General features: G+C 43.7%; 2 long non-coding RNA genes across 2 annotated transcripts; one reads left to right on the plus strand and one right to left on the minus strand.

The window, feature by feature from the left end:
- Nucleotides 1-9,159: 9,159 nt before the first annotated feature.
- On the plus strand, nucleotides 9,160-57,030 carry LOC143810052 (uncharacterized). Its single transcript, XR_013222623.1, has 3 exons — nucleotides 9,160-9,213; nucleotides 53,377-53,453; nucleotides 56,996-57,030. It is a non-coding gene; the product is annotated as an uncharacterized LOC143810052 (long non-coding RNA).
- A 4,658-nt stretch (nucleotides 57,031-61,688) lies between these two features.
- LOC143810053 (uncharacterized) lies at nucleotides 61,689-62,494 on the minus strand. Its single transcript, XR_013222624.1, has 3 exons — nucleotides 62,446-62,494; nucleotides 61,853-61,924; nucleotides 61,689-61,754 (listed from the first exon to the last, which is right to left on the minus strand). It is a non-coding gene; the product is annotated as an uncharacterized LOC143810053 (long non-coding RNA).
- Nucleotides 62,495-72,089: the final 9,595 nt, after the last annotated feature.

The raw sequence follows: 72,089 nt of genomic DNA on the forward strand, positions 1-72,089 counted from the left end.
AAGCGGGAATCCAAGTGGATCTTTGATCTGAACTGTGTAATCCCCATTGGAATCAATGAGGACCTGTTGTTCACTGGCTTCTATAAACAATAAACTGTATAACGGGGACATCTGGACTCTCTCACCAGTGAATGGCTTTTGGTGTTCTTTTCCAATTGTTCAAACATCAGTCTGAGTGTAATTTTTGAATTATTTGTACCTTGTACCTTTGTATATTATTTGTGCTTCCCAAGCTTTGTCATACTGCTTTGGATTCAGTACACGGTTTTTTTTATATTTTATTAGTTTTTTGTATTATTTATCTGACATAGTCATATATCTGTGCATAGGAATTGGAGAGTGTATTAATATTTAACCCTCCCTGCTTGCCTTTTACGGTTTTCAGGTATGTGTATTTATTATGCCATTCCTGTACAGGTTAGTTCTAGGTGTTTTGGGGTCCACCAGAAACCAATTTTTTTTTTTTTTTTTGCAGCCGGGCAGTCAACATTTTCCCAGTTGTTCATTTTCATCATGCCTCATTTATATTTCACTTCTTACCATGTATACTCTGCTACAACCGTTACCTTCTTTTTCTTATAATTCTCTTGTGCACACTTCAATACGCTGAATGCGCTTGTTGCCAGGACGACCATGAGCGGAGCTCACACTTCCGCTCTTGGACGCCGGCGCATGCGCATTGTATACACGCCGGGCCCGGCATGTGCGATCGCCATTACATCCACTCCATGCGGCGCTCTTGGCCGCTTCACAGCTGCTCACGGTATGTCACCATTTATTTCCCATATAAGCTGGGGGCTGGACACACAGGCACTACCCCTGATGAAGCCATTTTAGTGTGGCGACACGCGTCGGGTGCCTGCTGCCCGCATATTTTCCGCAGGGTACACATGCCACTCAGGGCCAGCTTCATCCTGGGGCTCATGGGCTATTCATACCTTTGAGGTTGGCTGTTACACGTCTTTGGCTACAGACAGATCATGTGGTGGGTATAGCACCTTTCATCATAGTCCTGTTGCACAGCTTGTATCTTTGAACTCATGTCCATGTCTGTGTGGATCATCATCATTATTATTTTTTGCATTTACAGGTACTATGGTGCATCACCACATTAGGATCATTATAGCTTGATAGTCGGGACATTGTTTGGCTTATTATATGCCTGTGTATTTCAGCCAGTTCTTGGGATCATCAGGGCTGGCCATTAGTAGCCACCTCATTGTGGTATTAGCTATTGCGCATATTTAGGCTTGTGTATTTAACCCTGTTTGGTTCTATGCGGGTTCTTTTGCCTTATTCAGGGCTTTTGTGATTGTGGGAGTTTTTGTTATCTCCCTGTTTTAAATGTTTTTAAATGTGGTTTGCCTTTTTGCTTATATATTTATCAAATAAAGCTGTGATTGTGTATTCATTTGGTGGTGACTCCCGTTTTGTCAGGCCTACTTTTTCTCTTTTGTTATTATCTATGATGCCCGCAGACCATTCCATCAAAGTCTGCATTCCAAAACGTCACTACTTCCCTTCCGAGCCCCGACATGTGCCCAAACAGTGGTTTACCCCCACATATGGGGTATCAGCGTACTCAGGAGAAACTGGACAACAACTTTTGGGGTCCAATTTCTCCTGTTTCTCTTGCAAAAATAAAAAAATTCTGGGCTAAAAAAATATTTTTGAGGAAAGGAAACACATTTTTTATTTTCACGGCTCTGCGTTATAAACTTCTGTGAAGCACTTGGGGGTTCAAAGTGCTCACTACACATCTAGATAAGTTCCCTTGGGGGTCTAGTTTCCAAAATGGAGTCAATTGTGGGGAGTTCCTACTGTTTAGGCACATCAGGGGCTCTGCAAACGCAACCTGACGCCCGCAGAGCATTCCATCAAAGTCTGCATTTCAAAATGTCACTACTTCCCTTCCGAACCCCGACATGTGCCAAAACAGTGGTTTACCCCCACATATGGGGTATCAGCGTACTCAGGAGAAACTGGACAACAACTTTTGGGGTCCAATTTCTCCTGTTACCCTTGGGAAAATAAAAAATTGTGGGCTAAAAAATCATTTTTGAGAAAAGAAAAATTATTTTTTATTTTCATGGCTCTGCGTTATAAACTTCTGTGAAGCACTTGGGGGTTCAAAGTGCTCACCACACATCTAGATTAGTTCCTTGGGAGGTCTAGTTTCCAAAATGGGGTCACTTGTGCGGGAGCTCCAATGTTTAGGCACACAGGGGCTCTCCAAACGCGACATGGTGTCCGCTAATGATTGGAGCTAATTTTCCATTCAAAAAGCCAAATGGCGTGCCTTCCCTTCCGAGCCCTGCTGTGCGCCCAAACAGTGGTTTACCCCCACATATGAGGTATCATCGTACTCAGGACAAACTGGACAACAACATTTGGGGTCCAATTTCTCCTATTACCCTTGGGAAAATAAAAAATTCTGGGCTAAAACTCATTTTTGAGGAAAGAAAAATTATTTTTTTATTTTCACGGCTCTGCGTTATAAACTTCTGTGAAGCACCTGGGGGTTATAAGTGCTCACTATGCATCTAGATAAGTTCCTTGGGGGGTCTAGTTTCCAAAATGGGGTCACTTGTAGGGGAGCTCCAATGTTTAGGCACACAGGGGCTCTCCAAACGCGACATGGTGTCCGCTAACGATTGGAGCTAATTTTCCATTCAAAAAGTCAAATGGCACGCCTCCCCTTCCGAGCCTTGCCGTGCACCCAAACAGTGGTTTACCCCCACATATGAGGTATCGGCATACTCAGAAGAAATTGCCCAACAAATTTTAGGATCCATTTTATCCTGTTGCCCATGTGAAAATGAAAGAATTGAGGCTAAAAGAAATTTTGTGTGAAAAAAAAGTACTTTTTCATTTTTGCAGATCAATTTGTGAAGCACCTGGGGATTTAAAGTGCTCACTATGCCTCTAGATGAGTTCCTTGGGGGGTCTAGTTTCCAAAATGGGGTCACTTGTGGAGGAGCTCCAATGTTTAGGCACACAGGGGCTTTCCAAACGCAACATGGTGTCCGCTAACGATGGAGATAATTTTTCATTCAAAAAGTCAAATGGCGCTCCTTCCCTTCCGAGCCTTACCATGTGCCCAAACAGTGGTTTACCCCCACATGTGAGGTATTGGTGTACTCAGGAGAAATTGCCCAACAAAATTTAGGATCCATTTTATCCTGTTGCCCATGTGAAAATGAAAAAATTGAGGCTAAAATAATTTTTTTGTGAAAAAAAAGTACTTTTTCATTTTTACGGATCAATTTGTGAAGCACCTGGGGGTTTAAAGTGCTCACTATGCTTCTAGATAAGTTCCTTGGGGGGTCTAGTTTCCAAAATGTGGTCAATTGTGGGGGAGCTCCAATGTTTGGGCACACGGGGGCTCTCCAAACGCGACATGGTGTCCGCTAAAGATTGGAGCCAATTTTTAATTCAAAAAGTCAAATGGCGCTCCTTCCCTTCCGAGCCCTGTCGTGCGCCCAAACAGTGGTTTACCCCCACATATGAGGTATCAGCGTACTCAGGACAAATTGGACAACAACGTTCGTGGTCCAGTTTCTCCTTTTACCCTTGGGAAAATAAAAAATTGTTGCTAAAAGATCATTTTTGTGACTAAAAAGTTAAATGTTCATTTTTTACTTCCATGTTGCTTCTGCTGCTGTGAAACACCTGAAGGGTTAATAAACTTCTTGAATGTGGTTTTGAGCACCTTGAGAGGTGCAGTTTTTAGAATGGTGTCACTTTGGGGTATTTTCAGCCATATAGAACCCTCAAACTGACTTCAAATGTGAGGTGGTCCCTAAAAAAAATGGTTTTGTAAATTTTGTTGTAAAAATGAGAAATCACTGGTCAAATTTTAACCCTTATAACTTCCTAGCAAAAAAAAAATTTGTTTCCAAAATTGTGCTGATGTAAAGTAGACATGTGGGAAATGTTATTTATTAACTATTTTGTGTCACATAACTCTCTGGTTTAACAGAATAAAAATTCAAAATGTGAAAATTGCGAAATTTTCAAAATTTTTGCCAAATTTCCGTTTTTTTCACAAATAAACTCAGAAATTATCGACCTAAATTTACCACTATCATGAAGCCCAATATGTCACGAAAAAACAATCTCAGAATCGCTAGGATCCGTTGAAGCGTTCCTGAGTTATTACCTCATAAAGGGACACTGGTCAGAATTGCAAAAAACGGCAAGGTCATGAAGGGGTTAAAATGATGAGTCCAAATTTGAGATCTTTGGTTCCAACCACCGTGTCTTTGTGCGATGCAGAAAAGGTGAACGGATGGACTCTACATGCCTGGTTCCCACCATGAAGCATGGAGGAGGAGGTGTGATGGTGTGGGGGTGCTTTGCTGGTGACACTGTTGGGAATTTATTCAAAATTGAAGGCATACTGAACCAGCATGGCTACCATAGCATCTTGCAGCGGCATGCTATTCCATCCAGTTTGCATTTAGTTGGACCATCATTTATTTTTCAACAGGACAATGACCTCAAGCACACCTCCAGGCTGTGTAAGGGCTATTTGACCAAGAAGGAGAGTGATGGGGTGCTACGCCAGATGACCTGGCCTCCACAGTCACCAGACCTGAACCCAATCGAGATGGTTTGGGGTGAGCTGGACCGCAGAGTGAAGGCAAAAAGGCCAACAAGTGCTAAGCATCTCTGGGAACTCCTTCAAGATTGTTGGAAGACCATTCCCGGTGACTACCTCTTGAAGCTCATCAAGAGAAAGCCAAGAGTGTGCAAAGCAGTCATCAAAGCAAAAGGTGGCTACTTTGAAGAACCTAGAATATAAGACATAATTTCAGTTGTTTCACACTTTTTTGTTAAGTATATAATTCCACATGTGTTAATTCATAGTTTTGATGCCTGCAGTGTGAATGTACAATTTGCATAGTCATGAAAATACAGAAAAATCTTTAAATGAGAAGGTGTGTCCAAACTTTTGGTCTGTACTGTATATAATATGTCAATTTCACTTAGTGAAAACAAGGAATGTCTTTCATCCGGAGTAGTTGTGTAATTGTAGCTATATATTCGCATGCATTGCTCCCTGCAAGCTGATGGGAAAGAGTTTATAGGAAACTAATCAGGGGTCTAATCTTTATAATGATGTGGTCTATTGTTTGGTCAATGAGTTTTTTTTATGGACAACCTCTTATAAATTGTCTAAAATACTTTTTGAAATAATTTATAAAGTTCAAACTCTAACTTCTAAATGCATTTACTTTGGTAAACCGTAAGCTAAAGAGTTAATAGCGACTAATGACTGTCTGTTGCTGCAGATGGAAGTACAACACAGGAAGTATGAAATCCTACAGCTCTGCACCGAACCAAGCCCAATAAAACGAAGGAATGTTAGGAATTGTTTTAGTAGTAAGCTTAGAAGCGCCAGAAAATGACCATTTCTTTCATTCACATTTTTGTACTAAATTATTTTTTTAAGTGTTGGCCAATATTTGCTTTTTATTCATATCACGATCTGTATTAAAAATCACAATTAGAAAGCTTGCCATTTTTCACAGTGCCATATGGCTATTTTAGGTTCAAATTTAGTGTTCTTTCAGGAAGAAATTTCAGAAGTCTCATTATCACCAGAGGCAGGACTACAATTACAAATTATGTCTCTATTTCATCTTTTAGATAGATTTTTGCTCCCCTCCATAAAACCCACAAAAGCAAAAGAAAAAACATTTAACACAAAAATTCTGATTTAACCAATTTTTTATTTCTGCACTATATATTTTTTTATTTTTCTATCAATATAGCTATGTGAGCTCTTGTTTTTTGAAGGACAAGTTGTACTTTTGAATGGCACCAATATGATTCTCCAGGTCAGCATGATTCTGCAGACACGAAACATGCACAGTTGTTTTTTTTTCTTCTAAAATTTGTAAAAACAATATATTTCACAAATGTGTCACCGTTTTCCGAGACCCATGACATTTTAAATGTTTGTTCAATGGGGCTGTGGGATGCTTGTTTTTTGCTTCCTGAGCGGACGTTTTTACTGATACCATTTCGGGTAGATACGATGTTTCGATCACCGTTATTGCTTTTTATTGCTGTGTTGCAGTGGTTGAAAAATTGTAATTGTGGTCTTTCACATTTGTTTCCTCATTATGCTGTTTACTGATCGGTTTAATTTATTTTATATATTTGAGAGACCAGACTTTTAGGCACATAGCAAAATCAAATATGTGTATTTTTATTTCCTTATTTTTAATCTGAAAAAGGGGAGGCAATTTGAACTTTTATATTTTAATGTATTTTTAAATACGTTTTTTTACTTTCACTTCTGAGTCCCCCTAGGGGACTTGAACCTGTGATTGGCTAATAGCTTCTAATATAAACAGCAATACCACAGTCTCCTATGAACGCCAGCTACTTGGTTTTCACAAGAGCACCGTCATCACAAGCATGGGGGTCTTTAGAAAATCTCTGGCTGTCATGGCAACCTATTGGTGCGTCACGATCACGTCATGGGCGCATATAATGACTTGCACCCTTGCACACAGATTGACACTGGCATTTAACAAATTAAGAGTCGCGGGCAGAGCTGTGCTCCATCCTTGGCTTTTAGAGGCAGATGATAGCTGAATAATTCAGCCATTATCTGCCAGCTAAATTGCAGTCTCATGTTTGCGAGCCCTCATCATAGCCAGGGAGTATGTCATATGTTGGTAAGTGGTTTATCAATAGGTCATTTTCTACTGACACATTGCCTTTAAAATTGCAGTTACATTTAAACTAAAATCCTTTTCTAATCCATTTAGGTAGATGCAAAAAGTGTTCGGAAGATTTTTATTAGTAACTATAATAATAATCTTTGTTTTTATATAGTGCTAACATATTCCACAGAGCTTTACAATTTACACACATTATCGCTGTCCCTGATGGGGCTCACTATCTAGATTCCCTATCGGTATCTTTGGAATGTGGGAGGAAACCGGAGAACCCAGAGGAAACCCACGCAAACACAGAGAGAACATACAAACTCCTTGCAGATGTTGTCCTTGGTGGGATTTTAACCCAGGACTCCAGCGCTGCAGTGCTAACCACTGAGCCACCGTGCGGTTAACCATATTTCCTAGACATGTTTCCTAAATTGTGTTCTTCCTTGAATGACAGCAATTACACCACTTGATTGCTTTGTGTATATGAAGCGAACAATACCATACTGACAAAATGCCCTAAACTGCAGAGAAGAAAGGTTTGTCTCCATGGACGTAATACAGTTCCCACTTAGTTCTTGCTGTTATGATGGAACTACTCACTGTGCTAGAGGGAGAGGGAGCTGCGTCATTCACTGCCTGGGCCCAGACATATCTACATATTTAAATATACTTGGGATTCGATATTGATGGTATACAGTTTTTATGCTTAATAATGGTTTATGCCATTTGTTTTTCATTTCATTGCCTCATGTTGGTGTGTATCTGTACTAAGAAAATTACCGTATTAACATCAGTTTCCCACAAAATACATTCATCTGTGATTGTAGATAGGTGTGAAAACTGTTTACCATTTTTTATACTACATATGCACGCAATTTTCTTGCTGTCTTCTTGAATTTAACCTGTTCTTTATGTTTCATTTATCGTCCATAATATTTATGATGGTGTAATTAAAATCAAGTAGCTCAGAAACATATCATTCCAAAGAGGGTTTTAAAGGAGCAGACAGGTTTAGCTATTGGTGGATGTGTGTCCTCACACACAGCCAATCAGACAAGACAGTCGTTGATTTTATTATGTCAGCAGCAATACTTTCTGCTTCATAGTCTATGGATTAGTGCATAGATCATAGCACTTAAAGAGTGTTCTGCATAGTCATAGTCTATATCATAGAGCCATTATCTTAAACAATTTGCTGATAAGCTGCATACTCAGACCTAAAGGTACCTTCACACGAAGCGACGCTGCAGCGATAGCGACAACGATGTCGATCGCTGCAGCGTCGCTGTTTGGTCGCTGGAGAGCTGTCACACATACCGCTCTCCAGCGATCAACTATGCCGAGGTCCCCTGGTAACCAGGGTAAACATCGGGTAACTAAGCGCAGGGCCGCGCTTAGTAACCCGATGTTTACCCTGGTTACCAGCGTAAAATCTAAAAAAAACAAACAGCACATACTTACATTCACGTCCCCCTGCGTCCACTTCCTGACTGACTGAGCGCCGTACAGTGAGAGCAGAGCGGTGACGTCACCGCTGTGCTGCTTTCACTTTCACTTTGCGGCGCTGAGTCAGAGGAGGAAGCAGACTGCAGGGGACGCAATGTGAGTATGTGCTGTTTGTTTTTTTTACATTTTACGCTAGTAACCAGGGTAAACATCGGGTAACTAAGCGCGGCCCTGCGCTTAGTAACCCGATGTTTACCCTGGTTACCAGTGTAAAATATCGCTGGTATCGTTGCTTTTGCTTTCAAACACAACGATACACAGCGATCGGACGACCAAATAAAGTTCTGGACTTTATTCAGCGACCAGCGACATCACAGCAGGATCCTGATCGCTGCTGCGTGTCAAACGAAACGATATCGCTAGCGAGGACGCTGCAACGTCACGGATTGCTAGCGATATCGTTATAATGTCGTTTCGTGTGAAGGTACCTTAAGTGTAAGGGGGTGCCACGCCTCTACCCCCTTGAAGGTTGTATAGTAAGTCATGCTGCTATGTATATAGTATTTTGATATGTGTTGGGTGGACAGCTCTGCAACGTTAAGCAAGGAACCTAGCCATTCAGAGTCTGGATGGGGAGAAGTGCAGCTAAAGCAGCAGTGTTACAGCAGCTTTGGGCAGGAGCTTGAGAAGTGGTCCTTGACCAGTACAGGGACACAGGTCGCTCGCCATGTGGCAGGTCATCGCATGGGCTGATGCCCTCCATTCTGGTGCAAAACGAATGAGGGAGCACTCAGGTATAGCGAGCTCGCACAGGGAGAACACTGTGTTATTGCAAGAGGTGATACGACCCAGTATGTACTGAAGGATGCTGGAGAAAGCATAGGGAGAGCGGAGAACGTGGACTGTATGAAACCTAATGCTGATGTTGTAACTGACAAGAATGTGCTGCGACAAGCAAAGAGTAAAGTTCTTTGTTTTAAGTTTGAAATGGACTCTCTCTCTTATTGTGCAACCACAGAAGCAGTGGAACTTCAGCCTGCCTGACGGGACCCTGATGGTGTGGAAGGTGAAGCAGAAGGTAGGCTGCATAAGGGACATTGTGTTCATGTGATGGGAGGCCAGGGTGCGCAAGAGCCACTAATCTCAGCCATGACTACGGCCCTGGCTCTCCCTCACATATCGGGTTCATGTGATGGGAGGCCAGGTTGCGCAAGAGCCACTAATCTCAGCCACGACTATAGTCCTGACTCTCCCTCACAAATGCACCAGAGATAACATTTAATAATAGCCACATCCTGCTTTGATCTTTTGTTTCTTGGAAATAAGTAAAATGATCTGATAAAATTTTAACACAGAACTGTGAGATAATAATGAGATAGGAAAACTATGAGGGAGGTGAGGCAATAAGACATGAGAATGAAATTTACAGTTGTGCTCAAAAGTTTACATACCCCATTAGAATTTTTGCTTTCTTGGCCTTTTTTTCAGAAAATATGAATGATAACACCAAAACTTTTTCTCCACTCATGGTTAGTGGTTGGGTGAGGCCATTTATTGTCAAACTACTGTGTTTTCTCTTTTTAAATCATAATGACAACCCAAAACATCCAAATGACCCTGATCAAAAGTTCATATATCCCATTTCTTAATACCGTGTATTGCCCCCTCTTACATCAATTATAGCTTGAAGTCTTTTGTGGTAGTTTTGGATGAGGTTCTTTACTTTCTCAGATGGTAAAGCTGCCCACTCTTCTTGGCAAAAAGCCTCCAGTTCCTGTAAATTCCAGGGTTGTCTAGCATGAACTGCATGTTTGAGATCTCCCCAAAGTGGCTCAATGATATTGAAGTCAGGAGACTGATATGGCCACTCCAGAATCTTCACTTTGTTCTGCTGTAGCCTATGACAGGTCGACTTGGCCTTGTGCTTTTGATCATTGTCATGTTGGAACGGTCCAAGTACGTCCCATGCTCAGCTTCCGGGCTGATGAGTGCAAATTTGCCACCAATATTTGCTGATACCGTGCTGCATTCATCTTTCCTTCAACTTTGACCAAGTTTCCTGTGCCTTTGTAGCTCACACATCCCCAAAACATCATCAATCCACCTCTGTGTAGGAATGGTGTCCCTTTCATCATAGACCTTGTTGACCTTTCTCCAAATGTAATGTTTATGGTTGTGTCCAAAAAGTTCCATTTTGGTCTCATCACTCCAAATTACCTTGTTCCAGAAGTTTTAAGGCTTGTCTCTATGCTGTTTTGTGTATTGTAGGTAAGATACTTTGTGGAATTTGTGCAGTAATGGCTTTCTTCTGGCGACTCGACCATGCAGCTCATTTTTCTACAAGTGCCTCCTTATTGTGCATCTTGAAACAGCCACACACTAGTTTTCATAGAGTCCTGTACTTCAGATGATATTATTTGTGGGTTATTCTTTGCATCCCGAACAATTTTCCTGGCAGTTGTGGATGACATTTTTGTTTTTCCTACCTGACCATGGTTTTGTTTTTACAGAGCCCCTGATTTTCAATTTGTTAATCACAGTTTGAATGCTGCTGACTGGCATTATAAATTCCCTGGATATCTTTTTGTATCCCTTTCTTGTTTTATACAGTTCAACTAACTTTTCCTGTAGATCTATGGACAATTCTTTTGCTTTCCCCATGACTCACAATCTAGAAGCGTCAGTGGCTGGATGAAAGATGCAAGAGTCTGAATCCCAGAAACTCACTCAGCTTTTATGCACACACACTGATTACAAGCAAACAGGTCACAGGTGAGGATGTTACCTTTAGTAGCCATTCAAACCCATTTGTGTCAACTTCTGTGGATGTTATCAGGCCAAAATCACCAGGGTATGTGAACTTTTGATAAGGGTCATTTGGATGTTTTGGGTTGTCATCATGATTTAAAAAGAGAAAACACAATAGTTTGACAATAAATGGCTTCACCCAACCACTAACCATGAGTGGAGAAAAAGTTTTGGTGTTATTCAGATTCTATGAAAAAGGCCAAGAAAGCAAAAATTCTGCCGGGGTATGTAAACTTTTGAACACAACTGTATACTAACGAAATGTACCCAACAGTACCCAAATGTACCCAATAGCACATAATACTGTATGGCTGAGAAATGCAACCCAGCAAAAATTTTAAACATTTTTTTTAGTGTTATACATCAGAAAAATTTACCCCAAAACATGGAATAGTGTATGGGTAAGAAATGTAAACATAAAAACATTTTCAAACTTTTTTTGTACTGTTATAAACCAATAAAATGTGACAGAAAGCACATAATACTCTATGGATGAGTAATCTAATCCTGAAATATTTTTTTTTTAAGTTTTTTGTACGTTTTACATACCAATGTAATGCAACAATAACCATGTTAATCTGAATGGAGGAGTCATTCAAATCATAAAAAATATTTGAACTAAAATATGTTGAAAGTGCAGTTGATGTACTTACAAAATTAAAAAAGGCTTTGCAGAACGTGAAAAAATTAAGAGGAGGGTCATCCATAGACCCCTGAAAGGCAACAACTGTAGGGCCTCATTAAAGGGAATCTGTCACCTCATTTTGGCCCTATAAACTGCAGCTACCGCCATCAGGGGCATATCTGCAGCATTCTGTAATGCTGTAGATAAGCCCCCTGATGTAACCTGAAAGATAAGAAAAACAAGTTAGATTATACTCACCCAGGGGCGGTCCTGGTTTGGTCTCAGTCCGATGGGCGTCGCAGCTCCGGGTCCGGTGCCTTCCATCTTCATACAATGTTGTCATCCTCCTTGCTTCTGTTGCGGCTCCTGCGCAGGTGTACCGAATTGCCCTGTTGAGGGCAGCGTAACGTACTCAGATTTAGAGATCACAGAAATGTACTCCACACTACGAAATAGTGTATGGCTGAGAAATGTAGCACAGAAAAAACTTTGACTCATTTTTGGGTGTGTTATATAAAAGGAGCTCAAGCAAATAATACTTGATGGACCAAAATATATTAAATTTCTTCAGCCCCCCCAAAAAAGCTGCAGCTATATATTTGCCAACGGACTGCATAGGCCTAATCCCTGTCTAATGACTGGATTCTGTCACTCTCCCTACTCCTGCAACTCTCTCTCCATCCCTAGGCTAAATGCAAATTGTATGTGATACAAACAGCAAAGCAAACGATTAGCCCTTAGAGGGGCTGTTAGTATAAAGGTGCAGCTACATCACTAGTATCAACACTACAGGCCTCTGATTCGTTATATTGTGCACACAGGCCTAGACAAGCACTCTATCCCTCCAATACGAAGTGTCATGGAGCTGTGTAATGGCATCAGTGTGCTGAGCTAGGCAGCTCCTGTCCTTTTATAATCCCTGATGATGTCAGACAGCCAGCAAATCTCAATAATACCACAACCAAGATGTCTGCAGAATTACAGTGGCTCACAGGCAATCCCCGCATGCTTACTGGCTGTGTATATATATCTATATATATAAAAATGAGTGTATGTGTGCATATGTGTGTGTGTATCAGCCATGCCCACTCCACTTAGCCCCAACCAATCACTAAGCATCTTTCATTTCACCAGGGCTGTTGCTATGAGCAACAGTTTTCCTTCTAGACAGTTGTAACTGAGGCCGATTACTCTTATCATTTCTACGGTGTTATCGTCCTTCTGTAAAGCTGGAAATAACACAATGTATTACCGTGCCGACACAGACCACCCTCTGCCACAGACTGCAGGGGGAGCCCAGTATCACACAGGATAGGATTAGATACACAGCCCAGTATCACACAGGATAGGATTACATACACAGCTCAGCAATCAGTAACACAGGATAGGATTAGATACACAGCTCAGCAGACATTATCACACAGGATAGGATTAGATAAACAGCTCAGTAGTCAGTAACACAGGATAGGATTAGATACACAGCTCAGGAGACAGTATCACACAGGATTGGATTAGATACACAGCCCAGTATCACAAAGGATAGGATTAGATACATGACTCAGCACACAGTATCACACAGGATAGCATTAGATACATGGCTCAGCTGACAGTAATACACAGGATAGGATTAGATACACGGTTCAGCAGTCAGTATCACACAGGATAGGATTAGATACACAGCTCAGCCATCAGTATCACACAGGATAGGATTAGATACATGGATCAGCAGACAGTATCACACAGGAGAGGATTAGATAGATGGCTCAACCATCAGTATCACACAGGATAGGATTAGATACACAGCTCAGCAGACAGTATCACACAGGATAGGATTCGATACACAGTTCAGCAGTCAGTATCGCACAGCATAGAATTACATACATAGCTCAACAGTCAGTATTACACAGGATAGGATTAGATTCACAGCTCAGTAGACAGAATCACACAGGATATTATTAGATACACAGCTCAACAGACGATATCACACAGGATAGGATTAGATACACAGCTCAGCAGACAGTACCACACAACAAAGGATAGGATACACAGCCCAGCAACAGGATGTGCCAAAGGAGAGGACATTTTCATTCAAAGAATTCCACTCATTCCATCTGATTTGCCTTTTGATTTTAAAGCCTCCAGTTTCCACTTTGACTGGCATTTGCAATGACCATTAACAAAGCTCAGGGACAGTCCTTGAAAGTAGTAGGGATCGATTTGCAAGCTCCATGCTTTTCTCATGGTCAACTTTACGTGGCCTGTTCAAGAGTTTGAACTGCCAAAAATCTGTTCATCTTTGCACCGAAAGGAAAAAACAAAAATGTTGTTTATCAAAAGGCTCTTGAATGAGTTGAAAATAAAATACTATCAATACTTGGGTAATCACTTAGTTAATTTGTGTTGTAAATCTGTAGTGCTGAGTATATGATGCAAAATGTTTTTATGTGCAATATAATCATTATAATTTGTTATAACTAACCACAGGTAGTTACTATGCCCGGGCAACACCGGGCTCTTTAGCTAGTATATATATACAGTATATATAGAGAGAGAGAGAGAGAAAAAAAAAACCAACCAGCACTCCCAATGTGAACACATGCACGCTGCAAACTGTACAATATAGATAAAAAGAACACAGCAGCACATGTACATGAATCTAGGCCATGTGAAAACACAGACAAATATCCAATATGAATCATACTTCTCAAAAATATTTTTTCACACATTTTTTCAAAAATTTTTTTTTTCATAAAACTTACAGTAATAGATGAATTGAAGATTCTTAGCACATAAATTGGCCAATTCATGTGCGCCCATCAACCACGGCAAGGTGATCTCCATCTGATGGGTCCTACTCGACCATACATGCCACTCTTGGGCCACCAGCCTACAACTATGGACAAACAAGTCACTCTAGGGCTAAACCTACAATTTATGGGCAGGTAGAGTTGATTACCGCCACCTGCAGGGTCAATGGGAGGAGTGCAAGATCAGCCTGGAAGCAGCCAGCATCCAATTACTAAATAGAGGGAAAAAAAACAACCAGCACTCCCAATGTGAACACATGTACGCTGCAAACTGTACAATATAGATAAAAAGAACACAGCAGCACATGTACATGAATCTAGGCCATGTGAAAACACAGACAAATATCCAATATGAATCATACTTCTCAAAAATATTTTTTCACAAATTTGTTGTGTGACCACCACATCAAAACCCTGTCATGGGCAGCCCAATCTCCAGACCTGAACCCCATGGAAAACCTCTGGAATGTAATCAAGAGGATGATGGATAGTCACAAGCCATCAAACAAAGAAGAGCTGCTTAAATTTTTGCGCCAAAAGCAGTGTGACAGACTGGTGGAAAGCATGTCAAGACGCATGAAAGCAGTGATTAAAAATCATGGTTATGCCCAAAATATTGATTTCTGAACTCTTCCTGAGTTAAAACATTAGTATTGTTGTTTCTAAATGATTATGAACGTATTTTCTTTGCATTATTTGAGGTCTGAAAGCACTGGAGTTTTTTTTATTTCGACCATTTTTCTTTCTCAGAAAAAAATGCAAAATATATTGCTTGTAAATTCAGAGACATGTTGTCAGAAGTTTATAGAATAAAAGAACAATTTACATTTTACTCAAAAAAATCCAAACCTACTGGGCCTCGCATGAAAAAGTGATTGTCCCCAAAACCTAATAACTGGTTGGGCCACCCTTAGCAGCAACAACTGCAGTCAAGCGTTTGCAATAACTGGCAATGAGTCTGGAAGAATTTTGTCTCACTCGTCTTTGCAGAATTGTTTTTATTCAGCCACAATGGAGAGTTTCCGAACATGAACCACCTTTATTAGGTAAAGCGACAGCATCTCAATCAAAGGTCAGGAATTTGTCTTAATTTTATTTTTCTGAAGCCATTCAGAGGTGGACTTGCTGGTGTGCTTGGGATCATTATCCTGCTGCATAACCCAAGTACGCTTCAGCTTGAGGTCACGAACAATTGGCTGGACATTCTCCTTCAGGATTTTTTGGTAGAAAGCAGAATTCATTATTCCATTTACTACAGCAAGTATTCCAAGTCCTGAAGCAGCAAAAAAGCCTCAGACCATCATACTACCACCACCATATTTTACTGTTGCTATAATGTTCCTTTTCTGAAATGATGTGTTACTTCTACGCCTGATGTAATGGGACATACTGCTTCCAAAAAATTCAACTTTTGCCTCATCAGTCCACACAGTATTCTCCCAAAATTCTTGAGGATTACCAAGAGGTTTTCTGGCAAAACTGAGACAAGCCTTTATGTTTTTATTGGTTAGCAGTGGTTTTCATCTTGGAGTTTCTTTCTTATGGTGGGGTCATGAACACTGACCTTAACTGAGTCAAGTGAGGCCTTCAGTTCTTTGGATGTTGTTGGATTCTCTTGAATGAGTCATTAATGTGCTCTTGGGGTAATTTTGGTCAGCTGACCACTACCTGGAAGGTTCACTACTGTTCTTTGTTTTTGTCAACTGGGGATAATGGCTCTCACAGTGGTTCGCTGAAGTCTTAACGCTTTAAAAATTGCTTTATAACCTTTTACAGACTAATAAATCTCAATTACTTTGTTTTTCATTTGCTCCAAAATTTCTTTGGATCGCGGTATGATGTCTAGCTTTTGAGGATCTATTGGTATACTTAACTTTCTCAGGCAGGTCCTATTTAAGTTATTTCTTGACTGGGAACAGGTGTGCCAGTAATCAGGCCTGGGTGTGGCAAAGGAATTTGAACTCTGCTTCCCAAGGATGTGATAAACCACAGTTAATTTATGCTTGAAGGGGGGAGGGGAAATCACGTTTTCACCCATGGCCCTGTAGCTTTGAATTTCTTCTTCCTTTAATAAAGACCTTAATTTAAAATCTGCATTTTATATTTACTTGTGTTTATCTTTGTCTAATATTTAACACTTTTCCACACAACTGTTTGTGTGTGTGTATATATATATATATACTGTATACTGTATATGTGTATACATATATACAGTGCCTACAAGTAGTATTCAACCCCCTGCAGATTTAGCAGGTTTACACATTTGGAATTAACTTGGCATTGTGACATTTGGACTGTAGATCAGCCTGGAAGTGTGAAATGCACTGCAGCAAAAAATAATGTTATTTCTTTGTTTAATTTTTTTTTAAATTGTGAAAAGTCTTTTCAGAGGGTCATTTATTATTCAACCCCTCAACCCACCAGAATTCTGTTTGGTTCCCCTAAAGTATTAAGAAGTAGTTCAGGCACAAAGAACAATGAGCTCACATGTTTGGATTAATTATCTCTTTTTCCAGCCTTTTCTGACTATTTAAGACCCTCCCCAAACTTGTGAACAGCACTCAAACATGGTCAACATGGGAAAGACAAAGGAGCATTCCAAGGCCATCAGAGACAAGATCGTGGAGAGTCACAAGGCTGGCAAGGGGTACAAAACCCTTTCCAAGGAGTTGGTCCTACCTGTCTCCACTGTTGGGAGCATCATCCAGGAGTGGAAGGCTTATGGAACTACTGTTAGCCTTCCACGGCCTGGACAGCCTTTGAAAGTTTCCTCCCGTGCCGAGGCCAGGCTTGTCCGAAGAGTCAAGGATAACCCAAGGACAACAAGGAAGGAGCTCCGGGAAGATCTCATGGCAGTGGGGACATTGGTTTCAGTCAATACCATAAGTAACGTACTCCACCGCAATGGTCTCCGTTCCAGACGAGCCCGTAAGGTACCTTTACTTTCAAAGCGTCATGTCAAGGCTCGTCTACAGTTTGCTCATGATCACTTGGAGGACTCTGAGACTGACTGGTTCAAGGTTCTCTGGTCTGATGAGACCAAGATCGAGATCTTTGGTGCCAACCACACACGTGACGTTTGGAGACTGGATGGCACTGCATATGACCCCAAGAATACCATCTCTACAGTCAAGCATGGTGGTGGCAGCATCATGCTGTGGGGCTGTTTCTCAGCCAAGGGGCCTGGCCATCTGGTCCGCATCCATGGGAAGATGGATAGCACGGCCTACCTGGAGATTTTGGCCAAGAACCTCCGCTCCTCCATCAAGGATCTTAAGATGGGTCGTCATTTCATCTTCCAACAAGACAACGACCCAAAGCACACAGCCAAGAAAACCAAGGCCTGGTTCAAGAGGCAAAAAATCAAGGTGTTGCAGTGGCCTAGTCAGTCTCCTGACCTTAACCCAATTGAAAACTTGTGGAAGGAGCTCAAGATTAAAGTCCACATGAGACACCCAAAGAACCTAGATAACTTGGAGAAGATCTGCATGGAGGAGTGGGCCAAGATAACTCCAGAGACCTGTGCCGGCCTGATCAGGTCTTATAAAAGACGATTATTAGCTGTAAATGCAAACAAAGGTTATTCCACAAAATATTAAACCTAGGGGTTGAAGAATAATTGACCCACACTTTTATGTTTAAAATTTATAAAAATTTAACTGAGCAGCAAAACTTTTTGGTTTGTAAGATTTATGCATCTGTTAATAAATCCTGCTCTTGTTTGAAGTTTGAAGGCTCTAACTTATTTGCATCTTATTAAACCTGCTAAATCTGCAGGGGGTTGAATACTACTTTTAGGCACTGTACATACATATGTACATATACATTATATTTGTTTTCAAAATATTATTTCATATTGTGGATAGGAAAAACTATTTTATGCAAGTACTGAAGAAATGCAGACAAGACAAAATTGAAACTACAAAACAAAGATGGTCCAAGCATTTTTAGTAAACCTAACATGCAGGAATGTAGAAAAGTGGTTGCTGAAGGAATGTTATCATTGGCCTGGGGTCCGGCTAACTATATCTGCCTGTGGTCGCATTAACCAGTGTCCTTAGCCTAACCGAGTACTGGAGAATTTCTAGAAATATGGAACTGCATGTTCATACATAGCAGAAAACTAACTGAAGATATAGAAACGTAAATAAAACAAAATCACATAAATAAATTAGAAACAACTTTATCTAGTTAGCACAGGTGACGTAGTGGACACTATCACATTAAGGCTACTTTCACACATCAGTTTTTTTGTCGTCAGGCACAATCCGGCGAGTTTTGAAAAAAACGGATCTGTTTTTTTACGCCGGATCCGTTTTTTTCTCTTAGAGTTTTATTAGCACCGGATTGTGCCTGATGGCCACACGTTTCATCCGTTTTTTGCCAGATCCGTCCAAAATTTATTTTCCGGCGGACGGAGAAAACGTCCATATGAACGTTTTTTTCTGTCCAGCGAAAAAACGCCCAGCAACGGTTCCAGCTATAAACTGATGAAACATGTGGTGTATTGACTGGATCTGGGTACCGATTCCATTTTTTTCGCACTGAGCATGCCCCGTTCATGCATTTTCAATTCTGGAGAGTCTCTCTCTCTCTCTCTTTCTCCCTCTCTCTCTTTCTTTTACCCGGAACAGGAAGTCAGAATTTTATGCCCGATAAATCAAACTGGATCCAGCAAAAAAATGGATCCGGCGCATCAGTTTTTCACAATTTGCACCGGATCTGTTTTTTAAAAAATAGACGGATTATGCCTGAAGGCAAAAAACTGATGTGTGAAAGTAGCCTAACTCTCTTTCAAACATGTTCAACCCAGCCCAGCATAAAATTGTAGAATTACTGTTTGTTCTATTTCACAAAAAATATTAATCGTTAAATAGCTCCTTACTCCCTCTCATGAATGGTTATCTAAGCACAAATTTGGTTTGAATTTTATTTTGTTTGCTTATCCTGACCTGAAAAGCAGCCAATGCCGGGATTAAGACTGAACAGGATTGAGCAGCTTGTAATGTATTCCAATACATGCACGTTGCAGAGAGGCTAAAAGGTTTCTACTAAAAAAAATTGCAGAAATATTTGATATCACGTAATAGATGCAATGGACTAAAAACATATGGAATGGTGTCCAAACACAGCCCATTATACCTGACTGCACTCCTGATGAAAAGCATATTTGTGCCCATTTATTAATGCTGTCTTAATTTTATATAGTTTAGGACTAAATTGACTGGAAAAAATTTATTGCAGCGGTTTTCGCTGCCTGATATATCCGACGCATTTTTTGCTACTTTTGTCTGACTTTATGCTAACTGGTAATTGGCTTACTTTAAGTGATAACAGTGTGCAGTAATGTGGCACATATCATGCCATGTCCCTTTTTGATAAGCCATACTTCATTTTTCTCTCTGTCATTTGTCTAGAAAGAAGCAAATAGTGTCTAAAACACATAATAAATAAGATGCAATATGTGTAGGTCAGTTTTTTTTACTCAAATTGAGTCAGAATTCTGGCACATTTAGCTTAGGTGATCTGCCCCATTGTTCAACAGTGTAATAATTACATTAAAACAAACTAAGTTAGTTAAGTTTTTTCAGACAAAATAATGATAACCTCACTGTAACATGAAAAGCAAACTATGTAGAAGATCAAATAAAATATATCCTTATCCCCTAACCCCGGACTTTGACAGATCTGCAAATCAGGCTTTGAGCCTTCAGCAAAAAATGCAAGTTAGAATATGTAAGTTAGACCTCCAAGGGCTTATTCAAAAGCAGTGTTTTCTTGATTTCCCAGAGAACAGCACACACAATCATTTATCTCCAGAGTGAAATATATGAAGCATATGCTTTCTATGCGTGCCATTACAACTCGAGGACTAGGTATCACCTCAAAGGGCAGGGTGTGACATATCATAACATGACAAGCCCTTACGTAGGTTACAGAATGATATATTCGGATGCCGGTAAATAGTTCACATATAGTTCACAGCGTCCTGATTAATATTTTGAACACAATCATAGAATATTAGAAAAACAAAGAGTTTTGTAAATTACTAATAGACCATTAATGTTTCTACCTCCATAGTAGAATACTAATTTCAGTCAAGAACAAGTGTAACAGTAGCTACAATTGTAGACAGCAGGCATCATTGGGCAACTCTTCCCATATAGTACATATACGTGCAATGCCCTGGTGCACTGCAGTGGTAGCATTGTAGTTAAGGCCTCTTTCACACTTGCGTCGTTTGGCCTTCGTCGCAATGCATCGTTCTGTGCAAAAAAACGCATCCTGCAAAGTTGCCCGCAGGATGCATTTTTTGCCCATAGACTTGTATTGCCGACGGATCGCGACGTATGGCCTTATGTCGTGTCCGTCGCGCACTGGATGCATCGTGTTTTGGCGGACTGTCGTATCGAAAAAACGTTCAAGGGAACGTTTTTTGACACGTCTGATCCTGCATTTCCTACCGCGCATGCGTGGCCGGAACTCCGCCCCATCCTCCCCGGGACTTTACAATGGGCAGCGGATGCGTTGAAAAACTGCATCCGCTGCCCACGTTGTGCCAAATTTTCACAACGTCCGTCGGTACGTCGCGCCGACGCTTTGCGATGGCCCCATACCGACGGAAGTGTGAAAGAAGCCTAAGCTGCTCATTTACCTTGTATTGGAGAAGCTGTGCTGCATTCTTTGGTAAGAACGTTTGGCACTTCAGATGAACAACTGTGGTGAGCGATTTGTTCGATTAGATATTACTATATCTATACTTGCTAAACTCATTAAAGGACATAAGGGCACAAACAGAGAAATTAGATGTAGAATGAAAACATGAAGGTGCTTACACTCTTGTAAAATGAATAGCCTTGTTAATGGTTTAGCTATGCTTAATGTACACTCACCGGCCACTTTATTAGGTACACCTGTCCAACTTCTTGTTAACACTTAATTTCTAATCAGCCAATCACATGGCGGCAACTCAGTGCATTTAGGCATGTAGACATGGTCAAGACAATCTCCTGCAGTTCAAACCGAGCATCAGTATGGGGAAGAAAGGTGATTTGAGTGCCTTTGAACGTGGCATGGTTGTTGGTGCCAGAAGGGCTGGTCTGAGTATTTCAGAAACTGCTGATCTACTGGGATTTTCACGCACAACCATCTCTAGGGTTTACAGAGAATGGTCCGAAAAAGAAAAAAAATCCAGTGAGCGGCAGTTCTGTGGGCGGAAATGCCTTGTTGATGCCAGAGGTCAGAGGAGAATGGGCAGACTGGTTCGAGCTGATAGAAAGGCAACAGTGACTCAAATCGCCACCCGTTACAACCAAGGTAGGCCTAAGAGCATCTCTGAACGCACAGTGCGTCGAACTTTGAGGCAGATGGGCTACAGCAGCAGAAGACCACACCGGGTACCACTCCTTTCAGCTAAGAACAGGAAACTGAGGCTACAATTTGTACAAGCTCATCGAAATTGGACAGTAGAAGATTGGAAAAACGTTGCTTGGTCTGATGAGTCTCGATTTCTGCTGCGACATTCGGATGGTAGGGTCAGAATTTGGCATAAACAACATGAAAGCATGGATCCATCCTGCCTTGTATGGAGCACCTTTGGGATGTGCAGCCGACAAATCTGCGGCAACTGTGTGATGCCATCATGTCAATATGGACCAAAATCTCTGAGGAATGCTTCCAGCACCTTGTTGAATCTATGCCACAAAGAATTGAGGCAGTTCTGAAGGCAAAAGGGGGTCCAACCCATTACTAGCATGGTGTACCTAATAAAGTGGCCGGTGAGTGTATGTACTGGCATGAATTGCTTGATCATATCTTTTATATTACTGAAAAGCGTATATGTGAATGTATTGTTACAGCTAGTAGTAAAAATAATGATGGTTGGCTTCAGTGGAAAAGTGTCAGACAGCCAAAAAATTGTAATGGCTGCTTTCCAAGCTAGCCCTCTAGTCTTTCCAATATACTTTAAAACACAGTGTGTTCTTCTATTTTAAGGTACGGACCCATCAACATGCTAAATTAAACAATTGCAATTACTTAATTTACCAATAATACAAATAATCTTATAACTGCATAGGAATAATAACCTATAAGATAATAAAGCTCAAATGCACGCCACGCCAGTATAATAAAAATATATATATTTATATATACCATATTTTCTGGTGTATAAGACGACTGGGCGTATAAGACGACTCCCAACTTTTCCATATAAAATATGGAGTTTGGGATATACTCGCCGTATCAGATGGGGGTCATCTAATACGCCAAGTCATCTTATACGGCGTGTGCGGTCCGGATGGTTCCCAGGGTCTGGAGGAGCGGAGACTCTCCTTCAGGCCCTTGGATCCATATCCATGTAAAAAAAAAGAATAAAAAATATGGGATATACTTACCCTCCAACGGCCCCCGGCGCTCAGCGGTGCAAGCGGCGGCCTCCGTTCCTAAGGATGCATTGAGCGAAGGACCTTAGATGACGTCGCGGTCGCTTGACCGTGACGTCATCTAAGGTCCTTCGCTACTCACCACATCTCCACCCCTGGGTGTGGTTCACCTTGTAAATTGAGAGCTGTTTCTGAGGTTGCAGATCTCCTGGATTGAATGCTGTTACTAAAAAGACTAAGAAACTGGACTCTAAGCCAGATCGTTCCGGGGGGGAGGGGGTCTTCATGTGGTGCTCTAATTAGGTATTCATAATGCAGACTGCTGACAGGTCACTGATATCTCAGTGACTTGCCCCCTAGTTTACATAATGAATATTATATATATTTAAAAATAAAAAAATTCCCTTACGCAGGCATCCTCCAAAAATTGCCTCTTCCAAGATTGGATCGCCGATATATGCTACTGCACAGGCACGCCTGATGCCATCTTAGTGGAGTCAATTTTTTTTTCTCTCTAGCAAGATGGCGCCACCGGCGCCATTTTCAAACTGATTTTTTTTTAGGAATTTATGTATACCATCAAAAAGAATAATTGAATGCACAATATGGATGCAATCATCGTGCAGCGCAGGCGCCACCGCCTGCCTGCCGGCAGAAGGGGATATAATATTCATTATATAACCTAGGGGGCAGGTCAGTGAGGCATCAGTGACCTGTTAGAAGCCATCATTATGAATACCTAAACATAGCACCACATGAAGACCCCCCCACAGTCCGCCCAGAGCACGAGCATATCATTAACTCAAAACTGAAAATAAAGATTAAACAACAACCATAAGATGGATTTAATCAACCAAGGTATTATTTCAATCAGTATAATGGCACCAACCTGACATTGTCTCTAGGTTACTGTGCACAAACCTGCTGAATTTGTCCATCACCACCAAAATTACAGTATTACCTCCCAACACGGGTAGATCAGTGATAAAACCAACCGATAAATGAGTCCAAGGTCTACTGGGAATCGCCAATGGTTGGAAAAACAAAGATGGATGAATATGAGAGGTTTTAGAACGAGCGCAGACACAGCAGGTGGCTACATACTCCCAGACATCCTTATTTACTTCTAACCACCAATAACGCTGAGTAAGAAGATCTGTAGTGGCTTTATTACCAGGATGTCCAGCCAAGACTGAATCATGATATTCACTAAGAACTCTCAGACAGAGATTCACAGGTTCAAACAGTTTCCCTAACGGACAGGCAGCAGAGCATATAGACGCAATAACCACCACCTTTTAGTAGTATTGGAACCAGTTCACAATTATCTCCACCCCCAAGAAAACGAGATAAGGCATCCGCCTTAATGTTCTTGTTTCCCTACCTATATGTAACAAAACATTTAAACTTGGTGAAGAATAATGCCCATCTTGCCTGTCGAGGTGTTAGACTTTTCGCAAACTCTTGCTATACGAGATTCTGATGATCCGTGATTACCATAACTGGATGAACTGCCACCTCCAAAAAATGATGCCACTCTTCAAGGGTCCACTTGATTGCCAAGAGTTCCCTGTTACCAATGTCATAATTTCTCTCCTCAGATGACAGTTTTTAGAAAAGTATGCACATGGACGCCATTTACCAGGAGACGCACCCTGTGACAATGCATCCCCCACCCCCACTTCAGAAACCATCAACTTCTACAATAAAAGGCTGAGTGATATCAGGCTGTATGAGAATCGGTGCAGATACAAAATACTCCTTCAAGGTATTGAATGCCTCCCTCGCCGGACTGAGCAACTTGGAAAACTCTGTCCCTTTTCTGGTCATGTCTATGAGAGGTTTGGCCACTACTGAAAAGTTTTTTGAGGAACTTGCGATGAATCCCATGATACTAATCCAGTACCACCCAGACATTCGTCGGATCCATGTGAAAACCGGTGGACGATAAAACATATTGTAGAAAAGGGATCTCTTAAACCAAAAATATACATTTCTCAGGTTTGACAAATAATTTATTGTCTCTGTGTATCTGTAAGACCTGCCTGACATGTACCTGATGTGACTCATGGTCAGGTGAATAAATTAATATGTCATCAAGATAGATTACCACAAATCTATCTACCAGGTAACTAAAGATGTAATTTATAAAATGCTGAAAGACGTCAAGAGCATTAGTCAGGGCGTATTGAAAGCCGTTTTCCACTCATTCCCCCTGTTTAATAAGAATGATATTATACAACCAACTCAAATCCATTTTATAAAACCAATTTGTTCCTACAACCTGATTTAAGAGGTCCTAGATGAGAGGAAGCGGATACAAATCCCGAACCGTGATCTGATTGAGTTTGCAGAAATCTAGGCAGTGGCGTAACCACCTGTCTTTCTTCTTTACAAAGAAAAACCTGCAGCAATGGAGGATGAGGATGGTCTGATATGACCCCTTGCCAAAATTTCCGCAATGTAGTCTTTCATGGTCTGCCTCTCTGGACCAGAGATATTATGAAGTCTGTTCTTTGGCAGCTTGGCCCCAGGGACAAGATTTACGTCACAGTCATAAGGATATAAGGGAGGAAGTTCTTGGCACCCCTGCACCGAAAACACATTCCCAAAGTCAGACAGGTATTTAGGCACAGACTAGGTTTCCCTTGGCCCCAGACCTCCTGCTTATTGGGGTGTCTCTCTGCAATGATTTGGTTATTTCTGCAGAAAAGTTTATGGTTTGAAATAGGTCTATATGACAACCGTGATGTAGCGCATGGAATAGAATCTAAATTGTTTAGAGTGTGTTGCCAAATTTATAATAATAATAATAATCTTTATTTTTATATAGCGCTAACATATTCCGCAGCGCTTTACAGTTTGCACACATTATCATCGCTGTCCCCGTTGGGGCTCACAATCTAAATTCCCTATCAGTATGTCTTTGGAATGTGGGAGGAAACCGAAGTACCCGGAGGAAACCCACGCAAACAAGGAGAGAACATACAAACTCTTTGCAGATGTTGTCCTTGGTGGGGTTTGAACCCAGGACTCCAGCGCTGCAAGGCTGCAGTGCTAACCACTACGAAATTTATTATTTTTGTGCCATTTTGGTAAGTTTGACAAAATTTTCAATACTTTCAGATAAATCTCCTAACCTAATTTATCAACACATACGCCTCCTAAAAAATAGTTTTTTTCACTACAATATTGATGACCTATCCAGCTAGATCTGCGCAAGGTGAATCAGTTCCTTTCAAGAACTGGTGCTAAAGTATCTCACCCAGACAACCTGTACCCTTCTCGGCACTTGTAAGGTGCCCAGGGGTGGTAGCTGTCGGTGAGCTGCTGCTTCTCCACACCCTGGCACCCAAGTCCATCAATGTTTTGCTGTGTACAGTGCATTGCACTTGCCTTAATGCCGCAGGCCTCCGTTGCATTCACATATTTTGGTCCAGGATCAGTCACACACATCAGGGGACACCTGGTTCATTATAACAAATTTAACTTTACTAGACAGTTCAGATACAACAGTCTTTATTACGCATTTTCGGGCCCAACACCCTCGAGTTCCACTTTCATCAATACAGCACATTTCAAGCCTCTGCTCACATTCAGCTTGGACAATCCCTACACTTGATCCTCCTTTTAGCCCCAGGGATTAACAGTCAATCCCCACAGCACTCCCAAGATCTGCTACGTTTCCCTCATGTGTTTTCCCCTTCGGCTTCCTGTCTAGTTTGGGTGATAGGCCCCGAATGTTACAGAAATGTCCACAGGAAATTCGATACGACCTAATACTGTAAGAAGGCTATGTGCTCTACGTGCCTTCAGCCCACCTGAACTTAAATTTGACACCAACCTTACATACTAATACTGTCTGACTAAACCAGGAAATTCTTCCCATTTTTGCTTGCCACCCCCTCCTGTGCTGGGCTGGTCCCAAACATTTAACTGTATCTTATGCTGTACATTATATCTTATACTGTAATAGGCTCACCACTGCCTAACTGCCCTAATGTACTTATCTATCACTAACTAAGCCATAAACTATGTCCTGTTCTATATTTTCCCTAAACCTGAGCTGGTCGTGCCAGGTTACCTTTAGGCATTACAATACAGTACCTACACAGCAGCATCAGCACCTATAACATTCTATGCAATTTTACATTACTTTCATAAAAATGTCACATTATACACTTTACATTTGCTGTCTTCAGGGGCAAGTATACAGTCTCTGTCAGACCTTTACATAATGATGAGAAACAAGGACCCCAAAACAGTGTTGTCTCAATTGGCTAATATTTCTCATGGCTCTATTCTGGATTGGATATAAGCTTTCACAACTACATATAGGAAGCAGAAGAGAGTTTTTTTCCCACTTCAAGGAGAGATATTTTATATTGTTTTTTCATGAGACCCTACTCCAGATAAATCTCAGCAAGTGAATTAGCACCTTCCCCCAGCTTCACTTCACTAGAGGTAATAGCAAGGGCCCTCTATTAAGTTTAGATTACATCCAATTTCCCCAAAATAACCAGGGGAAGGAAAGCCAGATAGTGCTGTCATAACCATTAGTGCTTTACAATTCTAAAAATTGCCTAGTTGATTCATGAAGTAAAAAAACGCACTCTAATTATGCAAAGACCACAACAAAATGGCATTGAGGCTGGAATTTTGGCCTTCTTCTTTAGCAGTCCTTGCTGACCCCCTTTAAATATTTCTATGAATACACTGCATGTTTTTATTCACACAGGACATACACCTCTCCTATTGTTATTTATATGTGTTTGTGTCCCTCTTGTGTCAGTTGAGCATAATAGCAACACCATAAAATTGAGCAATCGGAATACGATGCCTAAAACTTCTGTCTTCTTTTATGAATAATTCCTTTATATCTCCCTCTTTATATTTCCTACAGGAACATCATATCCAGTGTAAATAGGTGCAGATATAAGGAAAGCGACAGAAGCTTGGTAATTAGTATCCCTGAATCTTCCTGCCTATGCAGTGATACTTTTTCTGATTCTGCTCTTTCAAAATACTCCTTTCCCAACCTTTTCTTTGTGCTTGAAGTTGGTGACGTAAGTGGACAATTGGCTGAAAATTGTCTGTTGATGTTTGGAACAAGCAGAGCATAATATTGTTTTATCGTGCTATGGGAAACGGAAGCTTCCACAATAGACACTTGAAAATTTTATGAGCGACAGGTGTGTTCTTAGGTACTTACAGAGAAAATGACAAAAGGAATGAAGGTTAACTTCATGGTGTAAAGGGTTAAGTAATTCTTCCAAGAACATTTAAAGGTTGAGACATTGTTTTTATATATTTAAGTCCACTCCTTCATCAGAAGTGTCCTAATGATCCAACACCATCAATATGTTACATCAAGGAAACCCACAGAATGCAATCCAACAAAAACTACTGTAAGGTTTTGGCAACAGATTCATTTTCTAAAGCACTTATCAACAAGGCCTTCCGTGAAGGGAGTTTGAATAAAAATGAAAAAAAATTCTTAATTACACAGAATCCTACTATTTTTTATCACTTGCCTAAATTTCACAAGCCATTATCAGATCCTCCAGTATGACCTATTATATCAGGTATTATAGCATCCACCGATAGGTTACCCCTTTTTCGATATTATTTTACAACACCTCGTCACTAACCTTCCAAGACTCAGCCCTTACCATCAAAGATCTGAAAAGATGGTCTGACAAGGCAATGACATGACTATGACACTTGTCTGCATTGTACACCAACATCAACCACTTCTTAGACCTTGAATAGATCAACCATTATCTAATGAAGGATATAAGAATCATAAAAACACATGAGAATTTCTTTTTGAAAGGTTTAAATTGAAATCTTGTCAATAATTATTTGACATTTACCAACACTTCTACTATCGGACTGACTGGTCCACCTTGAGAGTGACACCTAGTTTTACCAACTTGCTCATAGCTCAGCTTAAGAAATTTATATTCTCAACTCTCAGTTCCATCAACACATCATCATCATGTTCCACAGGGTTACTGACAATTTATTTTTCATCTGACAAGGCCCACCAGACAAAACTAAATAATTCTTTGAGGAGTTGAATAATAATAAGTTGGGCATAAAATCCATGGTACAGACACCAGCCAGAATCACACAAAGATGGAATAGTTCAAAGTTCTAATCATCCTTAAAGGGAACCTGTCACCACGTTTTTGGAAGATGGGATAAAAATAGCGTTAAATAGGGGCAGAGGTGGGCGTTACATTAGTGTGTGTGTTATGCGTTTATTACCCACCTAAGTTGCCGAAATAACTTTGCAAAGTCTCCGTTTTCGCCTGTCAATCAGGCTGGTCAGGTCACATGGGCGTGGTGTCTTCACCCAGATTTGGCGTAGTTTTCCGTTGGTGGCGTAGTGGTGTGCGCATGCCCAAAGTCCGGAATCCTCTTCCAGGGGATTTAAAATAGCGCGGTGTTCGTTATTGCATTGGTGATCGGTGGGCGCGGCCATCTTCCTTTGGCCGCGCGTGCGCAGAAGCGGCGCTCTGCTGGCCGCGGCTTCAGGAAAATGGCCGCGGGATGCCGCGCGTGCGCAGATGGATATCGCGGCGGCCATTTTCCTGAAGCCGCGGCCAGCAGAGCGCCGCTTCTGCGCACGCGCGGCCAAAGGAAGATGGCCGCGCCCACCGATCACCAATGCAATAACGAACACCGCGCTATTTTAAATCCCCTGGAAGAGGATTCCGGACTTTGGGCATGCGCACACCACTACGCCACCAACGGAAAACTACGCCAAATCTGGGGGAAGACAACGCCCATGCGACCTGACCAGCCTGATTGACAGGCGAAAACGGAGACTTTGCAAAGTTATTTCGGCAACTTAGGTGGGTAATAAACGCATAACACACACACTAATGTAACGCCCACCTCTGCCCCTATTTAACGCTATTTTTATCCCATCTTCCAAAAACGTGGTGACAGGTTCCCTTTAAAGAAAAAAAGCGATTCTTACTAAGACCTACTGAGTAGACATCAATAGCTATTTAAATTTCAAAAGTGGCCACAACAAAAAAAATCGCTTACATGTATTTAATTCAGTCAATACAAATGAATAAGAAAAACTTTCATAAAAAACACCGACTTTAAAATGAAGTAAAAATATTACTAAACAGATTTCAAGAAAAATTTGAAAAATTAGTTAATATAATGCGCACAAAAGAATGCTTGTCCTGACTCAAGACAACTTTTTCACTTTAAAGATTAACTCCACTGTCAGAGAAACCTATAAAACAAATTTCATTACCGCCTACAGCCAGTCCAATCACAAATTGCAAGCAAAAGGATCCTAAATAGAAATTAGGACATCCTAATTAGGGACCCTATTTTAGGATCCATCCTTCCAAAAAGACCACAACTTACCATTAGGAGAGCCCCCATTCTCCAGAATATTATTGCCCTGAGTAAACTGAAAAATACCATCATTGTGGGCCGGCAGGACACCAAAAGGTAAAAATGCCTATTCTGCATAACAATCCATCATAATACAACAATATTCCAATCAGAGGGCACAGGAGAACGATTACATTTCTTGCATCATTTAGACTGGCAATCTAAATAGGTCATTTATTTGATTGCGTGTGTCTGAAAAATACAATTATGTGGGAAGGAGTGATACCTTTTAATGACTAAATAATATTAAATTAAAAGCAAATTGCAAGCTTTCCAGACTACTCAGGTCTCTTCATCAGGCATAGAATAATGCAAAATCTGAAGAATCACATATTTATACACAACACAGCACAGAAAGAAATAATGCCATAGATAAGACAAGTGACATGAAGCAGAACTATCATTACGGGAGAGTGATAAACAGTTGTTTACCATTATTATTATTTATTATTATTATCATAGCGCCATTTATTCCATGGCGCTTTACATGTGAGGAGGGGTATACATAATAAACAACAGGTTCAATAATCTTAATCAATACAAGTCAGGACTGGTACAGGAGAAGAGAGGACCCTGCCCACGAGAGCTCACAATCTACAAGGGATGGGTGAGGATACAATAGGTGAGGGCAGAGCTGGTCATGTAGCAGTTTGGTGGATCGGTGGTTACTGCAGGTTGTAGGCTTGTCGGAAGAGGTAGATCTTCAGGTTCCTTTTGAAGGTTTCCACAGTAGGTGAGAGTCTGATATGTTGGGGTAGAGAGTTCCAGAGGAGGGGGGATGGGGGGGGAAATTGTGTAGGCAATAGTGAGAAGAAGAGATAAGAGGGGAGTCGAGAAGGAGATCTTGTGAGGATCGAAGGTTGCGTGCAGGAAAGTACCAGGAGACGAGATCACAGATGTATGGAGGAGACAGGTTGTGGATGGCTTTGTATGCCATGGTTAGGTTTTGAACTGGGGTCTCTGGGTAATGGGGAGCCAGTGAAGGGATTGACAGAGAGGAGAGGCCAGGGAATAATGGGGAGATAGGTGGATTAGTCGGGCATCACAATTTAAGATGGATTGAAGGGGCGCGAGAGTGTTAAGGTACCTTCACACGAAGCGACGCTGCAGCGATAGCGACAACAATGCCGATCGCTGCAGCGTCGCTGTTTGATCGCTGGGGAGCTGTCACACAGACCGCTCTCCAGCGACCAACGATGCCGAGGTCCCCGGGTAAACATCGGGTTGCTAAGCGCAGGGCCGCGCTTAGTAACCCGATGTTTACCCTGGTTACCATCGTAAAAGTAAAAAAAAAAAACAGTACATGCTCACCTGCGCGTCCCCCGGCGTCTGCTTCCTGACACTGACTGAGCTCCGGCCCTAACAGCACAGCGGTGACGTCACCGCTGTGCTTTCACTTTCACTTTAGGGCCGGCGCTCAGTCAGTGTCAGGAAGCAGACGCTGGGGGACGCGCAGGTGAGCATGTACTGTTTGTTTTTTTTACTTTTACGCTGGTAAACAGGGTAAACATCGGGTTACTAAGCGCGACCCTGCGCTTGGTAACCCGATGTTTACCCTGGTTGCCAGTGTAAAATGTCGCTGGTATCGTTGCTTTTGCTTTCAAACACAACGATACACGGCGATCGGACGACCAAATAAAGTTCTGGACTTTATTCAGCGACCAGCGACATCACAGCAGGATCCTGATCGCTGCTGCGTGTCAAACTAAACGATATCACTAGCGAGGACGCTGCAACGTCACGGATCGCTAGCGATGTCGTTTCGTGTGAAGGTACCTTTAGAAGGGAGGCCACACAGCAGGAGGTTGCAGTAGTAGATAAGAAAACCATATAAACAAAGTATATACAAGTCTGCAATATTACAGGTCCGTAAGTAAACATTTTCACAAGCGTAAGTTATAAAATTGTTGCACGGTATCACGCGTAGAGAAAAACCTTCATTCAGAAAACCGTATTCCATCATAACTATTATAGACCAGTCTCAATGGTAACTAAAGCTATACCGCAGTGAGAGTTTCAGTAGTGAGCTTTTTACCCGAGGAGTATATATTACCATGCAAGTAAAGTGTGCCAATGGTGTTATAAGAATATAAGAAAATAATATAAGAAAGGAACCTACCCTCAGTAAAGTACTTATAGGGTATAAGGGTCATATAATGGGGATAGAGATTCCTAGATAAAAGATAGATGGTATATTGTTGATGAACTATATATAGGGTATTCAGTGCAGGCTATCTGTGGTGGAATAAAGTGTATCACCTACCCCTCCGTAATGGACTGTCCGGATATGCCGGGAATTGACACTATAGAATTAAAAATAGTACCGTCTGAGCTCAAAACATTATCACAGTACGTAATGCAGTAATGCAAGTGGTGGTGATATGACGCCATTCTATGAGTGTATTGCTTACCAACGTCTTAGGTTATTCCTTGGTAACGGACGCAGTATCCACCGCTAGTCCCGTGCTGGCAGTGAGTGTTCTGGGGTCTGTTTTATCTTGTCTCCGGGATGCGGAGATCGCGTGACCGGAAATGACCTACCGGAAGTGACGTGAGTGAGTCATGGTGACGGAGATCTGCGTTCCACTGGGTGGAAAGTGGGGGGGATTGATCCAGGCTTGCGTTCCACCATTGGACATGTGCATAAAGGCCGGACTGTGACCTATCACTGTGACAGGAGAGTTTCCTGTGTGAGCTATTGGAAAAGTGGAGAGAGGAGAGGTGGTGATCCTGCAGACTGGTCCTATCGGCAGTGGACCTAGTATTTTAGTATAGTCGGTTCTGGAAAAAAAAGTATATAGATGTTAGTCTTTTCTGTTATAGGCATACTATATGTAACACAGATATAATAATACCGGGGAATATTTTATGGCATAAGGTTGTTTCATACATATCACTGTAAAAAGGATTGGATATCGAATTCTCTATTCAGGCCCCTCGGGGCCAATGTCTGGAGCTCATGAATCCAGTACGCTTCTCTTTTCTTTGAGAGATGAATGCGGTCACCCCTCCTGCGAAGAGGTGCAACATATTCAATTGCCTGAAATTTTAACTGGGCAATAGTGCGTCCCAGGGTAATAAAATGGTAGGGAATAGGTAGTAACAAATTCTTACACCTGATAGTTGATTTATATTTTGATATGCGGTCTCTTATCAGTTGAGTTGTTTCGCCAACGTAACAGAGACCGCATGGACATTTAATCAGATAGATAATAAATTACGTGTCACAAGTGAAGTATTCTTTTATGGTGTATTGTTTGCCAGTAAGAGGATGGTGGAAAGTACTACCTCTCTGTACATTGTTACATTGTGTGCATTGAAGGCAGGGGAAGGTGCCGAATTTAGGGTTCATGAGAAAACGTTGTCTAGGTGCCTGATGGGAAGGGCCTATATCCACCTTAACTAGCTTATCCAGTATATTCTGTGGTCTTCTAAAGCAAGGGAGAAAAGGTACATTAAACTCCTTAATATTCGGGTGGGCCGTCCCTAAGATGTGCCAATGTCGTCGAATGGTTTTGTGCATCAGAAAGGCCAGGGGATGATAACTATGGACAAAAGGAATACGGTCCTTAGAACTGAGTTTAGCATTACAACTTGAGTGGGAGGGGTAGCCCCATTCCTCACATTTTGAGCGCATTTCCTCAAGACATAGTTTTTGTAAGGCTTGGTTCGAGACTATCCTGTTGACTCTTCTGAATTGGGATTTAGGGATGGAATCCTTCATTTTAACCAGGTGGAAGCTCTGATAATGAAGGAGGCTGTTGCGATCTGTTGGTTTTATAAACAGGTCTGTGGAGAGTTCTCCCCTATCATTTTTTAGAGCCAGTGAGTCTAGAAAATTGACCTGTTCAATGTTGTAGGTCATAGTAAAATCTAGACCCGGCCAAGATGTTCTTAGAAAAAGGTAAAAAGTATGTAGGGTGTCAAGTGGGCCGTTCCAAATGCAAAATATATCATCAATGTACCTCTTCCACACTGCGCTGTGTGTGCAGAAGAGGTCATTGGCATACATGGTACTCTCCTCGTAGTCCGCCATATAACTATTAGCATATGGGGGTGTGGCATTTGAGCCCATGGCTGTGCCCCGTATCTGCAAATAGAACGTATCTTAAAAGAGAAAGAAGTTTTTGGTGAGGACAATCGAGAGTAGGTCACACACTAGGTCCATATGTTCTGGAACCATGTTTGAGGTTGAAAGGAGCCTCCTTACTGATCTTATCCCTTCCACATGTGGTATGGATGTATATAAATTTTTGACATCGAACGTCACTAAGAATGCTCCTTTAAGGATAGAGCCCAGATTCTCTATCAAATGTAGAAAGGCCCCCATGTCTAGTAGGAAAGATATAGTTTCTTTAATCAGGGGTGTTTAAATCTTTTCAAGATATATTGATATTGGTGACAGGATAGACTCAGTAGATGCCACAATGGGTCTCCCCGGTGGATTATCCAGACATTTATGAATTTTAGGGTGTATATAAAAAATGGGAGTGATAGGGCATTGTTTAGTTAAGAACTCTCATGTCTTTTGGTCTAGGATACCTAGGTTGGTATATTTTATGAGTGTATCCTGAATCAGACCCTTGATAGTGTTTGTTGGATCCCTTTGGAGAGATGTATATATAGATGTATCCCCCAACTGATGATAAACCTCTTGTAAGTACATAGTTTTGTCTAGTACCACTATGGCTCCTCCCTTGTCTGCTGGTTTTTTAATTAATTCTTTGTCTGCCTGGAGCGAGTTCAGGGCTTTTTGGTCTAAGGAAGTAAGATTTGAGGGGACATGTAGTCTACCTCTATCCACGTCTTGCCTTAGTTTTTGAAAAGCATCATTCACAAATGAAATTAATGTTTCTAGAGCATGTGAGCCCAGTGGGGGTCTGTAGTTACTTTTATTCCTCAAGCCCAGACTTTTGGATGTCAGGAGTGTCCCTGATGTGATGGTTGGAGGTAGAATAGTACTATCAGAGAAATGTAGTTTTAATCTGAGTAATCTATAAAATCTTTGCAGATCCATCTCAAAGTTAAAGGTGCTCAGCCTATAGATAAACCCTTTTGTAGTATCTGGTACGCTAAGAGATTTAGACAAAATATTTATAACAAGGGAGTTAATACCTGGGGTCGAGTTATACGTGTGAAGTCCATGTTTCTGCGTGTTTCTCTTTCCTCGGCGGGTCCTCTTCTTCTTCTTGTTTGTCTCCTGCCGCATCCTAAAAAATGACCTGCAGATGTAGATCTGTCTTGTCTCTCTTGGTCTGATCCTAAGGTTTAAATGTCCGTTGAGGACCTGTAGTTTGGACGGGAAGAGAAGGTCCCAGAGTTGGAGTTGTCTCGTCATTTATATGCTCTATTATGTTCGTAATCCTCTGTGTCTCGGATAAACTTGGTTCTCTTTCTTGCTTCAGTGTCCCGACGGTGCTGTTCTATGGTGTTATAGTGGTACTAGACAAAACTATGTACTTACAAGAGGTTTATCGTCAGTTGGGGGATACATCTATATATACACCTCTCCAAAGTGATCCAACGAACACTATCAAGGGTCTGATTCAGGATACACTCATAAAATATACCAACCTAGGTATCCTAGACCAAAAGACATGAGAGTTCTTAACTAAACAATGCCCTATCACTCCCATTTTTTATATACACCCTAAAATTCATAAATGTCTGGATAATCCATCGGGGAGACCCATTGTCGCATCTACTGAGTCTATCCTGTCACCAATATCATTATACAGTATCTTGAAAGGATTTTAACACCCCTGATTAAAGAAACTACATCTTTCCTACTAGACACGGGGGCCTTTCAACATTTGATAGAGAATCTGGGCTCTATCCCCAATGGGGCATTCTTAGTGACGTTCGACGTCAAAGATTTATATACATCCATACCACACGTGGAAGGGATAAGATCAGTAAGGAGGCTCCTTTCAACCTCAAACACGGTTCCAGAACAAATGGACCTAGTGTGTGACCTACTCTCGATCGTCCTCACCAAAAACTTCTTTCTCTTTTAAGATACGTTCTATTTGCAGATACGGGGCACAGCCATGGGCTCAAATGCCGCGCCCCCATATGCCATTAGTTATATGGTGGACTATGAGGAGAGTACCATATATGCCAATGACCTCTTCCACACACACAGCGCAGTGTGGAAGAGGTACATTGATGATATATTCTGCATTTGGAACGGCCCACTTGACACCCTACATACTTTTTACCTTTTTCTAAGAACATCTTGGCCGGGTCTAGATTTTACTATGACCTACAACTTTGAACAGGTAAATTTTCTAGACACACTGGTTCTTAAAAATGATAGGGGAGAACTCTCCACAGACCTGTTTATAAAACCAACAGATCGCAACAGCCTCCTTCATTATCAGAGCTTCCACCTGGTTAAAATGAAGGATTCCATCCCTAAATCCCAATTCAGAAGAGTCAACAGGATAGTGTCGAACCAAGCCTTACAAAAACAACGTCTTGAGGAAATGCTCTCAAAATTTGAGGAAAGGGGCTACCCATCCCATGTGCTAGATACATCTGGCACCAACACCACTCGTAATGCTAAACTCAAATCTAAGGACCGTATTCCTTTTGTCCATAGTTATCATTCCCTGGCCTATCTGATGCACAAAACCATTCGATGACATTGGCACATCTTAGGGATGGCCCACCCGAATATTAAGGAGTTTAATGTACCTTTTCTCCCTTGCTTTGGAAGACCACGTAATATACTGGATAAGCTAGTTAAGGCGGATATAGGCCCTTCCCATCAGGCACCTAGACAACGTTTTCTCATGAACCCTAAATTCGGCACCTTCCCCTGCCTTCAATGCACACAATGTAACAATGTACAGAGAGGTAGTACTTTCCACCATCCTCTTCCTGGCAAACAATACACCATAAAAGAATACTTCACTTGTGACATGCCGTTTGCTATCTATCTGATTAAATGTCCATGCGGTCTCTGTTATGTTGGCGAAACAACTCAACCAATAAGAGACCGCATATCAAAACATAAATCAACTATCAGGTGTAAGAATTTGTTACTACCTATTCCCTACCATTTTATTACCCTGGGACGCACTATTGCCCAGTTAAAATTTCAGGCAATTGAATATGTCGCACCACTTCGCAGGAGGGGTGACCGCATTCATCTCTTAAAGAAAAGAGAAGCGTACTGGATTCATGAGCTCCAGACCTTGGCCCCGAGGGGCCTGAATAGAGAATACGATATCCAATCCTTTTTACCGTGATATGTATGCAACAACCTTATGCCATAAAATATTTGCCGGTATTATTATATCTGAGACTGTCGCGTTAGTATTTTTATCATTGTTTATTGTTATTTAGCCTACCATGTGTTACATACACTCACCGGCCACTTGATTAGGTACACCTGTCCAACTTCTTGTTAACACTTAATTTCTAATCAGCCAATCACATGGCGGCAACTCAGTGCATTTAGGCATGTAGACATGGTCAAGACAATCTCCTGCAGTTCAAACCGAGCATCAGTATGGGGAAGAAAGGTGATTTGAGTGCCTTTGAACGTGGCATGGTTGTTGGTGCCAGAAGGGCTGGTCTGAGTATTTCAGAAACTGCTGATCTACTGGGATTTTCACGCACAACCATCTCTAGGGTTTACAGAGAATGGTCCGAAAAAGAAAAAAAATCCAGTGAGTGGCAGTTCTGTGGGCGGAAATGCCTTGTTGATGCCAGAGGTAAGAGGAGAATGGGCAGACTGGTTCGAGCTGATAGAAAGGCAACAGTGACTCAAATCGCCACCCGTTACAACCAAGGTAGGCCTAAGAGCATCTCTGAACGCACAGTGCGTCGAACTTTGAGGCAGATGGGCTACAGCAGCAGAAGACCACACCGGGTACCACTCCTTTCAGCTAAGAACAGGAAACTGAGGCTACAATTTGTACAAGCTCATCAAAATTGGACAGTAGAAGATTGGAAAAACGTTGCTTGGTCTGATGAGTCTCGATTTCTGCTGCGACATTCGGATGGTAGGGTCAGAATTTGGCGTAAACAACATGAAAGCATGGATCCATCCTGCCTTGTTTGGAGCATCTTTGGGATGTGCAGCCGACAAATCTGCGGCAACTGTGTGATGCCATCATGTCAATATGGACCAAAATCTCTGAGGAATGCTTCCAGCACCTTGTTGAATCTATGCCACGAAGAATTGAGGCAGTTCTGAAGGCAAAAGGGGGTCCAACCCGTTACTAGCATGGTGTACCTAATAAAGTGGCCGGTGAGTGTATAGTATGCCTATAACAGAAAAGACTAACATCTATATACTTTTTTTACAGAACCGACTATACTAAAATACTAGGTCCACTGGCGATAGGACCAGTCTGCAGGATCACCACCTCTCCTCTCTCCACTTTTCCAATAGCTCACACAGGAAACTCTCCTGTCACAGTGATAGGTCACAGTCCGGCCTTTATGCGCATGTCCAATGGTGGAACGCAAGCCTGGATCCATCCCCACCCACTTTCCACCCAGTGGAACGCAGATCTCCATCACCATGACTCACTCACGTCACTTCGGGTAGGTCATTTCCAGTCGCGCGATCTCCGCATCCCGGAGACAAGCGCGGATAAAACATACCCCAGAACACTCACTGCCAGAACGGGACTAGCGGTGGATACTGCGTCCGTTACCCTCAAATAACCTAAGACGTTTGTAAGCTTTACACTCACAGAATGGCGTCATATCACCACCACTTGCATAACTGCATTACGTACTGTGATAATGTTTTGAGCTCAGACGGTACTATTTTTAATTCTATAGTGTCAATTCCCGGCATATCCGGACAGTCCATTACGGAGGGGTAGGTGATACACTTTATTCCACCACAGATAGCCTGCACTGAATACCCTATATATGGTTCATCAACAATATACCATCTATCTTTTATCTAGGAATCTCTATCCCCATTACAGTGTATGACCCTTATACTCTATAAGTACTTTACTGAGGGTAGCTTCATTTCTTATATTATTTTCTTATATTCTTATAGCACCATTGGCACACTTTACTTGCATGGTAATATATACTCCTCGGCTAAAAAGCTCACTACTGAAACTCTCACTGCGGTATGGCTTTAGTTACCATTGAGACTTGTCTATAATAGTTATGATGGAATACAGTTTTCTGAATGAAGGTTTTTCTCTACGCGTGGTACCGTGCAACAATTGTATAACTTACGCTTGTGAAAATGTTTACTTACGGACCTTTAATATTGCACACTTGTATATACTTTGTTTATATGTTTTTTATCTTCATTTTTTCTGTGTAGTACATTGATGAAGGTCAAAACAGACCGAAACGTCTACTGTATGAACTTTAATTCATTAAATCTTCACTGCACCTAGTGACGTGTGTGCCAAGTTTATCTATTACTGAGTACGGCTTGGGCACCTACTTGAGCACCATTGATTAGTTGTGCCTACGAGATATGTTTCTAGTGTATGAGTGGGAGACACTGAATGTCTGGTCTTTTAAGTATGATGCGATCCAGGACAGGGCCAAGTCTGTGATGCCAAGAGATGAGAGGGTCTGTAGTAATAGGGAGTGGTACCACTGTGTCAAAGGCAGAGGACAAGTCCAGGAGGAGGACAGAGTAGTGTCGCTTGGCTTTGGCAGTCAGCAGGTCATTGGTGACTTTAGTTAGGGCAGTTTCAGTAGATTATGCGGCCAAAAGCCAGAATGTAAGCGGTCGAAGAGGGAGCAGGAAGAGAGGTAGGAGGACAGTTCGAAATGGACATATTGTTCTAGTAGTTTTGAGGCAAAGGGGAGAAGTGATATTGGGCGATAGCTAGATACAGAGGATTGGTCAAGAGAGGACTTTGGAAGATACTGTAGGTGTGATTGAGGTATGTTTGAAGCATGAGGGGAAAACACCAGTTGTTATTGGTAGGTTGAAGAGATGGGTTAGAGTTGGGATGAAGACTGTGGTGAGGTTTGGGATATAGTAGGATGGGATCGGGTAAAGTGCACAGGTGGTGAGATGTGATCTTGAGAGTAGGGTGGAAAGTTGGTCTTCTATAAATGTGGAGAACCTGGTTTTGGAGGAGGAGGGCTGAGTAGTTAGGAATAGGGGATGTGGGAGTTGTAGGCCAAAGGTTTCTCTGATGCTATCAATCTTCTGTTTGAAGATTGAAGCAAAGTCTTCAGCTGAGATGAGTGGAGGCGGAGGAGGTGCTGGGGGACAGAGGAGAGAATTAAAGGTGTTGAATAGCTGTTTAGGGTTGTGAGACAGGGAGGAAATAAGATATGAGAAGTAGGCTTGTTTTGCTGCTGCAAGTGTGGTCTTGAAATTATTGAGGGACTGTTTGAATGCAGTGAAGTCCTCATTGGAATGTGATCTTTTCCATCTCTGCTCAGCAACCCTGGAAGCCCACCTCAGTTCTTTGGTCAGGCTGGTGTGCCAGGGTTGTTTGTTGATTTTGGGAGCTTTGGTATGTGCGAGAGGGGCGACAATTTCAAGAGCTGCAGCTATTGTGGTGTTATACAAAGTGGCAGCAGCGTCCGCATTGTGTAAGGAACTTATGTCTGTAAGAGGGAGAAGAGATTCAGAGAGTGAGTGAAGATTGAGGTGTTAGAGATTTCTGAGAGGGTGTGCAAGTTTCTGGGGTGGGGATTGTGGACCTGGAGAGGAGAGGGAAGAGAATGTACGCAGGTTGTGGTCAGAAAGAGGTAGAGGTGAGTTAGAGAAGTTAGATAGGGAGCAGAGGCGGGTGAAGATGAGGTCCAGTGTGTGGCCATCTTTGTGAGTGGCTGCAGAAGACAATTGAGTGAGGCGGCTGAAGGAGGAAGTGAGAGATAGAAGTTTAGTGGCAGCTGAGAGGAAAGTGTCAAAGGGGATGCTAAAGTCACCCATAATGATAGTGGGGTGTCAGCGGGTGGAGGCTGGCCCTGGGGGCGGTAAATGACAGCCAGTTGGAGGTTGGTGGGGGAGTAGATGCGTACAGAGTGCACCTCAAAGGAAGGGAGGGTAACAGAGGGTGGCAGTGGAATGTGGGTGAAGGAGCAGTTATCTGACTGGAGAAAACCAACTCCTCCGCCATGCTTGCTGCTGGGGCGGGATGTGTGTGTGAAAGGTGGAATCCGCCATATGAAAGTGCAGCTGGAGAGGCTGTGTCAGAAGGGGTGAGCCATGTTTTGGTGATAGCGAGAAAGGAAAGTCTGTGATTAATGAAAAGTTCATGGATGTAGGAAAGGACATGGGGAGCCACGCATTGCAGGACAGGGCAGGGGGAGCCACACATAGCAGGACAGGGATGAGGGGGACAATGCATACCCGGCTTATACTCGAGTCAATAAGCTTACCCAGTTTTCTGTGGCAAAAGTAGGTGCCTTGGCTTATACTTGGGTCGGCTTATACTCGAGTATATACGGTAAATCCATGTGACACATTCAGTCCTGCATTGAGATTGTCAAAGTTTGTCATAAGTTTATACTCCCAGACTCTTCTGTCTCTTTGAGATTTGAAGTTACCTTTTAATACAAGTAATTTCATGTCCATGGTGCTGTGATCAGGGAGAAAAAAATGTTTCGCTACAGGTAGATCCATTCTTTTTTCTCTTATTGTGTGGTGGTGAGAGTTCATTCTTGTAGTAAGCTTTTGCCCTGTCTGCCCTACATACAGACCCACAGCTGGACATTTAGTACAAAAAATTAAGTACACTACATTAGATGTGATGCAGCTGAAAGTACCTGGGATCTTGTAGTCCTGATGTGAGTTGGGGGATCTTTATCTTGTCCGTGGTCATTATAAATGGACAGGTTTTACATTTTTTCTGGTTGCAAGAAAAGGTTCCTGCAGCTGTTGGAGAGGACAGGGAGCTTCTGACAATGATGCTACTTAGATTTCCGGGTTGCCTAAAACACAGTAGTGGGGAGTCTAGGAAAATGGATTGTAATCGGCAATCTTTTTATAGTATAGGTTCCAAGAAGTATCATTTCACCTTGTGGAGAGTGACATGTTAAGCATATCAAGATGAGGAGACTTAGAGCTGCAATGCTCCTCTGGGAAACATGTAAATTGTCTCTTCAGAGAGGATGAGGGCTAGAACTCTAGTGCCACCTATTGAAAGTAACAATCCTAACAGTCAATGTCGACCCTTTAACGAGTCTTGTCACATGACTTAAGATAAAAGCCAAACCAGAATCTCAATTTGCAGACATTGTGTTTCCGGGGTACTAACCCTCATCAGTGCAAAGTGGAGATCTGATTTGGCTGAGTGAGAGGCAGCTGATCGGGATCCAAGAAGTATCGTTTCTCCTTGCGGAGAGTGACATGTTAAGCATGTCGAGATGAGGGCTTATCTACAGCATTCTGTAATGCTCTACATAAGCCCCTGATGTAACCTGAAAGATAAGAAAAACAGGTTATATTATACTCACCCAGTTGCGGTCCCGGTTCGGTCTGGTCCAATGGGCATCATGACCGGGTCCGGTGCCTCCCATCTTCATACAATGACCTCCTCTTCTTTGCTTCCTGCCACGGCTCCTGCGCAGGCGTACTTTACTTTGGAATGCCCGCTATGTCTGCAACAAGTTCCACGTGATCCACAATCTCTTTACTTCCCACAACCTTTCCTTCCTGGCCCTCACTGAGACCTGGCCGACGCCCCCTGACACAGCCTCCCCTGCTGCATTGAGTTACGGTGGCCTCCACTTTAACCACACTCCTCGCTCTGGCAACAGACACGGGGGAGGAGTGGGTTTCCTTTTTTCTAAAAACTGCTACTTCAACCCCCACCCTCCCTTATCCTCCCTTCTTTCAAGGTTCACTCTGTCCGTATCTACTCTCCCTCTAATCTCCAAATGGCTGTCATATACCGACCACTGGGCTCAGCCACTGCCTTCATTGACCAATTCTCCACCTGGCTTCTTCACTTTCTCTCTGCTGACATCCCCACCATCATAATGGGTGACTTTAATATCCCTACTGACACCAGCCAACCAGCAGCCTCCAAGCTCCTGGACCTTACGTCATCCTTTGGACTTACTCAGTGGTCCTCCACAGCCACCCACACAGACGGACATATGCTAGACCTCATCTTCACCCGCCTCTGTTCCTTATCTAATCTCACAAACTCTCCTTTCCCCATCTGACCACCATCTACTCACCTTCTCTTCCTTGTCCTCCTCACCCACCCCCACGTCCAGCCAGTACCACATCCTTGCAGAAACCTTGCACACCTAGACATTCACAGACTCTCAGACTCTCTTCTACCCCTGTCCTCCATATCTTCACTCCACAACATGGATAGCGCCACCGCTTTCTATAACTCCACCCTCACATCAGCCATAGACTCAGTCGCCCCTCTCATGCATGGCAAAGTGCGACAAATCAATAGGCAACCCTGGCATAACAACCTCACAAAAAAACTCCGACAAGCATCCAGGGTCGCGGAGCGGCGTTGGAAAAAGACACGCCTGCCAGACTACTTCACCGCTTTCAAACAAGATGCACTTGCCTTCAAACTAGCCCTCACTTCTGCTAAACAGACCTATTTCACTAACCTTGTATCTTCACTATCCTACAACCCAAAACAACTGTTCAGCACATTTAACTCTCTCCTCCGCCCGCCACTGCCACCTCCAACTCCCCTCAACTCTTCAGAGGACTTTGCCACCTACTTCAAAAACAAGATCGACCAAACAAGGCAAACCTTTATTGTTCCAGCACCCCAACCACTCCATATACCAGATCTCTGCCCTTCCCCAATAACTTCCCTCTCCAACATGACTGAAGGAGAATTTACTCGCCTCCTTTCCAAATCACACCTCACCACCTGTGCACTTGAACCCATCCCTTCCCACCTGCTCCCCAACCTCACTAACACGCTCATTCCAGCTCTAACCCATCTCTTCAACCTATCGCTATCTTCTGGTACTTTCCCCTCTGCCTTCAAACATGCCACCATCACACCCATCCTCAAAAAAGCTAACCTTGACCCAACTGCTATGCCCAGCTATTGCCCCATATCACTGCTCCCATTTGCTTCCAAACTCCTTGAGCAGCATGTCCATGGTCAACTTTCCTCCCACCTCTCATCTAAAGCTCTCCTTGACAACCTCCAATCTGGCTTCCTCCCCCACCACTCCATCGAAACTGCTCTGACCAAAATTACTAATGACTTACTCACAGCCAAAGCTAACAGACAGTTCTCCATCCTCCTCCTTCTCGACCTGTCCTCTGCTTTCGACACAGTTGACCACTGCCTACTGCTACAGATTCTTTCTTCCCTCGGCATCAAAGGCCCTATGCTGGATTGCCTCATACCTTTCCACCGCACATTTAGCGTTTCCCACTCCCACACTACTTCCTCACCCTGCCCCTTCTCTGTTGGAGTCCCTCAAGGCTCTGTCCTAGGGCCTCTACTTTTTTCCATCTATACCCTTGGCCTAGGACAACTCATAAAGTCCCATGGCTTCCAGTACCATCTATATGCGGATGACACTCAAATCTACCTCTCTGGCTCAGATGTCACCTCTCTTCTGTCCAGAATACCGGAGTGTCTGTCAGCCATATCCTCCTTCTTCAACTCTCGCTTCCTAAAGCTCAATGTAGACAAAACCGAACTCATCATCTTTCCCCATTTTGCATATCCCCCCTACCTGATATATCTATTATGGTAAACGGCATCACACTCTCTCCCGCACCTGAAATCCACTGCCTCGGGGTAACTCTCGATTCTGCCCTGTACTTCAAACCACACGTTCAAACTCTTGTCACCTCCTGTTGCCTCCAACTCAAAAATATTGCCAGAATCCGTCCCTTCCTCAGCCCACAATCTACTAAAACTCTTGTGCATGCCCTCATCATCTCCCGCCTCGATTACTGCAACACCCTCCTATGTGGCCTCCCCGTTAACTCCCTTGCACCACTCCAGTCTGTCCTTAACTCTGCTGCTTGGCTAATCCACCTCTCTCCTCGCTACTCCCCTGCTTCACCCCTCTGCAAATCCCTCCACTGGCTCCCAATTCCCCAACTAATCCAGTTCAAACTACTAACACTGATCTACAAAGCCATATACAACCTGTCCCCTCCCTATATCTCTGAACTAATCTCCCACTATCTTCCCTCACGTAATCTTCTATCCTCCCAAGACCTCCTACTCTCCTCCACACTAAAGGTACCTTCACACTAAGCGACGCTGCAGCGATACAGACAACGATGCCGATCGCTGCAGCGTCGCTGTTTAGTCGCTGTGTGGTCACTGGAGAGCTGTCACACAGACAGCTCTCCAGCGACCAACGATGCCAAAGTCCCCTGGTAACCAGGGTAAACATCGGGTTACTAAGCGCAGGGCCGCGCTTAGTAACCCGATGTTTACCCTGGTTACCAGCGTAATCGTAAAAAAAAAAAACACATACTCACATTCCGGTGCCCAGCGTCCGCTTCCCTGCACTCCTCCTGCATCCTGTGTAAGTGCCGGCCATAAAGCAGAGCGGTGATGTCACCGCTGTGCTCTGTGGGAGATGCCGGAGATGTTCGGCGCTGACACAGGATGCAGGAGGAGTGCAGGGAAGCAGACGCCGGGCGCCGGAATGTGAGTATGTGGTTTTTTTTTACGTTTACGCTGGTAACCAGGGTAAACATCGGGTTACTAAGCACGGCCCTGCGCTTAGTAACCCGATGTTTACCCTGGTTACCAGTGAAGACATCGCTGGATCGGTGTCACACACACCGATCCAGCGATATCTACGGGAGATCCAGCGACAAAATAAAGTTCTGGCCTTTCTTCTCCGACCAACGATGTCACAGCAGGATCCTGATCGCTGCTGCCTGTCAAACACAACGATATCGCTAGCCAGGACGCTGCAACGTCACGGATCGCTAGCGATATCGTTTAGTGTGAAGGTACCTTTATTCGTTTCTCACACAACCGCCTCCAAGATTTCTCCCGAATATCCCCCATCCTCTGGAATTCAACACCTCAACACATCCGATTATCCACCACCCTCGGATCCTTCAGACGGAACCCGAAAACCCATCTCTTCAGGAAAGCCTACAGCCTGCAATAACCATTCTGCCGCCTCACCAACCACCCGAGTTGCCGCCTCACCAACCACCTGAGCTGCCGCCTCACCAACCACCCGAGCCGCTGCCACGTCACCAACCACCCGAGTTGCAGCGTCGCCACCACCAGAGCTGCCGCCTCACCAACCACCCGAGCTGCCGCCTCACCAACCACCTGAGCTGCTGGCTCAACACCACCAGAACTGCCGCCTCACCACCACCAGTGCTGCAGCACACCTACCTCCTGTCTCTTCCCCATTACCCCGAAGAATCTAAGTCCGCAAGGACAGGGTCCTCTCCCCTCTGTACCAGTCTGTCCTTGTAAATTTGTTTACTGTTAACGATATCTATAACCCTGTATGTATCCCCTTTTCACATGTACAGCACCATGGAATTAATGGTGCTATATAAATAAATAATAATAATAATCTGCACTGTTGAGGGCAGAGCAAAGCACTGCAGTGCGCAGGCGCCGGGTCACTCTGATCTTTCCCGGCGCCTGTGAACTGCAGTACTTTACGCTGCCCTCAATGAGGGCAGATAAAGTATGCCTGCGCAGGAGCCGCGGCAGGAAGCAAAGAAGAGGATGTCATCGTATGAAGATGGTAGGCGCCGGACCCAGACCGAGACGCCCATCAGATCGGACCGCACCGGACCGCCCCCCAGGTATAATATAACCTGTTTTTATCTTGCAGGTTACATTGGGGGCTTATCTACAGCATTACAGAATGCTGTAGATAAGCCCCTGATGGCGGTGGCCACATCTTATAGGCGAAAATAGGGGTGACAGATTCCCTTTAAAGCCGCAATGCTCCTCTGGGAAATGTGAAAATTGTCTCTTCAGAGAGGAAGAGGACTAGAACTCTAGTGCCACCTATTGAAAGTAGCAATCCTAGCAGTCAATGTCGACCCTTTAACGAGCCTTGTCACATGACTTAGGATAAAAGTCAAAACAGAATCTCAATTTGCAGACACTGTGTTTCGGGGTACTGACCCTCGTCAGTGCAAAGTGGAGATCTGGTTTGGCTGAGTGAGAGGCTTTTATCCTAAATCATGTGCAAAGGCTCGTTAAATGGTCGACATTGACTAATAGGATAGCTACTTTCAAGAGGTGGCACTAGAGTTCTAGTCCTCTTCCTCTCTGAAGAGATAATTTGTAGTAAAGGATGAAATTTCTGTGCAGCTCCCTTTAGCACGTCGAGATTTAGATTGTAGGTGACTACTAGAGGCACCTGGTTATTTTCTTCTTTAGCTTTGTAATGTAGCAGGTGATTCCTTGATATTCTAGTGGCTCTTGTAATTTGGTTTTGAATTGTTTTTGGATGGTAGCCCTGATTCAGAAAGGTCTTTCTGAGATGACCAAGGTGTTTATCTCTATCCATGGGGTTGGAACATATTCATGTATCTGATGGCTTGGCTGTAGACAGTAGAGTTTTTTATGTGTTTTGGATGGAAACTGTCCTATTTAAGGTATGTTGCGCACTGCAGTATTTTATGCTGCCCTCAACAGGGCAAATCAGTACATCTGCGCAGGAGCCGTGACAGAAGCAAGGAAGAGGACATCATCGCATGATGATGGGAGGCACCGGACCCCGACCCGCGATGCCCATCGGTCTGAACCGCCCCCCAGGTGAGTATAATCTAACCTCTTTCTCATCTTTCAGGATACATCGGGGGCTTATCTACAGCATTACAGAATGCTGTAGATAAGCCCCTAATGGTGGTGGACGCAGCTTATATGCTAAAAATGAGGTGACAGATTCCCTTTAAACCTTTTGGTGATGCTTGAAATGGCAGAAACCTACAAAAATAATTTTTGCTCACCAGAGGAAAATGTATGTATTGTATATTGAATGGCTCAGCCAGGTCGCATATACAGGACTCTCAACAGCTCCAAAGGTGAAACGTTTAGATTACTGTAGCAGTGATTAATTTTGCTTTGGCACCAACTATATACAGTGTATGTTTTGGCAGATTTCCATGCAAATTAGTATAAAATGCAGCTTACTATGCAATGTCAGTAAAAAAACAACACACAATGCAAACTTGTATAATAGACATGCATATGAATAAAGTGAAACTAACATTTGAGACATACATTTTGCAGAGGGACATAACAGCAACAAAATAAATTTATGCTCAAAATGTTACCTTTATTGTACTTGACTCACACATTTGTTGGTAAAGAGTAGAAGAAAATCTGTAATGTTGCCCATGGTATATGACATTCCGACAGTATGTTGTAGAACAGGAGGAAAAGATCAGATTGATACATTTTTCTGGGGAAAGTTTAAATAAAACTTGCATTTTATTCATTGAAAGTTCTGTTTTTGTATGCATATTAATGCAGTGGGTGGTCCTATTCTGTGATTTACTGTCTTCCCTGTATAACTGTGCATAAATAAATAGCTGTCAATCACTGTGTAGGACCGCACACTGGACTCTTATTTATTTATGTTACTTGTTTATATGGTGCCATCTAATTCCACAGCACTTTACAGATATCATCATCACTGTCCCCATTGGGGCTCACAATCTAAATTCTCTATCAGTAAGTATTTGTGTTACTCACCTGGTTGTGGAACCACTGTGCCACTGTTCAAGGAGAGGCTGAAGGGGAGTAACTAAGCAAATACCTGGTTCTTAACTAGAGCCCCTGATTGTGTGGTTAGACTTGAACCCAGGTGAACTCCAGGTGCTACTCCAGGACGGACCCTGGAGCTGCAGTACCTGACCCCTTAGGGGACCGGTAAGTAGGACCGGCAAGGAACTGATTAGCAGGGTTATGCGGCAGGTAGACAGATGCAGGATCAAGCACCAGCAGGAATGGTACAGCCACATTTATGAGATCACTGGTTCAGGTACACAGGAGTGGGATCAGATGGATCAGGAGCAGGACTAGGCACAGGCACGATGGGCTCAGGTATAGGTATAGCGGGGAAGGCATTATCAGGCGCGGACAGGATCAGATTCTGAGAGCACAGGTACTGGGACCTTACAACTAAGTAACAGGATATACACTGTTAACTGAAGTTGCTAAGGCACCTTTCAATAGAAGAGGGCGCCTTAAATAACAGACATCTCCCAGGTATTGGCTGGGGACATTTTTAGCCACGCACACTGGACCTTTAAGAGGCCAGCAGAGCGTGCGTGCATCCTAAGCATGCTCCAAGGAGACCTGTGTATCATGCACAGGTCCTGGGAGGAAACAGATGCCAAGACAGCTTGAACGGGTATGTAAACGTGCCGGCATCCCTACAGGTGGGAGGAAGAGAACACATGCAGGGACGCAGTTGCTGCGCTAACACTTTGGAGTGTGCAAGGAAACCAATGCAAATGGGGGATAACATACAAACTATTTACAGACTGTTGACCCCAGTTCTGCAATGCCACCATGATACACATATGTATACAAATATCAGGATATACTGAATCTTTTGCAACAAACATATCTTTCTCCTCAGATTCTTCTTCATACCATGCTTGTCCACAGATCAGACTGCATGTACTACATGACAGGTTTGCTTTGAAAGGGTATTGGCAAGTTGTCTCTTGAGATAGCTATGCAGTTTCCTTACCTCCTGGTTTCCAGCAGGGCAGTTGCTCCTCCTTGGGTGACAATTTTAGTGATCAGCAGAGCTGTAGTATTAGTAGAGCTATGTAGCACAGCACAGGTTCTGCTGTAACACATTCAGCTTAAAGTGTACTCTACAATCACTATATTTACATGAAGCAGATACAGAAAACAATGCACAGTGCTATACAATTGAAAACACCTGTGCCCATGCAGGGAATTGAATATAAGAAGTTTAGTGCAAAAAAGACTGATAACCCATATAAAGAAACAATTGTATGTAAGAGAACTGAGAGTTATTTAAAATGTTATAATTTTATTAGACGGTTTATTAAAAAAACATATAGCTATAATATTAATAGCGAATGAAAAGATAGTGAAAAATATCAGAAAATGGCACTGCAGATCAGAGGCGAGTAAGTGAATAGTCAACATAACATGCTGCTCCAAACATCAAGTGTACATATAAGGTACCTTCACACGAAGCGACGCTGCAGCGATAGCGACAACGATGTCGATCGCTGCAGCGTCGCTGTTTGGTCGCTGGAGAGCTGTCACACAGACCGCTCTCCAGCGATCAACTATGCCGAGGTCCCCTGGTAACCAGGGTAAACATCGGGTAACTAAGCGCAGGGCCGCGCTTAGTAACCCGATGTTTACCCTGGTTACCAGCGTAAAATCTAAAAAAAACAAACAGCACATACTTACATTCACGTCCCCCTGCGTCCACTTCCTGACTGACTGAGCGCCGTACAGTGAGAGCAGAGCGGTGACGTCACCGCTGTGCTGCTTTCACTTTCACTTTGCGGCGCTGAGTCAGAGGAGGAAGCAGACTGCAGGGGACGCAATGTGAGTATGTGCTGTTTGTTTTTTTTACATTTTACGCTAGTAACCAGGGTAAACATCGGGTAACTAAGCGCGGCCCTGCGCTTAGTTACCCGATGTTTACCCTGGTTACCAGTGTAAAATATCGCTGGTATCGTTGCTTTTGCTTTCAAACACAACGATACACAGCGATCGGACGACCAAATAAAGTTCTGGACTTTATTCAGCGACCAGCGACATCACAGCAGGATCCTGATCGCTGCTGCGTGTCAAACGAAACGATATCGCTAGCGAGGACGCTGCAACGTCACGGATTGCTAGCGATATCGTTATAATGTCGTTTCGTGTGAAGGTACCTATAGTATTATGAACAAATGTCATACCATTTTAGAGTTAAATAAAGCCACAGGTGAACCACACCAAGTAAACCAAAAGTATTCAAAAGTTACCTCAGACCTGCGGTGCCACGACCCCAAATCACTATATTTACAAATAGAGATAATACGGCATTTGGACAAGTACACAGCTTAGGACAGCGAGAGCCGTAATTAGGAAAACTGCTGTGGGAGAAGTCAATGATTTCACAAGATTTATTACAACAGCTTGTCAGAAGCTGAGAGGGAGGAAGAGTGCAGCTAAATGCTGTGTAGAAATCAATGGACGGCAGAGAGGTGGCTAGAATGTTAGGAGTTGACCCCTGTCCTGGAAAGTAGCTAATGCAGACTGTAGGGCCAAGGTCTTGGCAAGCACTAGTGGCTGAGCTCCATGAAAACCAGCTGTACAATATGAAAGCGCTCATTGCAGGAGAACAGCAGCAGATAGAACAACATGAAACAAAAGTCAGCCTAACCTGCGATATCAGAAGGATTGGCCTATTGTCTAGCATGTATTAAGGACTCCTGACTTTCCACATGGAGCAGAGTAGCATTATCATGTTGGAAGTCCAATGGTCAATCCTTTCAATCTCTCTGGAGATAATCCACTACTAAAAGGTGACTGTCAGCAGCTCTCTCATGCCCACTGAGCTGAGAGATCCTGTGAAAGGGTAAATTGTGTTGACATAGATGTTAGCCGTCATATGGCGCCTTTAAGTGATGTTGATGATGTATTTGGACAGTACATTCTGCATATACAGTACTGTGCAAAATGTTTAGGCAGGTGTGGAAAAAATGCTGCAAAGTAAGAACATTTCAAAAACAGAAGTGTTTGCATTTTGTTAATTGATCAAATAAACTGCAACGTTAATTAACAAAACAAAAATGTAAATGAAATCACTATTTGGTATGACCACCCTTTGCCTTCAAAAGAGCATGAATTCTTGTAGGTGCACTAAGTTACACTTAGCTACACTTGCACAAGATCAGTATAGTCAGGTGTATGACCAAGTAGAGTAATACTTATTTTGGGTGACAGAATGCAAAGATTGTGATATATCATATTCAGAGGGGCACATTGAGTGAAGCTATTATTTACATGGACACACTGTGTTGGAGTATTAGATTTGTTTCTCTGTATATAAATTGAGTTAGGAAGTGAAGAAATCTGGATGACAAACTCTAAGAGGTGAAACATAATTGGAAGAAATCATAAGGATCTCTCTCAGCCTTTTCATGACGGGTACACACAGGAATTAGGGAAATAGCCAATTTACACACATACATACACCCACACAAATGGTGATCAAGGTTGCTGAGATTCCAATTCCGTATATGATGTGCAGTTATTATAGAAGGAGAGATCATGACAGAGTTTTAACACACAATTATATTATTATTTTATTTAAAAAATAAAGTAAATCATTAATTCCAGAGAACATTTAGCGGCTGTTTCCCCTATGGATATTATCCCATCCTTGCTTCTTGGTCATAGATATGTTAAGCAATTGTACAGTAGATGGTGTTACAATCTGGAAACAAAGAGATTTCATCAGCTTTCAGTCCAGAAAAAAGCAAATATTTGATACTTATAGTTTTTTTTTTTCCTAACAGTTGATATCTATATACTGTATGTGAATAATAGATCTACACATCATCTCCAGATCCCCATTGAACGGCAGGCTTGGTTTGACGTAGCCCATGTATGGAGGGAGGAGATTTTGGTGACTTCCATATACCTGTGCTACCACTTAGTTTGAGGAAGAACATAACAAAAATAGAAAGATATATCCAAAGTTGCTCATACTGTAAAGCATTATTATTATTATTATTATTATTATACATTTTTATAGCGCCATTTATTCCATGGTGCTTTACATGTGAATACGGGGCAAATATAGACAAATATATTAAACATGAGCAAAAAACAAGGCACACAGGTACATAAGGAGGGAGGACCCTGCCCGCGAGGGCTCACAGTCTGCAGGGGATGGGTGAGGATACACTAGGAGAGGGTAGGGCAGGTTATGCGGCGGTTCAGTAGGTTAGCATCCAGATATGAGATATATATGCAGTTTTTGACTCGTGTTCAGGCTCGGACTGGCCCACCGGAGAACCGGAGGATCCTCCGGTGGGCCCAGGCACAGACACCTGCTGGTAGGGCCCCCACTGCTCCAGGGCCCCGCCCGCCCGCCCCCCCTTGAAGACGATACTCACCAGGACCCTGCTCCAGCGATGGTCTCGGCGTCTGCACTGCAGCTCGTCCTGCTTGTGCGGTCACGTGGTACCGCTCATTAAGGCCATGAATATGCGCATATTCATGACCTTAATGACAGTATCACATGACCGCACAAGCAGGAAGCAGATGCGATGCTGCGCCGCCGCCGGGAGTCGGGACAGAGCGCGAGGGATGTCGGCACGGCCGTGCAGTGTGTGGGACAGGTGAGTATGAGGACGGGGGTACTGGGGGCTGAAGGAGGACATAAGCCGGCGCACGGTGCGGGTGCGGGTGCGGCGGGGGGGGGGTAAGTCTGGGGAAGATTGCTGGTCACACTGGGGGCAGTGCTGTACACTGGGGCAATGCTGGACACTGGCGCAGATTGCTGGACAATGGGGCTGATAGATTTCTGGACACACTGGGGGCAATGCTGGACACTGGGGCAGATTGCTGGTCACACTGGGGGCAGTGCTGTACACTGGGGCAATGCTGGACACTGGCGCAGATTGCTGGACAATGGGGCAGATAGATTTCTGGACACACTGGGGCAATGCTGGACACTGGGGCAGATTGCTGGACACTGGGGCAGATTGCTGGTCACACTGGGGGCAGTGCTGGACACTGGGGCAATGCTGGACACTGGGGCAGATTGCTGGACACTGGGGCAGATTGCTGGTCACACTGGGGCAATGCTGGACACTGGGGCAGATTGCTGGACACTGGGGCAATGCTGGACACTGGGGCAGATTGCTGGACACTGGGGCAGATTGCTGGTCACACTGGGGGCAGTGCTGGACACTGGGGCAGATTGCTGGACACACTGGGGGCAATGCTGGACACTGGGGCAGATTGCTGGTCACACTGGGGGCAATGCTGTACACTGGGGCAATGCTGGACACTGGGGCAGATTGCTGGACACTGGGGCAGATTGCTGGTCACACTGGGGGCAGTGCTGTACACTGGGGCAATGCTGGACACTGGGGCAGATTGCTACACACTGGGGGCTGTGCTGGACACACTGGGGGCAGTGCTGGACACACTGGGGGCAGTGCTGGATACTGGGGCAGATTGCTGGTCACACTGGGGGCAGTGCTGGACACTGGGGCAATGCTGGACACTGGGGCAGATTGCTGGACACACTGGGGGCAATGCTGGACACTGGGGCAGATTGCTGGACACACTGGGGGCAATGCTGGACACTGGGGCAGATTGCTGGACACTGGGGCAGATTGCTGGACACACTGGGGGCAGTGCTGTACACTGGGGCAATGCTGGACACTGGCGCAGATTGCTGGACAATGGGGCAAATAGATTGCTGGACACACTGGGGGCAATGCTGGACACTGGGGCAGACTGCTGTCACACTGGGGGCAGTGCTGTACACTGGGGCAATGCTGGACACTGGGGCAAATTGCTGGTCACACTGGGGGCAGTGCTGTACACTGGGGCAATGCTGGACACTGGGGCAGATTGCTGGACACACTGGGGGCAATGCTGGACACTGGGGCAGATTGCTGGACACACTGGGGGCAGTGCTGGACACACTGGGGGCAGTGCTGGACACACTGGGGGCAGTGCTGTACACTGGGGCAATGCTGGACACTGGCGCAGATTGCTGGACAATGGGGCAAATAGATTGCTGTACACACTGGGGGCAATGCTGGACACTGGGGCAGATTGCTGTCACACTGGGGGCAGTGCTGTACACTGGGGCAATGCTGGACACTGGGGCAGATTGCTGGTCACACTGGGGGCAGTGCTGTACACTGGGGCAATGCTGGACACTGGGGCAGATTGCTGGACACACTGGGGGCAATGCTGGACACTGGGGCAGATTGCTGGACACACTGGGGGCAGTGCTGGACACACTGGGGGCAGTGCTGGACACACTGGGGGCAGTGCTGGACACTGGGGCAGATTGCTGGACACACTGGGGGCAGTGCTGGACACACTGGGGCAATGCTGTACACTGGGGCAGATTGCTGGACACACTGGGGCAGATTGCTGGACACACTGGGGGCAATGCTGGACACTGGGGCAGATTGCTGGACACACTAGGGGCAGTGCTGGACACACTGGGGGCAGTGCTGGACACTGGGGCAGATTGCTGGACATACTGGGGCAGATTGCTGGACAACCTGGGGGTAATATGCTTGACATACTGGGGAAGATTGCTGGACACACTGTCTGGGGGCAATGCTGGACACTGGGGCAGATTGCGGGACACACTGGGGGCAGTGCTGGACATACTGGGGCAGATTGCTGGACACACTGGGGGTAATATGCTGGACACACTGGGGCAGATTGCTGGACACACTGTCTGGGGGCAATGCTGGACACTCTGGGGTAATATGCTGGACACACTGGGGCAGATTTCTGGACACACTGGGGGAAATGCGGGACACACTGGGGCAATATGCTTGACATACTGGGGAAGATTGCTGGACACACTGTCTGGGGGCAATGCTGGACATACTGGGGCAGATTGCTGGACACACTGGGGGCAGGACTGGAGGCATGGGCAGAATGTAGACACGGGGCATGATTGGAGACACGGGGCAGAATGAAAGACATGGGGCAGGATTGGATCATGGAGCAGGATGGATACGAAGGAGACAGAATGGAGCAGGATGGGGAGATCATATGGGGTAGAATGGATACTCATGAGGGCAGGATGGGAGAGCATATGGCTGGAGCCAGGAATGAGATAAACGGGGCCAGGGTGGGGAATATTATTACCATAGGGGCTAATTAAGGGATATTATTACTGCAGTAATGTATTTATTTTATTTTTTGAGGACACTGTTTTAAATGGGGGGGCGGTCCTGTTAGTGTGCAGAGTGACACTATATCGCCTTTTTTTCTTCATGTGGTGTAAAGGCCCCGTCTCACATAGCGATTTACCAACGATCACGACCAGCGATACGACCTGGCCGTGATCGTTGGTAAGTCGCTGTGTGGTCGCTGGGGAGCTGTCACACAGACAGCTCTCTCCAGCGACCAACGATCAGGGGAACGACTTCGGCATCGTTGAAACTGTCTTCAACGATGCCGAAGTCCCCCTGCAGCACCCGGGTAACCAGGGTAAACATCGGGTTACTAAGCGCAGGGCCGCGCTTAGTAACCCGATGTTTACCCTGGTTACCAAAAAAAACAAACAGTACATACTCACCATCTGATGTCCGTCAGGTCCCTTGCCGTCTGCTTCCCGCTCTGACTGAGTGCCGCCGTACAGTGAGAGCAGAGCGCAGCGGTGACGTCACCGCTGTGCTGTACTTTCACTTTCACTTTGCGGCGCTCAGTCAGTGTGGGAAGCAGACGCCGGGGGACCTGACGGACATCAGATGGTGAGTATGTACTGTTTGGTTTTTTTTACATTTATGCTGGTAACCAGGGTAAACATCGGGTTACTAAGCGCGGCCCTGCGCTTAGTAACCCGATGTTTACCCTGGTTACCAGTGAAGACATCGCTGGATCGGTGTCACACACACCGATTCAGCGATGTCAGCGGGACCTCAACGACCGAAAAACGGCTCAGGCCATTCCGACACGACCAGAGATCTCACAGTAGGGGTCGGGTCGCTGGTACGTGTCACACATAGCGAGATCGCTACTGAGGTCGCTGTTGCATCACAAAACTTGTGACTCAGCAGCGATCTCGCTAGTGATCTCGCTATGTGAGACGGGGCCTTAATGTAGAAGTTGTGAAAAATTAAGTAATGTGTTCTGCAAGCGGAGCTCGAGATAACTGTGTTATTTCCTGCAGAAACGAGTCCTGGCTGGATGAAGTGACGGCGGTCTGTGCTGGATGAAAGATGAAGGACTTCACCTAGAGACGTCACTGGTGAGTCAGTGTTACCTATACACTGACACTATACACTGTATACTATATACAGAGGTCCTGTGTACAATGTCACCAGTGATCACTGTATTACCTATACATTATATACAGAGCTCCTGTGTATAATGTCACCAGTGATCTCTGTATTACCTCTACACAGACACTGCATACTAAGTACAGAACTCCTGTGTATAATGTCACTTAGGCTGCCGTCACACATTCAGTATTTGGTCTGTAATTTACATCAGTATTTGTAAGCCAAAACCAGGAGTGGGTGATAAATACAGAAGTGGTGCATATGTTTCTATTATACTTTGCCTCTGATTGTTCCACTCCTGGTTTTGGCTTACAAATACTGATGTAAAATACTGACCAAATACTGCTAGTGTGACGGCAGCCTTATGATGATAGTATTGTGTTTTGTTTGTTTTTTTTTTATTTCTGATCAGTATTGTAGTATTCAGTCACTATGTGGTGGTAATATGTGGTCTGGAAATGGTATTGTGGTATTTGTCCCTTGTATGTGCTATTTGGTCACCAAGTGGTGGTAATATGTGGTCTGGAAATGGTGTTGTGGTATTTGTCCCTTGTATGTGCTATTTGGTCACCAAGTGGTGATAATATGTGGTCTTGACATGGTGCGGTGGTATTTGCCCCTTGTATGTAGTATTATTCGGTCACTATGTGGTCTGGTCATGGTGTGGTGGTATTTCCTCCTGTATGTGGTATTATTGGTCTTGGTATAGTGGATTGTGTTGTGTATGGTGGTCATTTGTTCTCTCTGATATTAATTAGGAGAAGATTCTTTATTTCCATTAGAGTTGTAATGCTTTGTACACAGCGGCGGAGATGCACTTACAGGGGTTTCCTGTGGAAAAAAGTAATCACCTTTCCACAGGATAAGTGATAACGTATTGATTGGTGGGGGTCTGACTGCTTGGACCCACTCCGCAAAATGTGGAACTTTTTATCCCCATTAGACTGGAGTGGCATGTCCGACTAGATCACTGATCCATTCATTCCCTTAGTGGCTGCACTTGTTTTTTTCTGGAAGCCCCAAAGAGAATGAATGGAGCTGCGGTCAGAAATCCCACCTGTCGCTGCATTTTAAAATAGTGATAAAAGTGTCCTGTCAGGGATAAAACTTCCCCATTCTTCCGATCGGTGCAATTTCTAATGGTCGGATCTAAGCGATCACCTATCCTGTGGAGCCCATGGATCAGTGATAACTTGTTTTAACCAAGAACCCCATTAATGTAAACTACCGTAATTATACATCCCAGTTATTGGGGTACACGGTAGATGTGCAGCAGCCGCCGGTGTTTTACAGCCGATGCTCCACTATAATGACAGATATTTGCATATAGTTGTAGGGTGGGCCCCTAGAGTCCATTCCTCTGGTGGGCCCCAGACACCCCAGTCCGACGCTGCTCGTGTTACATGACTGTACAATAGCAATAACAATACTCCAGCACAGTACATACCGTATTATGATGATGTTACATTATTTGATCATGATGTTCATTTCTACTATGTATTAAAGTTCTGTATCGTAGGTATCACATACCTGACTATAAATCGTTATAGCTACAGAATGGAGAACATGTGTAGTAAGTAAAAAAGCCAAAAAGCCAGCGTTGTCTATGGTTAGCACGCAATACATAAAGTGCATATGCACATATTAATTTCTAACTGTACTTTAAACTGAGACATTTATCAAACAATTGATCAATTCTTTGAGCTACCCCGCCACGCCAAGGCATTCTCAGATGGGGCAGTCTTACTCTACGTTTTTTTATATACGCTGTGCCATGATGGCCTCCTAAATGTATTAAAAGCAAGACTATATTAAATGCAAACGTACCTGAAGCGTTTCTGAAACGCTTCCAAGGTGCCAAAAGGGCAAGCGCAGATAAAGGCTAACCAGGTCCGGACAAGACATCCGGACATTTCTGATCTGACCTCCACACTGCCAGACCAGCAACCATAGATGAAAGGTGAAACAGGCCCAGACACAGATGCATAATAAAGTAGAGCCTATGGGGGAGGGCTGCTGCAACTGTGTACATCAGCCTAAAGGTACCTTCACACTAAGCGACTTTGCAGCGAGAGCGACAACGATCCGTGACGTTGCAGCGTCCTGGATAGCTATATCGTTGTGTTTGACACGCAGCAGCGATCTGGATCCCGCTGTGATATCGTTGGTCGGAGCTAGAAGGCCAGCACCTTATTTCGTCGTTGGATCACCAGCTGTCATCGCTGGATCGGTGTGTGTGACACCGATCCAGCGATGTGTTCGCTTGTAACCAGGGTAAACATCGGGTTACTAAGTGCAGGGCCGTGCTTAGTAACCCAATGTTTACCCTGGTTACCATTGTAAATGTAAAAAAAAAAACAGTACATACTTCCATTCCGGTGTCTGTCACGTCTCTCGCCGTCAGCTTCCCGCACTGACTGTGAGCGCCGGCCGTAAAGTAAAAGCAGAGCACAGCGGTGACGTCACCGCTGTGCTGTGCTTTACGGCCGGCACTGACACAGTCAGTGCGGGAAGCTGACGGCGAGGGACGTGACAGACACCGGAATGTAAGTATGTACTGTTTTATTTTTTTTACATTTACAACGGTAACCAGGGTAAACATCGGGTTACTAAGCGCGGCCCTGCGCTTAGTAACCCGATGTTTACCCTGGTTACCCGGGGACTTCGGCATCGTTGGTCGCTGGAGAGCTGTCTGTGTGACAGCTCTCCAGCGACCACACAACAACTTACCAACGATCACGGCCAGGTCGTATCGCTGGTCGTGATCGTTGGTAAATCGTTTAGTGTAACGGTACCTTTAATCAATCATGATAAAGACAGAAAAAATGGCGTGCATAACCAAGCGCGCACGGCAAAAAGTGAGAGTCAGCCACAAACCAATATCAAATAAAAAAGCCAAGAAACCAGCACTGCCTATGGTTAGCACGCAATACGTAAAGTGCATATGCACATATTGATTTCTTACTGTACTTTAAACTGAGACATTTAGCAAACAATTGATCAATTCTTTGAGCTATCCCGCCACATCACAGCATTCTCAGACGGGGAGCCTTTAGGAGGCCATAATGGCACAGCATATGCTAAAAAACATAGAGTAGGACTGCCCCTCTCTGAGAAAACTGAGGAAACTGTTCATGTAGGAATGCTCGGACCTGACACCCATAATGTGGTGGTGCACCATCTTGCTGGAAAAACTCAGGGAGCATGCCATCTTCAGTGTATAACTGAACAGTTTCCTGGAAAGTGGATTGGTCGTCGTGGGCTAGTTGAATGGCCACCAAGGCCTCCCGATATTATTTTCTGGTTAGCCAATAAAGGTATCACTCCTAGAATACTTTTGTCATCATTGGGCAGAAAAGTATTCACATCGATTTTTCTGGCTAACACGGTACCACAATACAATTTGTTATTGTACATCATGATAATGGAAGATACCTCAATGTATCGATCACAGATGGATTTGAAAAACCTCCTGAAGAAACTGGCACAAATGAATACAGTAGTGACATCTTCTTTCTATCCAGATGCAAGAAGGAAAACCTAATCCCTAACGGCCTCATGATAAGGAATCCAACAAAGTATACCTACAATACCCATTTTTCACATAAACTTTGCTACAGATCATCTGAGAGACTGCGGAATCATCTAATTGGATTTTTCTACCACAAGAAGAGGACCATCCATAAAGAGATAAATTACCTACAGGACTGAATACAAGGACCGGGTTCATGTCTAATCAAGAAGACATTGCAGGAATTCTACAATTTACATCACCTCATTATCAATAAGAAAAATAAACTGGACAGACTCAGGAAGAAAGCAGATAATAAAGCACTTGGCACTCAGAGATTCATTTGCAAGATAAACGTGAAAGTTTTGTTTATTTGTGCGACCAGTTCAAGAGTGTTTAAACGTTTTCGGTCACAAGACCTTCATCAGAAACATCTCTCATGAAACTGCAAAATATGCAAACGACAATTACATGATTGTAAAAGACATATGATATACAATTGGATTTAACAAAGGAGAACAAGTACATACACAAAAAGAGAACAAGTCTGATTACAGTGGATGTTGTACAGAAAAAATTCAACACATGATGAGTAAAAAAATAATAAATGAACAGTGACAACCGTGACGGTCAGGGCTAATCCAGACTGGTGTTCCGTGAGTCGTAGAATTCTCAGGCTAGGCTATAAGAAGCTGTGAGCGTGGATAAGGATAACAAGCATTATATAACCTTGATACTGAGATTGCAGAGAAAATTTATTGAGCTAAAATGCCGAGAAGGATACTGTGAAAGCAGTACTGCAGGGTGTCTGGTTGTGGCACTAGGAACAAGAGTGCAGAGTGACCACCTAAAATGAAAATGTAACATTGTGAGTTAGCAAGATAGAGCCCGGGTGAACTGCTGTGAAGAGCTTCAGCAATATATGTCCGCCCACCCTGTATATAGAAACCACCATGTATATGGCACAAACTCAATAAGGGTATGGTATCCCAGACTGGGATGCCAGTAATGTAATAATAGCAATATTCACTAAGATCCCCCGCAAAGTAATCTGTATAAAGTACCGGGAGGCAGAACAGCGCAACGCATAGGCCTCAAGGGCCTGCGTACACATGTGAGAAACCTGGCAAAAACACCTGAAGGGTATGATAAGAACAACATTACCATCCAAGAGAATCAGGGCAAACAAATAAAGCATTCTACTTGTGGTTGTATACCATTAGCTCCTAATTACCTCGGGGGTCCTGGAGGGTGTATAAGAGGTAGGGCGCACCGGGAGGGTGAGAAACCGCTATAGGGAATGACGCTAGAAGACAAATGCACAGTGGGAAAGATATCCCTTAGTATCGTGCAAAGCATAGCAGGCTCCGGTGAGTAAGCCATGTATATTTACCCAATAAGTCCAGATACGAGGTGCCGAGGTGCTGAGGGGCTGGTGTTGCCAGAAGCCACTGTGTGACAGCGGTACTTCCGGGTATAAATGCGCCCTGAGAGCGCGTCATGTGACCCACCTCATCATGGAACATGTGATCGCGGTCATCAGGACCGCGCTTGCGCAGAGTGAGTTGAATACTAAAGGCAGGGACTAAGCGCTGTATTAGAGGGACTGCGCATGCGTGAATTCACAAAGGGAGCGAAATACTAAGGGTGAGCGCTATGTAACATATAAAAGGCGCTAGTAGTATCGCTGATAGTGTGAGATCTAAAAGGGCATGCATGGCTTAGGATGTAAAAGCCAGAGAGACAAGCTGGCTATTTAGAAGGTGGCCACATAGTGTGTGTGTGATAACACCTGAATAAAAAGAACATAGCACATATATACTCTACCATATGTGGTGCCACCAGTACCCAGTGTGTGACGTGACATTAGCGATTCTAAAAGACAGTAAAAGAGAACAGCATTAGGTATAAATGCATGATCTACAAAATAAATACAGCAAAAACAATAAAACACATAGGAGCTCCAATAAACATAACTAGTATTATTATAGAAAAGCTGAGACATTATAGTCTCTATTCAATCCCTTGGGTTCCAAGGTCTGCAGTGTAAAGATCCAGAATGCCTCCCTTCTTTTAAGCATTTTGATGCGGTTCTGGCCTCCCCTTAGAGGGTCTATTTGTTCTAAGACCTGAAACCTAAGTTGGGAAATATTATGATTTTTTTCAAGAAAATGAAATGGAAGGGGAAGGTGGGTCTTTTTGCAACGGATGGTTGACTTATGTTGGGACACCCTGTCCCGGACTGTTTGAGTGGTCTCTCCCACATAGGCCAAACCACACGGGCATTTAATCAAGTACACTACGAATGAGGACTCGCATGTGTAAAAGCCTTTGATAGGTATAGCTCTGCCTGTGTGGGGATGGAATACTGAGGGGCCCTTTTGTACGTTACTACATTGAAGGCAATTGAGGCAGGGGAAAGTACCTCGTCTTTGGGTCTGCAGAAAGGACTGCCTTGGAAGAATCGTGCCCGAACCCACATCTGTTTTGACCAATCTATCCTTAAGGTTTTTGGCCCGTGTAAAACAGGGCATGAAGGGCACCTTAAATTCAGGAATATGTGGGTAGCTTTTTGAGAGTATATTCCAATGCCTCCTGATGGTGGATTGTACCAAACCAGAGAACGGGTGAAAGGTGGTGACAAAAGGAATTCTTTTACACCCCTCAGCAGATTTCCTGGATGTCATATCATGTTTGGCCTTCGTGAGTACCCCCTGTGGGTAACCCCTAGCAAAAAATTTATTTTCCATTTCAGTCAACCTTACTTTCTTAGTATCCTCATTAGAGACAATCCTGTCAACCCTTTGAAACTGTGACTTGGGGATAGAATTTTTTATGGACGGAGGATGGCAACTGCTAAAATGTAGCAGGCCGTTCCTATCTGTAGGCTTGGTGAATAGATCGATGCCGAGGGTCCCCCCCCTCTCCCGATAAATCAAGGTGTCCAAAAAGCTAATTCTGTTTGCATCATGCTGTATAGAAAATTTAAGTTCAGGCCAGATGTTGTTGATATGATTATCAAAAGTTACAAGTGACTCTATGGGTCCATCCCAGATGCAAAAGATATCATCAATATATCTCCGCCAGATTATGCAATGAGCTAAGAACAGGGGATGACCGTAGATAAAATCATTTTCAAAGGCTGCCATATACGCAATAGCGTATGGAGGCGCTACGTTAGAGCCCATTGCTGTGCCCTGCTGCTGGACGTAAAAGGTATCTTGGAACATGAAATAGTTCTCTTTAAGTACCAAGTCCAGGAGGTCAGCACAAAGATGACGGATTTTTATATCCACCCCGGCCTCGCTCAGGAGTCTATCTGTGGCTGCCAGACCTTTTTCATGGATGATGGACGAAAGGAAGAAAGCAGGTCTCAATGTAGCTGAAGGTAAGCCCAATTTACAGAATCATTTTAATACATCTTCCTCTGTTGTTAACCTCTCACAATATGAGCCAAGCACAGGAGAAATGCATGTTTTATCAAAGGGACTAACATTCTGCCCTACAAAACAGCTTGATAGGGCTCAGTTCTATAGTGATATCGAGGAATTCTTCTGCAGATTGCGACTCAAAGAATTCTTAACCATGCAGATATCACATCACAAGACAATGTGAACGACACAACAAAAAAGAAAAGGAGGACAAACTGGACAATGCAACCTGGGCACAACCAAACTCTGGATCACTACATTGACTGTTTCCGTAAAAAGGTTAAACCTGACATTTTGGACAGACACCATAAAGTGCGGCAAAATATCACTATGGAGGAAAGAAAAGCCATACAATCCTTAAAAGCCAAACAATATCATCATCAAACCAGCAGACAAAGGAGGAGCTGTAGTTATAATGAACATGACAGATTACATCCATGAAGCAAACAGACATCTCTTGGATATAAAATACTATACTCCACTTCAGGGAGATCCGACCAAAAAATACACAGAGGAACTAACACGTATCATCAATGGATTTGATTCTACTTCATCCTCAATGCTGGAACTAGTACCAGACAATCCCGAAACAGGTACCTTCTACATGTTGCCTAAAATACATAAAGAAGGTAATCCAGGGAGGCCTATCATCTCTGGTATTGGGACTTTAAAGGGAACCTGTCACCCCCAAAATTGATGGTGAGGTAAGCTCACCGTCATCGGTGGCTTATCTACAGCATTCTGTAATGCTGTAGATAAGCCCCCGATGTTACCTGAAAGAGGAGAAAAAGAGGTTATAATATACTCACCCAGGGGTGGTCCCGCTCGATGGGTGTCTCAGGTCCGCTCCGGTGCCTCCTATCTTCATTCCATGACGTCTTCTTCTGGTCTTCATGCCGCGGCTCCGGCGCAGGCGTACTTTATCTGCCCTGTTGAGGGCAGAGCAAAGTACTGTAGTGCGCAGGCGCTGGGTGTCTCTAACCTTTTCGGTGCCTGCGCACTGCAGTACTTTGCTCTGCCCTCAACAGGGCTTACCTCACCATCGATTTTGGGGGTGACAGGTTCCCTTTAACTGAGAATATCTCAGGCTGGGTGGAGAACATTCTGAAATCCTTGGTGAGGTGCAAGCCCAGCTATATCCAGGACACCACGGATACTCTTTGCAAATTGTCAGTGCTGGGTCCACTTCCAGAGGACACGATACTTGCCACCATGGATGTAGAGTCTCTCTATCCCAATATTCCTCATGAGGATCGAATTGCAGCATGCAAATATTTCCTTCAAAAGAACAATCTAGCCACAGAACCAACACTGCAATTTATCAGGTTTGTGCTCCATCACAACTATTTTTCTTTTGGGAACAATTTATACCAACAGTGTATGGGCAGCGCCATGGGAAGCAAAATGTCCCCACAAAATGCTAACTTATTTATGGCGAAACTAGAGGAAGAATTTTTGTCATCTTGCTCTGTTAAACCCCTTGCATACTTCCGCTACATTGATGATCTGCTAATAATCTGGACAGGCTCTTAAGATGATCTACTCATCTTCCACAATAACTTCAACAAGGACCACCCAACCATCAAGCTCACCCTCACCTTTTCAAAGACCCAAATACATTTTCTGGACATGACCATATACATCAAGGACAACGCCATACAAACATCAATTTACCATAAGCCCACAGGACATCCAGCATATCTTAGATGGAACAGCTTTCATCCACAACACACAAAAAATTCCATCATCTACAGTCAAGCTCTGAGGTATATTCAGATCTGTTCAGACAGTAAAGACAGGGAACTACAGCTGCGATCACTGAGGAATACATTCCTACAGCAAGGGTACCATCCACTGGTAATAGATGAAAAGATCCACAGGGCTCCAAGGATCCCAAGAAACAGCCTCCTGGATTTCAAACAGAGAGGATAACAACAGGGTACCTCTTGTGGTCACATACAACTCCCACATGAGCACTCCCACATGAGCATCCTAAGGAAAATTGGTGCTGATCTCCAACAGAGACCACAAATTGAAAGACATATTCCCAGAACTATGACTTCTCTCCTATAAACAGCCCCCTAACTTAAGGAATCTCCTTGTCAGAAGTGTCCTGTCATCACCATCAGTGATTGCACATTTCCTTGTAACAATAAAAAATGCAAAACGTGTACCCACATATTATCAACAAATACGAGTGTACCAAACACAAATCAGGACTATAAGGTCATGGGTTCCTTTTCATGTACATCCTCCAACGTGGTGTACACGATACAATGTACGAGGTGCCCTGGAAGCAGGGCCAGACTGGCCATCTGGCAAATCTGGCAAATGCCAGAAGGACCTGTCTGGTCATTGGCTGCCTTGTCTGCTACTTTGTTAACAGAATCAGTGTTCTCAAGAAACCCATACTGTTAAGAGTTGTGATGGAGCACAAAATTGCTGACTCCGTCACTTACCCCAGCAGGCCACGGGTATCATAAGAAATATTGGTCTTGCAGAAAGTCTTCCTTTCCTCCATCCAGGGTAATATTATTAATATATCCCATCTGGTTAATAGGGACAGGGACAACATGGGCTTGTGTGATTTCAAATGCCAGGACTGAATTTCAGCCCCAGTCTGTACCTGCCTGGAAGTATCTATATTGGGGAAACCATGCAAAAACTACAAACTAGGATGAATCTACACAGACACACAATCAGGAATGAAATGGACACGCCTGTGGGAAAACATTTCTCTGGACCTGGACACAGTATGACAGATTTAAAAGTCTTAATACTAAAAGGTCAATTTAAGGATGTCAGAGAAAGAAAAATTTGGGAATTCAAACTAATGAAGTAGTTCAATTCTTTGACACTAGGACTCAATTTAAAGGTACCGTCACACTCAGCGACGCTGCAGCGATATAGACAACGAGCCGATCGCTGGAGCGTCGCTGTTTAGGTCGCTGTAGAGACATCAAACACAGCAGCTCCAGAACGATGCAGGAGCGATCCAGTGACGTAACGGCGACTCACTTATCGTTCTCGCTGGTTGTTAGCTCCATGTAAAACATTGCTGGCATCGTTGCTTTTGATGTCAAACATGACGATACACGCCGACCTGGCGACGAAATAAAGTTCTGGACTTCTAGCTCTGACCACCGATATCACAGCGGGATCCAGATCGCTGCTGCGTGTCAAACACAACGAGATCGCTATCCAGGACGCTGCAACGTCACGGATCGTTGTCGTTCTCGTTGCAAAGTTGCTGAGTGTGACGGTACCTTAACACCTGGATTTATGAGTCACTACATGAATACAATTCACACCTCCACCAGATGGACTCTAGATAACTAAGAACATCATTCCCACTGCCTCTCCATTTGTAAGAAAATGCCTACTAGAATACTTTTGTCATCATTGGGTAGAAAAGTATTCACATCGATTTCTTTCTGACTAACATAGTACCACAATATAATTTCTTATTGTACATCATCTCTCCTGTAGAGTGAAAGCTCATATGGTCAGCGGGATTCTCTCTCTCCTGTAGAGTATAAGCTCTTATGGTCAGCGGGGTCCTTTCTCTCTCCTGTAGAGTATAAGATTTTATGATCAGCAGGGTCCTCTCTCTCCTGTAGAGTGAAAGCTCTTATGGTTAGCGGGGTCCTCTCTCTCTCTCCTGTAGAGTGAAAGTTCTTATGGTTAGCGGGGTCCTCTCTTCTGTAGAGTATAAGCTCTTATGGTCAGTGGGGTCCTCTCTCTCTCCTGTAGAGTATAAGATCTTATGATATCAGCGGGGTCCTCTCTCTCTCTCCTGTAGAGTGTAAGCTCTTATGGTTAGTGGGATTCTCTCTTCTGTAGAGTATAAGCTCCTATGGTCAGTGGGGTCCTCTCTCTCTCTCCTGTAGTGTATAAGATCTTATGATCTTATGATCAGCGGGGTCCTCTCTCTCTCTCCTGAAGAGTGTAAGCTCTTATGGTTAGTGGGATTCTCTCTTCTGTAGAGTATTCTGTAGAGTCTTATGGTCAGCGGGGTTCTCTCTCCCCTTCACCGTGTGAGTTCTTATGATTAACAGGGTTCTCTTTCTCTCTACTTCCTACATCAACAAACTGGAGCAAGTTCAGAGAAGAGCGACCAGAATGGTAACCCATCTGCAAACCATGTCCTATGAGGAACGGTTACAGGATTTGGGAATGTTTAGCTTGCAAAAATAAAACTAAGAGGAGACTTAATAGCTGTCTACAAATATCGCAAGGGCTGTCACATTGTAGAAGGATCATCTTTATTCTCATTTGCACAAGGAAAGACTAGAAGCAATGGGATGAAACTGAATGGAATGGGAGGATACACAGATTAGATACTAGAAAAAACTTTTTGACAGTGAGGGTGATCAATGAGTGGAACAGGCTGCCACGAGAGGTGGTGAGTTCTCCTTCCATGGAAGTCTTCAAACAGAGGCTGGTCAGACATCTGTCTGTGATGATTCAGTGAATCCTGCTTTGAGCAGGGGGTTGGACCAGATGAACCAGGAGGTCCCTCCCAACTCCACCATTCTATGATTCTATATACTTTTAAAACAATAAATTAATTATTTTAGCTGGACAAGATAGATCTATGTAACTGTATTACATTAGTAATCAGCTGGATATGGCATTTTACACCACCCCTTAAAGTTCTGTTATATGTTGACACAAAACATTTACACTTTGATTTATGATAAATGTGCAAACTACATCTAAACTCCCAAAATAAATAATTTTCTCTAAGGTTTTCTTTTTCTTAAGAAAAGATGTCTCTCAGCACTATACACAAACAGAAGTGCTTTGGGCTAAAAATAAGCTCTGAATCACATTACGCTGAAGAACAAACAAGTCCATGCACTGATTTCAGACAGATGATGGCACACAAACAGACTCTTTGTTAAAGACAATGATGGTTTGGTCACATTCACACATGACAAATTTAGTGACTAATTTTTAAAGATAAAAAAAGTATCTAAATATTTTTGTCATTTTTTTACTTTTAATAACATAGCAAAACATTCACAAGAACGTATTTCCGATGTGGTGCTGTCCGTATAAAAAATGTACCCCACGTGGACAGCACATGGAACAATGTTAGTGAATGGGGATGTTCACATGAACATATTTACACATGGACCAATGAACCAAATCCATTTTTGGTTGAGAGTGACTAGTCTATATATTTCATTGGATGCACAAAAAATTGGATAAAATACAGACGCCATTCATATTGTATCAATTTTTAATGGATCGAATGCAATTATTAATATAGAAAACTATATTTGGACTTGCGTATATTATTGAATTATTGACATACCAAACATGTTTCACAGATGTCATATCAAAAACAGACCTGTAGATAGTATAATGGACTACATCATGGATCAAAAATTATATTTATTCTGGATGAAAAAATGGCAAGTTGTTCATACGTATAAGGCGTCATTCACACATCTGTTTTTTCACGCATCTGAAAAAAAATCTATTTTCATCAATGTTTTGGATCAGGTTTTCATCAGTATTTGGTCAATGCAATTTTGCAATTTTAAAGCTTCTCCTGCCCATTGCAATGTTAAAAAGGGAATGCACACTGACTGTGTACAGAAGCCATCCATTCGCAATCCTTGACTTTCACAGACATATAGACTTTTACGGGTGATTTTGAGCCTTGACTTGGGTAAGAAAAAAAAGCAGATGGAGCGGCCCCCAAACGCAGGGCAACGGGGTACTCGGCACCGGGTCTCTCTCTTTGTTCTGGGGATGTCACAGTGGCCTGACCCGGTCCGTGGCCCTGCTAAGGGGCGCCCAATTAAAGATGTAGGTGACGGTGTAGGTCGCAGTAAATAACGAGGACACAGGGTTGCAGTCTCTTTACCTCTTTATTGAAGGCTACGGCATCTGCAATCCAGAGCACTGCTAACAGGGCTGGCTGAGACCGGCCGGTCCAAAGGCACATCCAGAGTTCCTTTTACAGGTGGAAATCAGTGGCCTTCCTACCAGCGCCTGTGTGTTGTAGTACCTCCCTGCTGAGCACCACGGGATAGTTCTCACAACTGTCGTGTATGTTTCTGTTCTTTCTCTCCGTCCCCCAGATGATATGGATAGGACGCACCCGTATGACGGGGTAGGCCTGGAGTTATTTTATAGGGATCCTAGGGACGCCCCTCTCCCACAATTGCCTCCATTGTCTTCGTTAGGTGTAAAGGTGAGACAGCCAACCTAAAGTTAACTGCCCGGCCATAGTTCAAAGTAATGCGTAGAGTCTCTTACTTCCTCTGCGTTCCGGCCGTCGGCTACGTGCCTCAGAAGGATGATGCTGATCTTGGGGCACGACTCCTTCTGGTTCTATCTCCTTTGTGCTGTGATCCCGTTTCTCACTTCTCCACAATATGCTTCGCTTCGTGTGCTTTCTTAAGAGTCTGCCGCTAAAGGCACAGGCACGGCTCCGTAACGATCTGTCTGTGCTAGGCCGCTGTCAGGATCCCACCCCTGACAGGTCCTCTCTCGAACTCTCCCCAACTACTTTCTCCCTAACTTCCTATCCAACCCCCAGTTTTACCCATGTGTGAGGAGTGGCCTAGTAGATAGGACCTTTTGCTCCCCCTGGCGGCTGGAGTGTGAAGTGTAATGTGTGTCTGTGATACCTGGTCAGGTGAAATCCTTTAGTGCCATCAGACGTACCATCACTCCCCTTAGTGGCGGAGCGAATGTACTGCAACGACCAGGTCTCTGGGGCGCTGCACTCCCCCCGGTTAAATCCAGTACTCCCGGACTGGGAAAGAAGAACAACAATACATGTTAGCAAAATACATACAAAATTTTGAAATGCAATAAACAAGTAAATTTAACAGTGCTTCCCTTTATGGGAGGTGAGGACACTTGAATGTTGCGAAAGTTTGGTCATGCACAGTTCATGACTCCCAGTTCAGTGGATGCAACCTTGAAACAGCAGGGACCCCGGGTAAACAAAGGGGTTCCTTGTGAAAGTTTTGGAGCAATTCACTGTCCATCACTCCATTGTCCATTTTTTAAACCTGTAACAAAGATATTTACACAAACATTTTCAACCAAATAGCAACTATCGTTAATATCTCCAAGTTTTGTAGCGAAGTGGAGTTTGGTTCTTGGTGCTACGTGTAGACCTTCACAGTGCAGGGTTTGCTACTGGCCTAACAGGGACCGCTATGCTTGCTATCGCTGGTGTAGTGCACTGTCTTCTAGCTACACCTCTAGTGAGTCTGGGTAGCACTGGCATGCTGGAGCTCTCAGGGCTGCTGCTACTAATGGTGGGCATGGCAGATTCGCCGATAGCAGAGGGAGGGCTTGCCGGTTCAACTGTTGGCATGGCATCCTCTGGTGGGGTCCGCTGTGATTGCGGGTCTGGATGATCTGGCACCACATTTAGTTCTGGCGGTTTCAGTTGACGAAACGTTAAGACAGGTACCACGATGGCTTGATTTATTTGAGTCCAGGACTGGGGAAAATCGCCAAGAACAGTGTGTATCATCTTCTCCTCTTCTACAGGTGGAGAGGTTCTTGGATCTGTTTCCTTTTCTCTCAACTTATCAGGGCATATTTTAAGGTGATCTCTAGATATTGCCGTTGAGGTTTCCCCTCCATCTTTGCTGATGAGATAGACCTTCGTATTGTCAAAATCGGATGGCAGGATGGTATACGGTTCCGCTTCCCATTGGTCGTGAAGCTTGTGTAATCTCCTCTTTCGTTTGAGTACTTGCTCACCGGGTGACAAGGGAATCGCAGGAGCATGCTGGTTGTAGTCCCTTTCTTGTTTTTGTCTGGCTTGGGCTAGACTTCTTTCCACGCACTCCTGTATTTGGCGGTACCTTTGCTGCCTTTCCGTATTCCAATCGGCATCTGGCGAGGTATCTTCGGGGGTTAGGACCCCCATGTCTAGATCAACAGGTAACTTACTGGATCTTCCATGCATCAGGTATGCTGGGGTGCAGTTGGTGGAATTCACTGGGATGTGGTTGTACATATCTACCAAGTCAGGCAATTTTGTTGGCCACAAGT

This window comes from Ranitomeya variabilis, chromosome 2 (genome assembly GCF_051348905.1).
Source record: "Ranitomeya variabilis isolate aRanVar5 chromosome 2, aRanVar5.hap1, whole genome shotgun sequence".
Taxonomy (NCBI): Eukaryota; Metazoa; Chordata; class Amphibia; order Anura; family Dendrobatidae; genus Ranitomeya; species Ranitomeya variabilis.